The sequence below is a fragment of the Oncorhynchus nerka genome, linkage group LG5, assembly GCF_034236695.1.
Source record: "Oncorhynchus nerka isolate Pitt River linkage group LG5, Oner_Uvic_2.0, whole genome shotgun sequence".
Classification (NCBI taxonomy): Eukaryota; Metazoa; Chordata; class Actinopteri; order Salmoniformes; family Salmonidae; genus Oncorhynchus; species Oncorhynchus nerka.
Genome location: NC_088400.1, coordinates 29,261,256 through 29,333,344, shown reverse-complemented (window position 1 = coordinate 29,333,344; position 72,089 = coordinate 29,261,256). Strand labels below are relative to the sequence as shown.

General features: G+C 41.5%; 1 protein-coding gene across 1 annotated transcript; it reads left to right on the top strand.

The window, feature by feature from the left end:
- Positions 1-25,548: 25,548 nt before the first annotated feature.
- LOC115125634 (alpha-1A adrenergic receptor-like) lies at positions 25,549-54,651 on the top strand. The gene is made up of 3 exons (XM_029655162.2): positions 25,549-26,997; positions 51,978-52,119; positions 52,482-54,651. The coding sequence occupies exons 1-3, from the start codon at positions 26,016-26,018 to the stop codon at positions 52,894-52,896; spliced, it is 1,539 nt and encodes a 512-aa protein (XP_029511022.1). The 5' UTR covers positions 25,549-26,015; the 3' UTR covers positions 52,897-54,651.
- Positions 54,652-72,089: the final 17,438 nt, after the last annotated feature.

The window sequence follows — 72,089 nt, the reverse complement described above, 5'->3', positions numbered from 1 at the left end:
CAATGTCCAGGGGTACTGGATTGGTTGTATATACAGGTCAGTGTCAGTACCTTATTCCTTATTCAATGTTCAGGGGTACTGGAGTGGTTGTATATACAGGTCAGTACCAGTACCTTATTCAATATGCAGGGGTACTGGAGTGGTAGTATATACAGGTCAGTGTTAGTACCTTATTCAATATGCAGGGGTACTGTAGTGGTTGTATATACAGGTCAGTACCAGTACCGTATTCAATATGCAGGGGTACTGGAGTGGTAGTATATACAGGTCAGTACCTTATTCAATATGCAGGGGTACTGGAGTGGTAGTATATACAGGTTAGTGTGAGTACCTTATTCAATATGCAGGGGTACTGGAGTGGTAGTATATACAGGTTAGTGTCAGTACCTTATTCACTGTGCAGGGGTACTGGAGTGGTTGTATATACAGGTTAGTGTCAGTACCGTATTCATTGTGTAGGGGTACTGGAGTGGTTGTATATACAGGTTAGTGTCAGTACCTTATTCAATATGCAGGGGTACTGGAGTGGTTGTATATACAGGTTAGTGTCAGTACCTTATTCAATATGCAGGGGTACTGGAGTGGTTGTATATACAGGTCAGTGTTAGTACCTTATTCAATATGCAGGGGTACTGGAGTGGTAGTATATACAGGTTAGTGTCAGTACCTTATTCAATGTGCAGGGGTACTGGAGTGGTTGTATATACAGGTTAGTGTCAGTACCTTATTCAATGTGCAGGAGTACTGGAGTGGTAGTATATACAGGTTAGTGTCAGTACCTTATTCAATGTGCAGGGGTACTGGAGTGGTAGTATATACAGGTTAGTGTCAGTACCTTATTCAATGTGCAGGGGTACTGGAGTGGTTGTTTAAATACAGGTCAGTACCTTATTCATTGTGTAGGGGTACTGGAGTGGTAGTATATACAGGTTAGTGTCAGTACCTTATTCAATGTGCAGGGGTACTGGAGTGGTTGTTTAAATACAGGTCAGTACCTTATTCATTGTGTAGGGGTACTGGTGTGGTAGTATATACAGGTTAGTGTCAGTACCTTATTCAATGTGCAGGGGTACTGGAGTGGTTGTATATACAGGTTAGTGTCAGTACCTTATTCAATATGCAGGGGTACTGGAGTGGAAGTATATACAGGTTAGTGTCAGTACCTTATTCAATATGCAGGGGTACTGGAGTGGTTGTATATACAGGTTAGTGTCAGTACCTTATTCAATGTCCAGGGGTACTGGAGTGGTAGTATATACACGTTAGTGTCAGTACCTTATTCAATATGCAGGGGTACTGGAGTGGTTGTATATACAGGTTAGTGTCAGTACCTTATTCAATATGCAGGGGTACTGGAGTGGTTGTATATACAGGTTAGTGTCAGTACCTTATTCAATGTCCAGGGGTACTGGAGTGGTTCTATATACAGGTCAGTGTTAGTACCTTATTCAATGTCCAGGGGTACTGGAGTGGTAGTATATACAGGTCAGTGTTAGTACCTTATTCAATGTCCAGGGGTACTGGAGTGGTAGTATATACAGGTCAGTGTTAGTACCTTATTTAATGTGCAGGGGTACTGGAGTGGTAGTATATACAGGTCAGTGTTAGTACCTTATTCAATGTCCAGGGGTACTGGAGTGGTAGTATATACAGGTCAGTGTTAGTACCTTATTCAATATGCAGGGGTACTGGAGTGGTTGTATATACAAGTTAGTGTCAGTACCTTATTCAATATGCAGGGGTACTGGAGTGGTTGTATATACAGGTTAGTGTCAGTACCTTATTCAATATGCAGGGGTACTGGAGTGGTTGTATATACAGGTCATTGGCAGTACCTTATTCAATATGCAGGGGTACTGGAGTGGTAGTATATACAGGTCAGTGTTAGTACCTTATTCAATGTCCAGGGGTACTGGAGTGGTTGTATATACAGGTCAGTGTCAGTACCTTATTCAATGTCCAGGGGTACTGGAGTGGTTGTATATACAGGTCAGTGTTAGTACCTTATTCAATGTGCAGGGGTACTGGAGTGGTTGTATATACAGGTCAGTGTTAGTACCTTATTCAATATGCAGGGGTACTGGATTGGTTGTATATACAGGTCAGTACCTTATTCAATATGCAGGGGTACTGGAGTGGTTGTATATACAGGTCAGTACCAGTACCTTATTCAATATGCAGGGGTACTGGAGTGGTAGTATATACAGGTCAGTGTTAGTACCTTATTCAATATGCAGGGGTACTGTAGTGGTTGTATATACAGGTCAGTACCAGTACCGTATTCAATATGCAGGGGTACTGGAGTGGTAGTATATACAGGTCAGTGTCAGTACCTTATTCCTTATTCAATGTTCAGGGGTACTGGAGTGGTTGTATATACAGGTCAGTACCAGTACCTTATTCAATATGCAGGGGTACTGGAGTGGTAGTATATACAGGTCAGTGTTAGTACCTTATTCAATATGCAGGGGTACTGTAGTGGTTGTATATACAGGTCAGTACCAGTACCGTATTCAATATGCAGGGGTACTGGAGTGGTAGTATATACAGGTCAGTACCTTATTCAATATGCAGGGGTACTGGAGTGGTAGTATATACAGGTTAGTGTGAGTACCTTATTCAATATGCAGGGGTACTGGAGTGGTAGTATATACAGGTTAGTGTCAGTACCTTATTCACTGTGCAGGGGTACTGGAGTGGTTGTATATACAGGTTAGTGTCAGTACCGTATTCATTGTGTAGGGGTACTGGAGTGGTTGTATATACAGGTTAGTGTCAGTACCTTATTCAATATGCAGGGGTACTGGAGTGGTTGTATATACAGGTTAGTGTCAGTACCTTATTCAATATGCAGGGGTACTGGAGTGGTTGTATATACAGGTCAGTGTTAGTACCTTATTCAATATGCAGGGGTACTGGAGTGGTTGTATATACCGGTCAGTGTTAGTACCTTATTCAATGTCCAGGGGTACTGGAGTGGTTGTATATACAGGTCAGTGTTAGTACCTTATTCAATGTCCATGGGTACTGGAGTGGTTGTATATACAGGTCAGTGTCAGTACCTTATTCAATGTGCAGGGGTACTGGAGTGGTTGGTGTCAGTACCTTATTCAATGTGCAGGGTACTGGAGTGGTTGTATATATTCAATGTCCAGGGGTACTAGAGTGGTTGTATATACAGGTCAGTGTCAGTACCTTATTCAATATGCAGGGGTACTGGAGTGGTAGTATATACAGGTCAGTGTTAGTACCTTATTCAATGTCCAGGGGTACTGGAGTGGTTGTATATACAGGTCAGTGTCAGTACCTTATTCAATGTCCAGGGGTACTGGAGTGGTTGTATATACAGGTCAGTGTTAGTACCTTATTCAATGTCCAGGGGTACTGGAGTGGTAGTATATACAGGTCAGTGTTAGTACCTTATTCAATGTGCAGGGGTACTGGAGTGGTTGTATATACAGGTCAGTGTCAGTACCTTATTCAATGTGCAGGAGTACTGGAGTGGTAGTATATACAGGTTAGTGTCAGTACCTTATTCAATGTGCAGGGGTACTGGAGTGGTTGTATATACAGGTTAGTGTCAGTACCTTATTCAATGTGCAGGAGTACTGGAGTGGTAGTATATACAGGTTAGTGTCAGTACCTTATTCAATGTGCAGGGGTACTGGAGTGGTAGTATATACAGGTTAGTGTCAGTACCTTATTCAATGTGCAGGGGTACTGGAGTGGTTGTTTAAATACAGGTCAGTACCTTATTCATTGTGTAGGGGTACTGGAGTGGTAGTATATACAGGTTAGTGTCAGTACCTTATTCAATGTGCAGGGTACTGGAGTGGTTGTTTAAATACAGGTCAGTACCTTATTCATTGTGCAGGGGTACTGGAGTGGTAGTATATACAGGTTAGTGTCAGTACCTTATTCAATGTGCAGGGGTACTGGAGTGGTTGTATATACAGGTTAGTGTCAGTACCTTATTCAATATGCAGGGGTACTGGAGTGGTAGTATATACAGGTTAGTGTCAGTACCTTATTCAATATGCAGGGGTACTGGAGTGGTTGTATATACAGGTTAGTGTCAGTACCTTATTCAATGTCCAGGGGTACTGGAGTGGTAGTATATACACGTTAGTGTCAGTACCTTATTCAATATGCAGGGGTACTGGAGTGGTTGTATATACAGGTTAGTGTCAGTACCTTATTCAATATGCAGGGGTACTGGAGTGGTTGTATATACAGGTTAGTGTCAGTACCTTATTCAATGTCCAGGGGTACTGGAGTGGTTCTATATACAGGTCAGTGTTAGTACCTTATTCAATGTCCAGGGGTACTGGAGTGGTAGTATATACAGGTCAGTGTTAGTACCTTATTTAATGTGCAGGGGTACTGGAGTGGTAGTATATACAGGTCAGTGTTAGTACCTTATTCAATATGCAGGGATACTGGAGTGGTAGTATATACAGGTTAGTGTCAGTACCTTATTCAATGTCCAGGGGTACTGGAGTTGTAGTATATACAGGTTAGTGTCAGTACCTTATTCAATATGCAGGGGTACTGAAGTGGTTGTATATACAGGTTAGTGTCAGTACCTTATTCAATGTCCGGGGTGCTGGAGTGGTTGTATATACAGGTCAGTGTCAGTACCTTATTCAATGTCCAGGGGTACTGGATTGGTTGTATATACAGGTCAGTGTCAGTACCTTATTCCTTATTCAATGTTCAGGGGTACTGGAGTGGTTGTATATACAGGTCAGTACCAGTACCTTATTCAATATGCAGGGGTACTGGAGTGGTAGTATATACAGGTCAGTGTTAGTACCTTATTCAATATGCAGGGGTACTGTAGTGGTTGTATATACAGGTCAGTACCAGTACCGTATTCAATATGCAGGGGTACTGGAGTGGTAGTATATACAGGTCAGTACCTTATTCAATATGCAGGGGTACTGGAGTGGTAGTATATACAGGTTAGTGTGAGTACCTTATTCAATATGCAGGGGTACTGGAGTGGTAGTATATACAGGTTAGTGTCAGTACCTTATTCACTGTGCAGGGGTACTGGAGTGGTTGTATATACAGGTTAGTGTCAGTACCGTATTCATTGTGTAGGGGTACTGGAGTGGTTGTTTAAATACAGGTCAGTACCTTATTCAATATGCAGGGGTACTGGAGTGGTTGTATATACAGGTCAGTGTTAGTACCTTATTCAATATGCAGGGGTACTGGAGTGGTTGTATATACCGGTCAGTGTTAGTACCTTATTCAATGTGCAGGGGTACTGGAGTGGTTGTATATACAGGTCAGTGTTAGTACCTTATTCAATGTCCATGGGTACTGGAGTGGTTGTATATACAGGTCAGTGTCAGTACCTTATTCAATGTGCAGGGGTACTGGAGTGGTTGTATATACAGGTCAGTACCTTATTCAATGTGCAGGGGTACTGGAGTGGTTGTATATACAGGTCAGTACCTTATTCAATGTCCAGGGGTACTAGAGTGGTTGTATATACAGGTCAGTGTCAGTACCTTATTCAATATGCAGGGGTACTGGAGTGGTAGTATATACAGGTCAGTGTTAGTACCTTATTCAATGTCCAGGGGTACTGGAGTGGTTGTATATACAGGTCAGTGTCAGTACCTTATTCAATGTCCAGGGGTACTGGAGTGGTTGTATATACAGGTCAGTGTTAGTACCTTATTCAATGTCCAGGGGTACTGGAGTGGTAGTATATACAGGTCAGTGTTAGTACCTTATTCAATGTGCAGGGGTACTGGAGTGGTTGTATATACAGGTCAGTGTCAGTACCTTATTCAATGTGCAGGAGTACTGGAGTGGTAGTATATACAGGTTAGTGTCAGTACCTTATTCAATGTGCAGGGGTACTGGAGTGGTTGTTTAAATACAGGTCAGTACCTTATTCATTGTGTAGGGGTACTGGAGTGGTAGTATATACAGGTTAGTGTCAGTACCTTATTCAATGTGCAGGGGTACTGGAGTGGTTGTATATACAGGTTAGTGTCAGTACCTTATTCAATGTGCAGGAGTACTGGAGTGGTAGTATATACAGGTTAGTGTCAGTACCTTATTCAATGTGCAGGGGTACTGGAGTGGTAGTATATACAGGTTAGTGTCAGTACCTTATTCAATGTGCAGGGGTACTGGAGTGGTTGTTTAAATACAGGTCAGTACCTTATTCAATGTCCAGGGGTACTGGAGTGGTAGTATATACAGGTTAGTGTCAGTACCTTATTCAATATGCAGGGGTACTGAAGTGGTTGTATATACAGGTTAGTGTCAGTACCTTATTCAATGTGCAGGGGTACTGGAGTGGTTGTATATACAGGTTAGTGTCAGTACCTTATTCAATGTGCAGGGGTACTGGAGTGGTTGTTTAAATACAGGTCAGTACCTTATTCATTGTGTAGGGGTACTGGAGTGGTAGTATATACAGGTTAGTGTCAGTACCTTATTCAATGTGCAGGGGTACTGGAGTGGTTGTATATACAGGTTAGTGTCAGTACCTTATTCAATATGCAGGGGTACTGGAGTGGTAGTATATACAGGTTAGTGTCAGTACCTTATTCAATATGCAGGGGTACTGGAGTGGTTGTATATACAGGTTAGTGTCAGTACCTTATTCAATGTCCAGGGGTACTGGAGTGGTAGTATATACACGTTAGTGTCAGTACCTTATTCAATATGCAGGGGTACTGGAGTGGTTGTATATACAGGTTAGTGTCAGTACCTTATTCAATATGCAGGGGTACTGGAGTGGTTGTATATACAGGTTAGTGTCAGTACCTTATTCAATGTCCAGGGGTACTGGAGTGGTTCTATATACAGGTCAGTGTTAGTACCTTATTCAATGTCCAGGGGTACTGGAGTGGTAGTATATACAGGTCAGTGTTAGTACCTTATTCAATGTCCAGGGGTACTGGAGTGGTAGTATATACAGGTCAGTGTTAGTACCTTATTTAATGTGCAGGGGTACTGGAGTGGTAGTATATACAGGTCAGTGTTAGTACCTTATTCAATATGCAGGGGTACTGGAGTGGTTGTATATACAGGTTAGTGTCAGTACCTTATTCAATATGCAGGGGTACTGGAGTGGTTGTATATACAGGTTAGTGTCAGTACCTTATTCAATATGCAGGGGTACTGGAGTGGTTGTATATACAGGTCATTGTCAGTACCTTATTCAATATGCAGGGGTACTGGAGTGGTAGTATATACAGGTCAGTGTTAGTACCTTATTCAATGTCCAGGGGTACTGGAGTGGTTGTATATACAGGTCAGTGTCAGTACCTTATTCAATGTCCAGGGGTACTGGAGTGGTTGTATATACAGGTCAGTGTTAGTACCTTATTCAATGTGCAGGGGTACTGGAGTGGTTGTATATACAGGTCAGTGTTAGTACCTTATTCAATATGCAGGGGTACTGGAGTGGTTGTATATACAGGTTAGTGTCAGTACCTTATTCAATGTCCAGGGGTACTGGAGTGGTAGTATATACAGGTTAGTGTCAGTACCTTATTCAATATGCAGGGGTACTGAAGTGGTTGTATATACAGGTTAGTGTCAGTACCTTATTCAATGTGCAGGGGTACTGGAGTGGTAGTATATACAGGTTAGTGTCAGTACCTTATTCAATATGCAGGGGTACTGAAGTGGTTGTATATACAGGTTAGTGTCAGTACCTTATTCAATGTGCAGGGGTACTGGAGTGGTTGTATATACAGGTTAGTGTCAGTACCTTATTCAATATGCAGGGGTACTGGAGTGGTTGTATATACAGGTCAGTACCTTATTCAATGTGCAGGGGTACTGGAGTGGTTGTATATACAGGTCAGTGTTAGTACCTTATTCAATGTCCAGGGGTACTGGAGTGGTTGTATATACAGGTCAGTGTTAGTACCTTATTCAATGTGCAGGGGTACTGGAGTGGTTGTATATACAGGTCAGTACCTTATTCAATGTGCAGGGGTACTGGAGTGGTTGTATATACAGGTCAGTACCTTATTCAATGTCCAGGGGTACTGGAGTGGTTGTATATACAGGTCAGTGTTAGTACCTTATTCAATGTCCAGGGGTACTGGAGTGGTTGTATATACAGGTCAGTGTCAGTACCTTATTCAATGTGCAGGGGTACTGGAGTGGTAGTATATACAGGTTAGTGTCAGTACCTTATTCAATATGCAGGGGTACTGAAGTGGTTGTATATACAGGTTAGTGTCAGTACCTTATTCAATGTGCAGGGGTACTGGAGTGGTAGTATATACAGGTTAGTGTCAGTACCTTATTCAATATGCAGGGGTACTGAAGTGGTTGTATATACAGGTTAGTGTCAGTACCTTATTCAATGTGCAGGGGTACTGGAGTGGTTGTATATACAGGTTAGTGTCAGTACCTTATTCAATATGCAGGGGTACTGGAGTGGTTGTATATACAGGTCAGTACCTTATTCAATGTGCAGGGGTACTGGAGTGGTTGTATATACAGGTCAGTGTTAGTACCTTATTCAATGTGCAGGGGTACTGGAGTGGTTGTATATACAGGTCAGTACCTTATTCAATGTGCAGGGGTACTGGAGTGGTTGTATATACAGGTCAGTACCTTATTCAATGTCCAGGGGTACTGGAGTGGTTGTATATACAGGTCAGTGTTAGTACCTTATTCAATGTCCAGGGGTACTGGAGTGGTTGTATATACAGGTCAGTGTCAGTACCTTATTCAATGTCCAGGGGTACTGGAGTGGTTGTATATACAGGTCAGTGTTAGTACCTTATTCAATGTCCAGGGGTACTGGAGTGGTAGTATATACAGGTCAGTACCAGTACCTTATCCAATGTGCAGGGGTACTGGAGTGGTTGTATATACAGGTTAGTGTCAGTACCTTATTCAATATGCAGGGGTACTGGAGTGGTTGTATACACAGGTCAGTGTTACTACCTTATTCAATGTCCAGGGGTACTGTAGTGGTTGTATATACAGGTCAGTGTCAGTACCTTATTCAATGTCCAGGGGTACTGGAGTGGTTGTATATACAGGTCAGTGTCAGTACCTTATTCAATGTCCAGGGGTACTGGAGTGGTTGTATATACAGGTCAGTGTCAGTACCTTATTCCTTATTCAATGTTCAGGGGTACTGGAGTGGTTGTATATACAGGTCAGTACCAGTACATTATTCAATATGCAGGGGTACTGGAGTGGTAGTATATACAGGTCAGTGTTAGTACCTTATTCAATATGCAGGGGTACTGTAGTGGTTGTATATACAGGTCAGTACCAGTACCTTATTCAATATGCAGGGGTACTGGAGTGGTAGTATATACAGGTCAGTACCTTATTCAATATGCAGGGGTACTGGAGTGGTAGTATATACAGGTTAGTGTGAGTACCTTATTCAATATGCAGGGGTACTGTAGTGGTTGTATATACAGGTCAGTACCAGTACCTTATTCAATATGCAGGGGAACTGGAGTGGTAGTATATACAGGTCAGTACCTTATTCAATATGCAGGGGTACTGGAGTGGTAGTATATACAGGTTAGTGTGAGTACCTTATTCAATATGCAGGGGTACTGGAGTGGTAGTATATACAGGTTAGTGTCAGTACCTTATTCACTGTGCAGGGGTACTGGAGTGGTTGTATATACAGGTTAGTGTCAGTACCTTATTCAATATGCAGGGGTACTGGAGTGGTTGTATATACAGGTTAGTGTCAGTACCTTATTCAATATGCAGGGGTACTGGAGTGGTTGTTTATATACAGGTCAGTACCTTATTCAATATGCAGGGGTACTGGAGTGGTTGTATATACAGGTCAGTGTTAGTACCGTATTCATTGTGTAGGGGTACTGGAGTGGTTGTTTAAATACAGGTCAGTACCTTATTCAATATGCAGGGGTACTGGAGTGGTTGTATATACAGGTCAGTGTTAGTACCTTATTCAATATGCAGGGGTACTGGAGTGGTTGTATATACCGGTCAGTGTTAGTACCTTATTCAATGTGCAGGGGTACTGGAGTGGTTGTATATACAGGTCAGTGTTAGTACCTTATTCAATGTCCAGGGGTACTGGAGTGGTTGTATATACAGGTCAGTGTCAGTACCTTATTCAATGTGCAGGGGTACTGGAGTGGTTGTATATACAGGTCAGTACCTTATTCAATGTGCAGGGGTACTGGAGTGGTTGTATATACAGGTCAGTACCTTATTCAATGTCCAGGGGTACTAGAGTGGTTGTATATACAGGTCAGTGTCAGTACCTTATTCAATGTCCAGGGGTACTGGAGTGGTTGTATATACAGGTCAGTGTTAGTACCTTATTCAATGTCCAGGGGTACTGGAGTGGTAGTATATACAGGTCAGTGTTAGTACCTTATTCAATGTGCAGGGGTACTGGAGTGGTTGTATATACAGGTCAGTACCTTATTCAATGTGCAGGGGTACTGGAGTGGTTGTATATACAGGTCAGTACCTTATTCAATGTCCAGGGGTACTAGAGTGGTTGTATATACAGGTTAGTGTCAGTACCTTATTCAATGTGCAGGGGTACTGGAGTGGTTGTATATACAGGTTAGTGTCAGTACCTTATTCAATGTGCAGGGGTACTGGAGTGGTTGTATATACAGGTTAGTGTCAGTACCTTATTCAATGTTCAGGGGTACTGGAGTGGTTGTTTAAATACAGGTCAGTACCTTATTCATTGTGTAGGGGTACTGGAGTGGTAGTATATACAGGTTAGTGTCAGTACCTTATTCAATGTGCAGGGGTACTGGAGTGGTTGTTTAAATACAGGTCAGTACCTTATTCATTGTGTAGGGGTACTGGAGTGGTAGTATATACAGGTTAGTGTCAGTACCTTATTCAATGTGCAGGGGTACTGGAGTGGTTGTATATACAGGTCAGTGTCAGTACCTTATTCAATGTCCAGGGGTACTGGAGTGGTTGTATATACAGGTCAGTGTCAGTACCTTATTCCTTATTCAATGTTCAGGGGTACTGGAGTGGTTGTATATACAGGTCAGTACCAGTACCTTATTCAATATGCAGGGGTACTGGAGTGGTAGTATATACAGGTCAGTGTTAGTACCTTATTCAATATGCAGGGGTACTGTAGTGGTTGTATATACAGGTCAGTACCAGTACCTTATTCAATATGCAGGGGTACTGGAGTGGTAGTATATACAGGTCAGTACCTTATTCAATATGCAGGGGTACTGGAGTGGTAGTATATACAGGTTAGTGTGAGTACCTTATTCAATATGCAGGGGTACTGTAGTGGTTGTATATACAGGTCAGTACCAGTACCTTATTCAATATGCAGGGGAACTGGAGTGGTAGTATATACAGGTTAGTGTGAGTACCTTATTCAATATGCAGGGGTACTGGAGTGGTAGTATATACAGGTTAGTGTCAGTACCTTATTCACTGTGCAGGGGTACTGGAGTGGTTGTATATACAGGTTAGTGTCAGTACCTTATTCAATATGCAGGGGTACTGGAGTGGTTGTATATACAGGTTAGTGTCAGTACCTTATTCAATATGCAGGGGTACTGGAGTGGTTGTTTATATACAGGTCTGTACCTTATTCAATATGCAGGGGTACTGGAGTGGTTGTATATACAGGTCAGTGTTAGTACCGTATTCATTGTGTAGGGGTACTGGAGTGGTTGTTTAAATACAGGTCAGTACCTTATTCAATATGCAGGGGTACTGGAGTGGTTGTATATACAGGTCAGTGTTAGTACCTTATTCAATATGCAGGGGTACTGGAGTGGTTGTATATACCGGTCAGTGTTAGTACCTTATTCAATGTGCAGGGGTACTGAAGTGGTTGTATATACAGGTCAGTGTTAGTACCTTATTCAATGTCCAGGGGTACTGGAGTGGTTGTATATACAGGTCAGTGTCAGTACCTTATTCAATGTGCAGGGGTACTGGAGTGGTTGTATATACAGGTCAGTACCTTATTCAATGTCCAGGGGTACTAGAGTGGTTGTATATACAGGTCAGTGTCAGTACCTTATTCAATGTCCAGGGGTACTGGAGTGGTTGTATATACAGGTCAGTGTTAGTACCTTATTCAATGTCCAGGGGTACTGGAGTGGTAGTATATACAGGTCAGTGTTAGTACCTTATTCAATGTGCAGGGGTACTGGAGTGGTTGTATATACAGGTCAGTACCTTATTCAATGTGCAGGGGTACTGGAGTGGTTGTATATACAGGTCAGTACCTTATTCAATGTCCAGGGGTACTAGAGTGGTTGTATATACAGGTTAGTGTCAGTACCTTATTCAATGTGCAGGGGTACTGGAGTGGTTGTATATACAGGTTAGTGTCAGTACCTTATTCAATGTGCAGGGGTACTGGAGTGGTTGTATATACAGGTTAGTGTCAGTACCTTATTCAATGTTCAGGGGTACTGGAGTGGTTGTTTAAATACAGGTCAGTACCTTATTCAATGTCCAGGGGTACTGGAGTGGTTGTATATACAGGTCAGTGTTAGTACCTTATTCAATGTCCAGGGGTACTGGAGTGGTTGTATATACAGGTCAGTACCAGTACCGTATTCAATGTCCAGGGGTACTGGAGTGGTTGTATATACAGGTCAGTGTTAGTACCTTATTCAATGTCCAGGGGTACTGGAGTGGTTGTATATACAGGTCATTGTTAGTACCTTATTCAATGTCCAGGGGTACTGGAGTGGTTGTATATACAGGTCAGTACCAGTACCTTATTCAATATGCAGGGGTACTGGAGTGGTAGTATATACAGGTCAGTGTCAGTACCTTATTCAATGTGCAGGGGTACTGTAGTGGTTGTATATACAGGTCAGTGTCAGTACCTTATTCAATGTGCAGGGGTACTGGAGTGGTTGTATATACAGGTCAGTACCAGTACCTTATTCAATATGCAGGGGTACTGTAGTGGTTGTATATACAGGTCAGTACCAGTACCTTATTCAATATGCAGGGGTACTGTAGTGGTTGTATATACAGGTCAGTACCAGTACCTTATTCAATGTGCAGGGGTACTGTAGTGGTTGTATATACAGGTCAGTGTCAGTACCTTATTCAATGTCCAGGGGTACTGGAGTGGTTGTATATACAGGTCAGTGTCAGTACCTTATTCAATGTCCAGGGGTACTGGTCACCGTTTTGTCATCAGCAAACTTGATGATAGACAGTTGAGAACAAGTTCTCATTTACAACTGCTGATGGAGTTGGAGTTGGATGATGGAGTTGGAGTTGGCGTCGTGGAGTCTCCTATCCCCTCCTCCCACAATACGTAAGTGGAGACAATCAAACTGCCCCTCTAGCACAGCCACTGTCATCATTTCTGCCCTGTGCAATTTGTTTTCCAATTCCAGGGAAGAAACAGTCGTTATGTTGATTGTGGGGTACTGAGGGGTTAGGATGTCTTGTAGCCAGCATTGTGATTGTAGATTATATACTGTTACCTTAAAAACAGCAAGCATTTTCAATAGTCCTCACCTGTTAGAGGCTATAAGTAATGATGCAATACATTTCAAGATCTAACAACTGATTTTCTTTGATCAGCAGTTTTAAAAAAAAAACATATGGCAAATCTCTGAACTTACTTTTGTCCAACTTTGTATTTGGTGAGTTGGTTAATCTGCTCCACCCATTTTGGGATTTATAAATCAATGAATTCATTTATAAATGCCTCATGAGCTTAGTTCAAGTCGTACCTCATCAGAACCCAAACTATAAGCTTGTTTTACTCCAATGTTTGTAAACAAAGTAAATGTAAACAAACATTACAGTATATAGCCTCAAAACAGGGTTAAAACTATCATGTTGATATCATGGACGGTCAGTCCTTGCATCCATAGCTCTGTTTATGAGTGGTTACATTTCTCCAGCCCCATTCCTCAGCGTTTTACTGAAACAGGGGTGGGGAGTTGGCTCTGTTATTGTTTCAACTGCTGGATGCCACTGTACGTCTGTGATCCAAAAAAATAGACTGATGTTATTGTAACAGCTTTATTTTCATTTAATCCCACTAAGAATGTCCTGTTATCTCAGTCTGGAGGGAGGAAGAGTCTGTGTGTGTGCGTGTGTGTGTGTGTGCGTGCATCCTCTGTGTGTGTGTTCGCGTGTGAAATGCGCAAACATTTTTTTTCCAGCTATTTATAGTAATAGGTTTTTTGCTATAACACACATTCCAGTGTGAAGAATATGAATAACGATATGGTTGAGAGAGTTCCGTAGAGATAACATACTAATGATAATTCCACCTTCCCCTTACTCCTTTCTCTGTCCAGGGAAAATCACCTCTTCGTCTTAGAGCACCAGGTACTCTACCCTTAGAGACTGCTGCCGTATGTACATAGTCATGGAACACTGGTCACTTTAATCATGTTTACATACTGTTTTACCCACTTCATATGTATATACTGTCTTCTAGTCATGGCTCATCTTACAGTATATAATTATTATTTCTACTTTTTTCTGGATTATGTGTGTTTATTTATTTTATCTTTATTTTACTAGACTAGTTAAGAACAAATTCTTATTTTCAATGACGGCCTAGAAACAGTGGGTTAACTGCCTTGTTCAGGGGCAGAACGACATATGTTTACCTTGTCAGCTCGGGGATTCGAGCTTGCAACCTTTCGGTTACTAGTCCAACGCTCTAACCACTAGGCTAACCTGCCACCCCAACAGTGTGTACTGTTACAGAGCACAAAGGACAGTTATGGACCATGAGGACAGAGTTCTAATCACCATGACCCAACAGAAGATAAACTGTATAACGAACAACACTCTTCTCAGAAAGACAGAAATTCAATCATCTAATGGTCAGACACCGAGCTAAAGCGTCCACTCAGCAGCCTGCTGCGAGCGTGTTGGGTGCCTGCCAGACAGAGCCCTTAATCCAACAACAGTCCCCCCTCCACAGCCGTCAGCCAGCCGAGGCCCATGCAGGCATTTAACCTGATAGACATGCCAACCTGTACCCCACATGACAACACACAGAGCAGTTACCTGACCTCTCCTACTCCACAACCTGCTCCCTCATATTAACAATAGCACAATGGTGCTGTATCTCAGGGTAGGTCAGGGAGCAAACTGGACCTTTAGCAAAGTTGACTGCATGCTTTGCATCTCAGGCACAGTGGCAACAAAACAACATGATTGAACATTACTGTGTCCTTACAGCCATCTCAGGCACAGTGGCAACAAAACAACATGATTGAACATTACTGTGTCCTTACAGCCATCTCAGGCACAGTGGCAACAAAACAACATGATTGAACATTACTGTGTCCTTACAGCCATCTCAGGCACAGTGGCAACAAAGCAACATGATTGAACATTACTGTGTCCTTACAGCCATCTCTGGCACAGTGGCAACAAAACAACATGATTGAACATTACTGTGTCCTTACAGCTATCTCAGGCACAGTGGCAACAAAGCAACATGATTGAACATTACTGTGTCCTTACAGCCATCTCTGGCACAGTGGCAACAAAACAACATGATTGAACATTACTGTGTCCTTACAGCCATCTCAGGCACAGTGGCAACAAAACAACATGATTGAACATTACTGTGTCCTTACAGCCATCTCTGGCACAGTGGTAACAAAACAACATGATTGAACATTACTGTGTCCTTACAGCCATCTCAGGCACAGTGGCAACAAAACAACATGATTGAATATGACTGTGTCCTTACAGCCATCTCAGGCACAGTGGCAACAAAACAACATGATTGAACATTACTGTGTCCTTACAGCCATCTCAGGCACAGTGGCAACAAAACAACATGATTGAACATGACTGTGTCCTTACAGCCATCTCAGGCACAGTGGTAACAAAACAACATGATTGAACATTACTGTGTCCTTACAGCCATCTCTGGCACAGTGGCAACAAAACAACATGATTGAACATTACTGTGTCCTTACAGCCATCTCTGGCACAGTGGCAACAAAACAACATGATTGAACATTACTGTGTCCTTACAGCCATCTCAGGCACAGTGGCAACAAAGCAACATGATTGAACATTACTGTGTCCTTACAGCCATCTCTGGCACAGTGGCAACAAAACAACATGATTGAACATTACTGTGTCCTTACAGCCATCTCAGGCACAGTGGCAACAAAACAACATGATTGAACATTACTGTGTCCTTACAGCCATCTCTGGCACAGTGGCAACAAAACAACATGATTGAACATTACTGTGTCCTTACAGCCATCTCAGGCACAGTGGCAACAAAACAACATGATTGAACATTACTGTGTCCTTACAGCCATCTCAGGCACAGTGGCAACAAAACAACATGATTGAACATTACTGTGTCCTTACAGCCATCTCTGGCACAGTGGCAACAAAACAACATGATTGAACATTACTGTGTCCTTACAGCCATCTCAGGCACAGTGGCAACAAAGCAACATGATTGAACATTACTGTGTCCTTACAGCCATCTCTGGCACAGTGGCAGCAAAACAACATGATTGAACATTACTGTGTCCTTACAGCCATCTCAGGCACAGTGGCAACAAAACAACATGATTGAACATTACTGTGTCCTTACAGCCATCTCTGGCACAGTGGCAACAAAACAACATGATTGAACATTACTGTGTCCTTACAGCCATCTCAGGCACAGTGGTAACAAAACAACATGATTGAACATTACTGTGTCCTTACAGCCATCTCAGGCACAGTGGCAACAAAACAACATGATTGAACATTACTGTGTCCTTACAGCCATCTCTGGCACAGTGGTAACAAAACAACATGATTGAACATTACTGTGTCCTTACAGCCATCTCAGGCACAGTGGCAACAAAACAACATGATTGAATATGACTGTGTCCTTACAGCCATCTCAGGCACAGTGGCAACAAAACAACATGATTGAACATTACTGTGTCCTTACAGCCATCTCAGGCACAGTGGCAACAAAACAACATGATTGAACATTACTGTGTCCTTACAGCCATCTCAGGCACAGTGGTAACAAAACAACATGATTGAACATTACTGTGTCCTTACAGCCATCTCTGGCACAGTGGCAACAAAACAACATGATTGAACATTACTGTGTCCTTACAGCCATCTCTGGCACAGTGGCAACAAAACAACATGATTGAACATTACTGTGTCCTTACAGCCATCTCAGGCACAGTGGCAACAAAGCAACATGATTGAACATTACTGTGTCCTTACAGCCATCTCTGGCACAGTGGCAACAAAACAACATGATTGAACATTACTGTGTCCTTACAGCCATCTCAGGCACAGTGGCAACAAAACAACATGATTGAACATTACTGTGTCCTTACAGCCATCTCTGGCACAGTGGCAACAAAGCAACATGATTGAACATTACTGTGTCCTTACAGCCATCTCTGGCACAGTGGCAACCAAACAACATGATTGAACATTACTGTGTCCTTACAGCCATCTCAGGCACAGTGGAAACAAAACAACATGATTGAACATTACTGTGTCCTTACAGCCATCTCAGGCACAGTGGCAACAAAACAACATGATTGAACATTACTGTGTCCTTACAGCCATCTCAGGCACAGTGGCAACAAAACAACATGATTGAATATGACTGTGTCCTTACAGCCATCTCAGGCACAGTGGCAACAAAACAACATGATTGAACATTATTGTGTCCTTACAGCCATCTCTGGCACAGTGGCAACAAAACAACATGATTGAACATTACTGTGTCCTTACAGCCATCTCAGGCACAGTGGTAACAAAACAACATGATTGAACATCACTGTGTCCTTACAGCCATCTCAGGCACAGTGGCAACAAAACAACATGATTAAACTTATTTAGGTTGTTAACTTCCTTCATTATTCTTATCCTCGGATTCCCCAAATCCATGATCAAATCAAATCAAATCAAATAGTGTTGGTCACATACACATGGTTAGCAGATGTTAATGCGAGTGTAGCGAATGCAAGATGGAATCAATGGGATAAGGCTGTCTTTAATTTTATCCAAGGCACCAGGCCCAGCTAGCCCTCCCCTCTGCAGCAAGTCCCACACTTGTTTTCAACAGATAGTGTAGTTTCACAGCAGTCAGCAGTTCAGTACTAGAGGACTCTGCTTAGGAAGCAATACAAACAAAGCCAAGTAGTTCTAATGGGTAAATAACCATATAATCTTAGATAAGATGAAAGAGTGAAAGAGAGAGACAGAGAGAGCAATACACAGAGACAGAGAGACAGAGAGAGAGAGAGAAAGAGAGAGCAATACAAAGAGAGAGAGACAGCGAGAGAGAGAGAAAGAGAGAGCAATACAAAGAGAGAGAGAGAGACAGAGAGAGCAATACACAGAGAGAGAGAGAGAGAGCAATACACAGAGAGAGAGAGAGAGAGAGAGCAATACACAGAGAGAGAGAGCAATACACACAGAGAGAGAGCAATACACACACAGAGAGAGAGAGAGAACAATACACAGAGAGAGAGAGAGCAATACACAGAGAGAGAGAGAGAGAGAGAAAGAGAGAGCAATACAAAGAGAGAGAGAGACAGAGAGAGAGAGCAATACACACAGAGAGAGAGAGAGAGCAATACACAGAGAGAGAGAGAGAGAGAGAGAGCAATACAAAGAGAGAGAGAGAGAGAGCAATACACACACAGAGAGAGAGAGCAATACACACAGAGAGAGAGAGCAATACACAGAGAGAGAGAGAGAGAGCAATACAAAGAGAGAGAGAAAGAGACAGACAGAGATAGCTATACGCACAGAAAGAGAGAGACAGAGAGAGACATTCAGAGAGAGCAATACACAGAGCGAGAGAGAGAGAGAGAGAGAGAGAGAGAGAGAGAAAGAGAAAGAGAGAGAGAGCAATACAAAGAGAGAGAGAGACAGAGAGAGAGAGCAATACACAGAGAGAGAGAGAGAGAGAGCAATACACAGAGAGAGAGAGAGAGAGAGAGAGAGTAATACAAAGAGAGAGAGAGAGAGAGCAATACACACAGAGAGAGAGAGAGAGAGATAGCTATACACACAGACAGAGAGAGACAGAGAGAGCCATTCAGAGAGAGCAATAAACAGAGCGAGAGAGAGAGAGAGAGAGAGAGAGAGAGAGAGAGAGAGAGAGAGACAGACAGAGAGAGCAATACACAGAGAGACAAACAGACAGAGCAATACACAGAGAGTGAGACAGACAAAGCAATACACAGAGAGAGAGACAGAGCAATACACAGAGAGAGACAGACAGAGCAATACACTGAGAGGGAGAGAAAGCAAGAGAGATAGAGGGGGAGTGAAGTTTTGTCTCCCTGAAGTGTGCTTGCTGAGCTGATAGAGAAGCCAGAGACGATGGTATTCCCCCTGTGTTGTTCTGTGCTGTGCTGAACTGTTCTGAACTGTGCTGTTCTGAGCTGTTCTGAACTGTGCTGTTCTGAACTGTGTTGTTCTGTGCTGTTCTGAACTGTTCTGTTCTGTGCTGTTCTGAATTGTTCTGAACTGTGCTGTTCTGTGCTGTTCTGAACTGAACTGTTCTGAACTGTGCTGTGCAGCGCTCAACGTAGCAACAACAGGGCCTCTGGGAAGAGTTAATGTGGGACTATTAATGTGATTAGAACGTCCTGTCCACACCCTAATTGACACCCCATTCCCTTTATTGCGCAATACTTTTGACCAGGGCCTATATGGTTGTGGTCAAAAGTAGTGCACTATATAAGGAATAGGATGCCATTTTGGACTCAGGCCCTGTGTTAATACTGTGAGAAAGGTCTTAATGGCTAATCTAGGGACTGAAACCTGAGAAGCCTCTCTGAACTTTACAACGCCTAACACGTCTGTGATTGACAGGTCCAGAAATCCATATTACACTGGCAATCTATAGGGATAGGTATAAGTCAATACGTTAAGAGGGCTTTGGCTGGGTGCCAATTCTCAAAACCATCTTTCTTTCCTTATCTCCATTCCTGGATGGCCAGTGATTTGAAGGGACAGGTTTGGGGTAAGTAGTAACCCTTGACAATCCCCAAAGACATTTGAGATCCCTAATCAGGAAGAAAAAGAGAAAGGGATAAAGAACCACTGTGTATAAGAGCGCTGAGATATGCTGTAGTTCAACCAGAAGAGAGTAACACAATATAATGCATGAATGAGAAACCATTCCACCGGTGTCTGCGGATGTACTTCATCAGAATAGCCCTAAACATTCTATAGGAGTGCTGTGTAGGCCCGAACCCCAACTGAATTATCAGCCTTTTGGGGTTAGGAAGAGGGGAAATGTGTTCTATTGAATAACATTTCATCTGAAATACTTATTGTATGGCTGTCTCTGTCAAGGGAGTTATTCAATCTCAACCAAGTGCTCAATTTGCTGGGATGTACTGCATATTAAGAATCCACGTTCAAGCTGCAAAGGCAAGGCAAAAATATCTGTATGAAATGAGAAGAATAAAAGAAACACGCCATTATTCCGAAACCATTCAGCTGCCGCACTGTTGTTTTAAGGGGTATGAAACAATTCAAACTGCTCTGTATTAGTAGAAATGAAAAAAGTAACGAAGGTGAAATGTAATCACAATGTAACCACTCAAGCGTAATATCACTCCAGTGCTATTCCCTCTGTGTAATTCATTCAAATCAAACCATGAACGACTGGCTAATTTCAGTTCCCATTTCATGTGCCATTCTCAGGAGGTAGAGTGAGTCATTCCAATTTCCATTCCAAAATATCTTCTGTCACTTCGAGTCATCGTATAACACAGAAACATTCAACAGGACCCACAATGTCTATCCCTGGAGAGCACAAAATATGTATCCAACTTCCACCATTCTGACGTTTTACATGGCTGGCTTTCTCATTGTGGATGGGATAGTTCAATGACTTGGCTGTTGTAGAGAGATCGCAAGAGACCTGAGGATAGCGATATAGTTGAATTCAATGTTTAGAGGTTAGCAAGTGGAGGCTTTGGCTCAGTGGGCTAACGTAGTCTTGAGTTACAGAGTATACATTACAGGTAAAGGTCCCTAACCTAACCCCCTACATGTCCCAATGGCTGAGCTAATGTATGCAGTGTCTTTTAGTGAATACATGAGCTTGCTGAATGGTGTTGTGTGCTGATTGTTGTTGCGTGCCATTGGAGAAGGGTTTATGTAGCAAACTATGTGTGGTGCGCAATGCTAGGTGATGAGTGAGAGACTGGAGATCTGTCTTCTCTCTCTCTCTCTCTCTCTCTCTCTCTCTCTCTCTCTCTCTCTCGCTCTCTCTCTCTCTCTCTTTCTCCCTCTCCTTTTTTTCCACCTCACTCTGTTTCTCTCTCTCTCCCTCTTTCTCTCTCTCTCTCTCCTTCCCTCTCTCCCTCTCTCACGCTCTCTCTCTTTCTTTCCCTCTCTCCGCCTTCCTCTCTGCCTCTCCCTTTTTTAATTTCACCTCACTCTGTTTCCCTCTCTTCCTCCCTCTCTCTCTCTCCCTCTCTCTTCCTCTCTCTCTCTCCCTTTTTTCACCTCACCCCTCTCTCCTTCTCTTCCCTCACTCTCTCTCTCTTTCCCTCTCTCCTTCTCTTCCCTCACTCTCTCTCTCTTTCCCTCTCTCCTCTTTCCTCACTCTCTCTCTCTCTTTCCCTCTCTCCTTCTCTTCCCTCACTCTCTCTCTCTCTTTCCCTCTCTCCTTCTCTTCCCTCACTCTCTCTCTCTTTCCCTCTCTAATTCTCTTCCCTCACTCTCTCTCTCTCTTTCCCTCTCTCCTTCTCTTTCCTCATTCTCTCTCTCTCTTTCCCTCTCTCCTTCTCTTTCCTCACTCTCTCTCTCTCTTTCCCTCTCTCCCTGCATGCCGTCTTACACATATGGCTCTCATCGCTTGATGCTCAATCACAATCTCCAGGGACTCAGTCAGTCTGCTCCAGAAGACTAGTAGAAATAATAATAATAAAAACATAGTACTGTGAAGAGGCCTGTGGCCAAGCAACATAATCAAAAAATAGTTTCTCTTGTTTTAAAGGATTTTGTCTTCCCTAAACAAAGACAAAGACTATTCATACGTTTGAAGTTAGGGTGCTCAGAATCGTAAACTTTTCCAGATATGGACATGGCTGTGTGCTGAAGCTCTTTCGGCAAGTCGATGTCCCCTGTTTCTGAAGGGGTTCCGGAGGTCATATGTTACATTAACAGACAACAACAACAAAAGCAGAGCACAACACACTGTCTGAAAATCACAGAGGACCAGTTTAATGGACTTTTACAGCATAGAGCTATGGCAAACATTTTGACCAACGACATCACCAGGCCGCTATTTTCTAGTAGCAATTCCTGCGATTAAGGACTTGCATTGATAAAGATCTGAATTCCCAGTTGAATTGGTTGTTTCTTCATGGATTTACAGTGTGCTGGCTGACAATAAGAGTAGGTTTTGATTTCCTAGGAAAAACTCAATTATCTGCAAAGGTTCTGAGAGAGAGAGAGAGAGAGAGAGAGTGAGAGAGAGAGAGAGAGAGAGCGAGAGAGAGAGAGAGAGAGAGAGAGATCGAGAGAGAGAGAGAGAGAGAGAGAGAGAGAGAGAGAGAGAGAGTGAGAATTTTGGCCTCTTCATTGGTTATGAGTGAGGGCTTGTTTTGATGTGATGTCAAAATCATATAATTTAAACAAGTCTCACATGCAGCTAAACAAAGTGGTCTCCTTAGTTATTTTTCTACAGATGAAACATATGTGGGCAGGGACAGACTGTCTATACAGAATCAGACATCTGGAGACTGAATGGAGCACCGACTGGTACCAAAGCAATCTATGTACTGTATATGGGACTGGACGTGGGATGTGTGTGGGGCAAGCCATATTAGCTTCTCTGCCATGTGCCATTCATCAGGATGTAAACATCAACACATCTAACTCCAGGCGCAATGACAGAACAGGTCAATACGGTTCTTGTGTTATGAATTCAGCTCAAAGTGTTTCCAGACTGACTTACAGCCTTAGCCAGGTCCACCATCAGAGTAGTAGCCTTTCAGTTAGCCTTGGTGCCTTGCTAATCGCTAGCAATAATATGCATGAAGATGTCCGTAATGCGGCTTCGCCCTGCCCCCCTCCCCCATCTCCTGTGTAATGAACAATGTCTCAATCGGAAAGACTGGCATCACATGCCTCAGACTACGTTGACATAAAGGGAAGAGCCACAGCATCAGTCCTGAAAGCGTTGAAAGCCTCCAGACGTAGACACCTGAATACCAACTTCATGGTGTACAAAATAATTAACTTTGTGGTTTGCAGGTCAACCCCTGACAATGTTAACATTAGTAATCCCTTGTTATATGGACTTGTGGCTCGTGCTGGACCGGAACACACAGAACAATATGAATGAATGTGGTGTGGCATTACAATGACCAAACTGCTCTGAACCCCTATTGGAAACCGGTGTGGTGAAGAAGAACTCAAAGGTGATATGCAACCCAGAGTATTTGCGAACAAGCTACAGAAAAAAATTGCTATTATTAGGACTTTAATTTGCTTCCATTACAAGCCTGTAAAAACACCTCAATCCATCACCAATGCATGCTGAGCAGTGTATGAATGTTCTCTCTATATACACACAAGGTAGTTTAGGTTCCAGGCAGTGACAGTATACAGGGAAGCTGCAGTATACAGTAGATACAGTACAGTAGTATTTCATATGTATGGCTGCATAATTATCCTAGACAAGAAATCCGGTCTGGGCCAAAGCAGTAATTGAAACGCCTGAGTGGCAAAAAATTGGACAAGAACATAAATTGTTCTGCAAATGCATGAACTATCCCTTCCATTAGACCACCCTAGAGCCTACACTGTGAAAAGTGGGACTAAACTGTTGTTCATTTGAGGTACTTATACTGATTGAATTATTAAAAATGATTCGTTCAACCTATTATTCAATGTGTCTGATCACATATGATTTTATTAATTGAACGAAAGCTTTTAAATTGCTTTCAACATGTGCATTGAATGTAGCGGTGGGAGCCTATCAGAAGAGGTGGAGGCGTGGCTTATTGATGACGTGGCTTTCTGCTTGTTCTTTTTGCCCGCCCTTGAGAATGAATGTGACTCCAGTTGATGTGGTCTTTTGCATTTGTTATTCGAACTTCAGCTGACACACTGCCACCATTTGTAATTTTACTTACATACTGTAAGTGCATGTGCTATTAAAGAGAAGGGTAAGGTTTAGATATTGTGTCTACTATATATGACAGTCTTGTGTAAAGAATATGTTTGGAAAATTATTTCAAGTTATTGAACCAACTTATTTCTCTATGTCCAGGGAATTTATTTCATTCAAAGTAACTAAATTGAAGAAATGTGATTAGGTCATTCAAAATATATTTTTTTACTTGGAACGGGATAAAAACAATGGGTTGTATTTACATTAAATATTTGTTTTATTTGTTATTTATTAGATTTAACCAAAGGGGAAAAGTAACTGTTGAAAGACATAGGTTGCAACTTGACAAATAGGTTTGGTAATAATCAAATAACATTTGGTATTGAATGAAATATTTGGTTTCAACAAATGTAGTATTTTTCAAATGGAACGACCAAACCAATTTACATGTGACTATTTGAAGTAATTGTTGGAGGGGTTGATACAAAAATATATTTTACAGCGACTGCAACACCTGTGGGAAAAATATATTCACCTGAATCTTAATGATAAGATGTTAGTCTGTCTTGACAGGGAAAGAAATGTTAACAGCTATGCATTGCTTACGGGTATTATTCTATGGGTAAAAACACAGGCAACATTCAGCCATGTACTTGTTCACCTTATTGATTCCCTTTAAGCCTCCACTCCGTTTGAACTAAATGACCGATCGAGACAAGGGGCACAGAAAAACCTTCAATGTTTTCAATGCCCAAGATATTCAACCTAGTGCGATGCCCAAGATATTCAACCTAGTGCGATGCCCAAGATATTCAACCTAGTGCGATGCCCAAGATATTCAACCTAGTGCGATGCCCAGGGTATAATGTGCTAAAGCCCACCTCCAAAATCCAGTTTAAGATTTGTAGTGATAGACTTTTCGATGATGTATTTCTGAACGTTGTTCATATGACCTGAATATTGTGGAGTTTCATGGTGGATAGAGAGATTGAGGGAATTATTCCTTCTGAAAACGTAGACAAATCCCAAGCCAAGTTTGAACCATTCCATGTTTTGAACAGACAGCTTCTCCTCACATAAAATGGGTGGTCGTGATAATGTCGTGAGTGATTTGTTGGAGAATGTTTTTTTTTAAAGGAATTCATTGCATACCAGCATCAGCTCTCATTGAAACCCATTATGAACATAAAGGCACAATTGTTTGATTTTAGTTTAGCCCTTCAATCAAATCGTATTTTCCACCAGAAAATCCCACTTGAACCCCTGCCACATCCTGCATAACATAGTAGCCTATAGACTAAGCTCCCAAAACAACAATCTAATCAACTCATCTGAAAAAATACATCAATGACATCACAGCCAATAGTCCACTCCCAGCCCAAATCATGAAAAAGTTGCATGCATAGACCTCACCACAAAACCAACACAGAAATCCATCCATTTTCCTAGTGCAGTTATTCTTGGGCTACTGCGTAGGCCTAATATGCGTCATATACAGTACGTCTCTTCTGTTCGGCCGTATATCTATCTACCAATACAGTCAAGCTGCATTAAGGAGAGAGCTGCTGAAGCACATAGAGTGCAGCGCGCTGAGCAGTGAGGTTTGACAGGAGGCACAGGGGGGACTGCTCGATACTTTTCATGCAGACAGTTCCCAGAGAAGACAGAGCAAGACAACTGCACTGCAATTGGACTGATGTGACAAGACCTTTGAGATACAATTAACTGAGTGGGACGTTAAGAAAATGCACCATTTGGGACATTTTGTTTTAATCCTTGATAACCTTTCCTTTAGTCATGTAGCCTAACAACACTTGGTCGAGCAGATTTATTTCGGGATGGTGTTGCTTGTTTTATTTTGCTACAGCTCCATGTGATTAGAAACCTGCTATGGAGGACCTCTTTAGTCAAAATGAATCTGAGCACTGACGATGCCAATTTATGGGGAAATGGTTCCTTATTGAAATTTCAGGGCGGGAAAGTGGGGATACCGTGGTTGTCAGAGTCGCCTGTCAACTCCACAAATGCCACTGGCAATGGGACAGAGATCGACGAAGTGGATCTTACCCGTGCCATCCTGCTTGGCTTGGTTCTGGGAGCTTTCATCGTGTTTGCCATCGTGGGCAACATCCTTGTCATCCTGGCGGTGGTGACCAACAGGCACCTGCGAACCCCGACCAACTACTTCATTATTAACCTGGCCATCGCCGACCTGCTGCTGGGCACCACCGTGCTGCCGGTGTCTGCCACCCTGGAGATCCTCAACTACTGGGTGTTCGGCAGGGTCTTCTGTGACATCTGGGCGGCGGTGGATGTTTTGTGCTGCACCGCGTCCATTATGAGCCTGTGTGTCATTTCAATCGACCGTTACATCGGGGTGAGCCACCCGCTGCAGTACCTGAGCATAGTGACCGAGAAGCGGGCACTTCTGGCCATGCTCGGGGTGTGGGTGCTCTCGGTGGTCATCTCCATTGGACCCCTCCTTGGGTGGAAGCAGCCGCCATCGCCAGACGACACGGTGTGCCTCATCACAGAGGAACCGTTTTACGCACTCTTTTCCTCCCTCGGGTCCTTCTATATACCGTTGGTTGTTATCTTGTCCATGTATTTTAGGGTTTATGTGGTCGCCAAGCGAACCACCAAGAACCTGGAGGCTGGGGTGATGAGAGAGAGAATGAATACGAGTGAGCTGACACTCAGGATCCACAGGGGATCCCAGATGCATGATGACACAGGCGGAGGCACCAGCAAGGGCCGCGCAACCCAGGCGAGGAGCTCCCTGGCAGTGAAACTTCTGAAATTCTCCCGGGAGAAGAAAGCAGCTAAAACTTTGGGGGTCGTGGTTGGAATGTTTACGCTTTGCTGGCTGCCGTTCTTCCTAGCCTTACCCATCGGTAGGTATATTTGACCATATATATTGACCCTTTTCCAAATTAATATCCAAACACGCCTTTTACATAAAACTATCTTGATCAATATGAATATTTGACACAGCAGTCCAGCAGTTAAATGAAACAATGATAATAGTCATAATAATATGATACTGTAGCCTACAATTAAAATAACCCTCAATATTTGATAATATACATACAAAAATATTATGGTACATTTAAATATGTTTTGCTGCCATGTTACATTTTGCAAGCAAACTGCTGAAAAGTGGCTGAGAAGATGTTTCTTTAATATCTGGAAGTAAATCTATGTGGCCCTCGGGTCCCATTCAGAGAGAACTGTTCCATAAATCCCATCTCCAGAACGTTGGCACTGACCATGGGCTATATGATAATATCCATCCATTAATTTACCGACATGATTTATCAGCATGATGCCTGCGTCCCAAATGACACCCTATTCCCTATAATGGACTGCTTTTGACCAAATCCCTATGGACCCTGGTTAAAAGTATTACACTAATGGGATAGGGTGCTTTTTGGAACGCAGACAATATGTATGGCGTATTGGACTTTATTATTCTGCAGTGGGGGTCTACTACCTTGCCAAACAACAAACAGTTGTCTATAGCAGAGACTAATGCCCATGGTGTCACCATGTCAGGGTGGGCTTAACTTAACCAGCTGTAATACATCATTCTTAGAGGTATGGACCATAATTCCTTAATCATATTACTAGGTCCTAGGAGGTTTTCCTGAGCCGGAGTCATATGGTCAAGAAAATGCCACATACACTGACCTGAGCTTCCTGGGCCTCTCTCTTATCTGAAATGGGGATCCTCAGCCCCAGGGCCAGTAGGGCTAGTGGAGTCTAGAGGGGCCAGTGGGGGGGCGGTAGGGGTTAGTGGAGTCTAGAGGGGCCAGTGGGGGGCGGTAGGGGTTAGTGGAGTCTAGATGGGCCAGTGGGGAGGCGGTAGGAGTTAGTGGAGTCTAGAGCAGACAGTGGGGGGTGGTAGGGGTTAGTGAAGTCTAGAGGGGCCAGTGGGGGGCCGGTAGGGGCTAGTGGACTCTAGAGGGGCCAGTAGGGGGGAGGGCGGTAGAGGCTAGTGGAGTCTAGAGGGGCCAGTGGAGGGGCGGTAGAGGCTAGTGGAGTCTAGAGTGGTCAGTGGGGGCGGTAGGGACTAGTGGAGTCTAGAGGGTCCAGTGGGGGGCGGTAGGGTCTAGTGGAGTCTAGAGGGGCCAGTGGAGGGGCGGTAGAGGCTAGTGGAGTCTAGAGGGGCCAGTGGGGGGCCGGTAGGGGCTAGTGGACTCTAGAGGGGCCAGTGGTGGGTGGGGGGGGTGGGGGGTAGAGGCTAGTGGAGTCTAGAGGGGCCAGTGGAGGGGCGGTAGAGGCTAGTGGAGTCTAGAGTGGTCAGTGGGGGGGCGGTAGGGACTAGTGGAGTCTAGAGGGGCCAGTGGGGGGCGGTAGGGTCTAGTGGAGTCTAGAGGGGCCAGTGGAGGGGCGGTAGAGGCTAGTGGAGTCTAGAGGGGCCAGTGGAGGGACGGTAGAGGCTAGTGGAGTCTAGAGGGGCCAGTGGGGGGCGGTAGGGGTTAGTGGACAGAGCAGTGCAGATAGACGAGGAAAACGTTCATCATTATTTACTGCTGCTGTTTTCAGGGAGACCTCTGCTCTGTCCTTCCCCTTCTCTGTGCCTCTATCTCTAAGAGGTCTGTTCCAGTATGGTAACATACTGTGTCAGCTATCTATTAAAACCCTAATAAACCAGATGCAGTCAATCACTAAAACTCCTGATATATGCATTGGCAGTCGTGTATAGTAACTAAATCAAAATATTTTAAGACGTTTTTTGGGGTGTCTGTACTTTACTTTATTATTTATATTTTTAACAACTTTTACTTTTACTACACTACGTTCCTAAAGAAAATAAATGTATGTACTTTTTACTCCCATAAATTTCCCCTTACACCCAAGAGTATTCGTTACATTTCGAAAGCTCAGGCAGGACAGCAATATGGCCCAAATCACACATCTATCAATATAACGTGTTGTCATCACTACTGCCTCAGTTCTGGCGCACTCACTAAACACATATACTGTGTTTCTAAGTGATGTCTGAGTGGTGAAGTGTGCCCCTGGATGTCTTGACTGTAAAAACAAAAAACTTAAGTTTTTACGGCCAAAATGTTTGCTTAATATAAGGATTTTTACTCCAGTAACATCATGACAATTGAGTACTTTTTCCAACACTGTACTTAAGTAAATGTAAACCCAGATACTTTTAGACCTTTATTCAATTTTACCTTTATTTTACTAGGCAAGTCAGTTAAGAACAAATTCTTATTTTCAATGACAGCCTAGGAACAGTGGGTTAACTGCCTGTTCAGGGGCAGAACAACAGATTTGTACCTTGTCAGCTTGGGGATTTGAACTTGCAACCTTCCGGTTACTAGCCCAACGCTCTAACCACTAGGCTACCCTGCCGCCCCAATTAGTATTTTACTGGGGGACTTTCACTTTTATTTGGGTCATTTTCTATTCTATTGGGAAATGTTCTAATCTTTACTTTTACTCAAGTATGACAATTGAGTACTTTTTCCACCACTGTGGATTGGCTTGGGACAGTTGTGAATGCATGCACTGAACCAGAGCATGCAGATCTCCAGTCATTAGAAATAATGTAGAGCACTTGAATTGTGAACGAGTTTGTGCTTATCAGGAAGTACTTATCCGTAGTGCACTTATTAGGAGTCTGCAGTCCTAGCTTCGACTAGAACTATTAGTTAATTAAAATAAAAAAATGATGTTTTAAGCGAGAAGTAGGAATTGGTCTGAAGCCTAAAATGAAAGGACATTCACATGAGCACCACAACGTGTACTCCACGTATGCTTTACCAAGGTTTTCCAGCACACAGCTTTGACCTACTACAGTAGCTCTGTTGGTCTATTGTACTTCCAACAATGTGTAGGCAGGTTGCTTACAATTCCAAACTTCTCAAACAGCCTAATTCCTTCTCTTAGAGGAGGGGCTCCCACAACAACGTGATTTGTACTGTATACAAGGCAATGTATTGCATTTTCCCCAGCTTACACTAAGACATTAGCTCCTTCCACTACCTTTCCAATATTTTTTTTATTATATGAAAGCAAGCTTTACTTCTATACTTATAGACTTAAAGACCAACAGGCTTCATTGAGCTATTTTGTCTTGTAGTAATGTGGCGCCTGCCTGTATTTCCTTAAACCTATACTTTAACAATACATGTCATTGAAAAATAAATACACTGCTCAAAAAAATAAAGGGAACACTTAAACAATACAATGTAACTCCAAGTCAATCACACTTCTGTGAAATCAAACTGTCCACTTAGGAAGCAACACTGATTGACAATACATGTCACATGCTGTTGTGCAAATGGAATAGACAACAGGTGGAAATTATAGACAATTAGTAAGACACCCCCAATAAAGGAGTGGTTCTGCAGGTGGGGACCACAGACCACTTCTCAGTTCCTATGCTTCCTGGGTGATGTTTTGGTCACTTTTGAATGCTGGCGGTGCTTTCACTCTAGTGGTAGCATGAGACGGAGTCTACAACCCACACAAGTGGCTCAGGTAGTGCAGCTCATCCAGGATGGAACATCAATGTGAGCTGTGGCAAGAAGGTTTGCTGTGTCTGTCAGCGTAGTGTCCAGAGCATGGAGGCGCTACCAGGAGACAGGCCAGTACATCAGGAGACGTGGAGGAGGCCGTAGGAGGGCAACAACCCAGCAGCAGGATAATAAGAATATTTCATTCATTCAGATCTAGGATGTGTTATTTTAGTGTTCCCTTTATTTTTTTGAGCAGTGTATATTTCATAACACCTTTGTTGGTCAGTGTGTACCCAACTTAACAACAGGGGTTGATATAAAAATCCAAATAACTTTACAGATCTTCATTGTAAAGGGTTTAAACACTGTTTCCAATGCTTGTTCAATGAACCATAAACAATTAATGAACATGCACCTGTGGAATGGTCGTTAAGACACTAACAGCTTGCAGACGCTAGGCAATTAAGGCCACAGTTATGAAGACTTAGGACACTAAAGAGGCCTTTCTACTGACTCTGAAAAACACCAAAAGAAAGATGTCCAGGATCCCTGCTCATCTGCGTGAACGTGCCTTAGGCATGCTGCAAGGAGGCATAAGGACTGCAGCAATGTCCGTACTGTGAGACGCCTAAGACAGCACTACAGGGAGACAGGATGGACAGCTGATTGTCCTCGCAGTGGCAGACCACGTGTAACAACACCTGCACAGGATCAGTACATCTGAACATCACACCTGCGGGACAGGTGCTGGAGTTACACCAGGAATGCACAATCCCTCCATCAGTGCTCAGACTGTCCGCAATAGGCTGACAGAGGCTGGACTGAGGGCTTGTAGGCTTGTTGTAAGGCAGGTCCTCACTAGACATCACCGGCAACAACGTCGCCTATGAGCACAAACCCACCGTCGCTGGACCAGACAGGACTGGCAAAAAGTGCTCTTCACTGAGTCGTAGTTTTGTCTCACCGGGGTGATGGTCGGATTCGCGTTTATCGTCGAAGGAATGAGCGTCACACTTGGAGGTGGAGGGTCCGTTATGGTCTGGGGCGGTGTGTCACAGCATCATCGGACTGAGCTTGTTGTCATTGTAGGCAATCTCAACGCTGTGCGTTACAGCGAAGACATCCTCCTCCCTCAGGCGGTACCCTTCCTGCAGGCTCATCCTGACATGACCCTCCAGCATGACAATACCACTATCCATATTGGTCATTCTGTGCGTGATTTCCTGCAAGACAGGAATGTCAGTGTTCTGCCATGGCCAGAGAAGAGCCCGAATCTCAATCCCATTGAGCACGTCTGGGACCTGTTGGATCGGAGGGTGAGGGCTAGGGCCATTCCCCCCAGAAATGTCTGGGAACATGCAGGTGCATTGGTGGAAGGGTGGGGTAACATCTCACAGCAAGAACTGGCAAATCTGGTGCAGTCCATGAGGAGGAGAGGCACTGTAGTACTTAATGCAGCTGGTGGCCACACCAGATACTGACTGTTACTTTTGATTTTGACCCCCCGCCCTTTGTTCAGGGACACATTATTCAATTTGTGCTAGTCACATGTCTGTGAAACTTGTTCAGTTTATGTCTCAGTTGATGAATCATGTATTCAAACCTGATTTATATAACCGTTAGTTTACCTGTGTAATATTGACATAAGCTCAGAACCATTTGTCAAACATGGTCCTGTTTTATCAATTGCTGTGCTGATCAATGGACAGTTCATTACCTCTTTTAAATGACTATGTAGCAATCCTTAGCTGTGCGTCAATCTAAGTAACATTATTTTAAAACCCCCCATCAAAATCTGTCAGTTTAAGCTAGAGATATCTGCATGGGCTGACTCTGAATCCACTCCATCCACCTATGTCGGCCTTCCACGTCTGTGGTGGAAGGTGGTCGCTCTACAGCGATGTGTGTCAGACCATGAAAAATTGGTCTTCTCATGAAAATGCCTGTAGCGTCAGAACGGTTTGGTCTAATATGACCACTGGAAAGATAAGACTCTCACAAACACTGTGTTGTTCTCCATTTTGCTCTACGACCACCACAAATGTCACAGGATAATGGACTTTACAGTGTCCTGCTGTTGAAATAATATATCTAAAATAAAATATATATTATTTGAACAGCAGGACACTGTAAAGTCCATTATCCCTCTGAAGACTATGAATTAGGCTGTTTGAGAAGGTTTGAATGTTAAGCAACCTGCCTACACATAGTTTGAAGTACAATAGACCAACATAGCTACTGTAGTAGGTCAAAGCTGTGTGCAGGAAAACCTTGGTAGAGCATGGATGAAGTACACATTGTGGGGCACATGTGAATTTCCTTTCTTTTTCAGCTTCAGACCAATGCCTACTTCTCACTTAAAACCTTGTTTAATGTTTTGAGTTTCCATGGTTTTACATGCAACATTATTATACAACGTTATGATACAATATAACACAGAAATAAAAGTTAAGTAAAAGTAAACTATAATCACAAATAGAAATAATGTAGTAGTTAGTATTTATTTAATATTAACAGCTGATTTTCCGGAGGGAAGCAAAAACCAGAAACCCATTTAAGCCAGTATGGAGTAAACTGGAAAACTTTTCTCTGATCTCTCTTCTACATTCATGTGGAGGCGACCATGTTTACAAATAATCCTGAACGAATTGTGAATAACGATGAGTGAGAAAGTTATAGACGCACAAATATCATACCTCCAAGACATGCTAACCTCACCTGTTCTTGTAATGGTGAGAGGTTATCCTATATTGGGGGTATGATATTTGTGTGTCTGTAAGTTTCTCACTCTTAATCATTTAGCTGCAAATGCTCTTCGTAATGCTGTACACAGCTGTCCAAGTCCAGTAAAAGAGCACACATTCCCCCATTTTTAAATGGCAGTATAAATATGAAAACATACATAAGTGCTACTGATGTGTGATGTGTGTGATGTAGGCTAGTCTACTGTGTACATGTGTATGTGCTGAAGTTGTTTGTCAGATCCACTTTGGCCAGCTTGACAAATTTCTTAGCTTCTCAAATGACAGAAATAATCCCATAGAGATGGCCTGGTGATAAATGAATCAGCAGGTTTGCACATTTCTACGGGATAGGTGCATGCCAGGTCGCAATTGTAAATGAGAACTTGTTCTCAACTTGCCTACCTGGTTAAATAAAGGTGAAATAAAAAAAATATTTTAAAAATGCCCACAATCCGCCACCCTGCCATTAAGCAGTGTGTCCATGGGATGGACCGTAGGGATGGTGTGGATCTGACGGTTGAGGGCAACAACAACTTACTTGAGAGTTTGAGAGCTGGTCTCGCCACCGTTCTCTCCTCTATAGTAGCAAGACACGCACACTAGTACAAGTACAGGTCCCACTTCGTCACCTTGCCACTCAACGATGCCCAACCAACCCAAAGGCTCCTTTAAGAGACACCTAATAAATTAAAATAAGCACACACCATGTGTGTGTGCACCAGTGTGTGTGTCAGGAAGAGCGGGGGCGTCAAAAACAAAACACTACATTTTTTTGTCAAAATATCCCAGGACTTTCAAATCCCAGGGCGGTGACGCTAACCGTTACAAACACTGTTAGAGGTAAGTCAACTTGACACTGCATTTCAATGGACAGTCTGGTGGTGGCAGCCACGTTCATTCCAAAATTGCTTTAGTTGTTCATTCACTCAGTACTGATGGAACATTATTTTTCTTGCATGTTTTGACAGTGCACAGGTGGCGCAAGCAAGCAGTGAGGGGGTTCCTTTATTTGGCCTGGGTTACTGGGTGAGAAGTGATTGCATTTCTTTTTTGAACTGGGCTGCCTGCTGGGCGTGAAGCAGGTGAAGCAGGTGAAGCAGGTGCCCCGCTCTGGCCAACGACGGTGAAGTCGGCTCATAAGAAAGTGGTGTAGTCAAGCAGGAGCGATGAGTAAGATTCTGTTTTCAAATGCAGAAGTGATTGCTTTTTATAAAACACGCTTTATCTGCCTTCCTAATGAAAACTAAATAGAAAACGTAAACATTTATTTGAAGGAATAGAGATGTTGTATGTTTGTGGACGACGCACCATGCTGCCTTTTTACTGTCTGGCAAAGATTACTGCTTGTTTTGAGAAGGATCCTCCACCCTCCCTTTTTTCACCCGATGGCGTGATGGGCCATTGCTCTGTTCAACCCGGGCCAGAGTAATAGAACTCCCTCAAAAAATTGTCTGACAACCCTAATGCTAACGATCCTGTCAACAATCCGTTATAGTGGTTCTCGGTAAACGGCCAGACATGACGAATCAAGTTGATTTGTGAATTTTCATCAACATTGGTTTCATACTGGCTTAGCTATGATAATAAGGAGATTTTAATTTAACATTGAGCGCCAACCGGTGCCACTATAATTACTGCAGCCTTGTGGAAATGTGCTTTTTGACAGGCCCTGGCCTTAAGCCTGTCGCATGCTTCCCAGTCGAAAAAGGTTGCGCATATATTATGAGTACACTTTGTGACATTTTTGTTAGTTTTGGTGTTCAGCAGGGTTTGCGCAAAAAATATTTGTCTCTGTTTGGTCGACATTACTTTTCCTAGTAGGAGTGAGAATGATGGATGTTTATTGTCATTCAATGAAAGATGACTAGTTTTCATGTACATTTTTCACTTGAGAAATTCTGCATCAAACATCCTCTGTAAACATTTCTAACAGATTTCTTGGATTATTTTAGATTAATTCTGACTATTTTGAGGAAGTGTAAACTGGCTATGTTGTTGCTACTGCATCTCAAGAGGGACAAACAGTATTATTGCCACTTTTTTTCTGTTTTTCAAGCTAAAGTCTTTTAAGGGACACAGACGTTCACTTTGCCTTGGAGCAAAGAACCTAATATGAAGTCTCCTTAAGAACCCCCCACTGCTACACAAACACACACAAACAAACATACACAAACAAACATACACACACACACACACACACACACACACACACACACACACACACACACACACACACACACACACACACACACACACACACACACACACACACACACACACACACACACACACACAATATGCGTTCCTATCCGAGATGAGGTTGCTGGTCACTAAACAAGGTCGGACAGCAGCAGGAGATTCCTCCTACCGCTCTAAGGAACATTTCATTAGATAACAGAAGCACAGAAATCTGGGAACATCCTGAGAACATTGTGAAGTTGTGTTCTGTTGATCCTGAGGGTTCTTTGGAGTGGGAAGAGGAGGGGGGCGTAAGAATGAGGACAGCTCTGGACTGTTTATTTAAGACCAATCAACAGATAGCCACGAGACTAATATCCTGATTATTAGGGGCCAGTACAATACAGTGTATCATGTTACTTCACAGTACAGCCTTGTTTCACTTTAGGGGCTATTTTAAGCTGGGCTGCAAGAGTTGTGAATCCAAGCATAGATACAGTAGGAACAGTAGACCACGTACATCCATAGTGTTTACATAACCACACCAAACAGTGGAATACTCTACCTCTTCTCGACTCCTCGTCAGTATATTATGACGATCCTGTAGTCGTATCCTCACCCATCTATTCTCCCTATCCTATAGTCTGTAAATGTTGCTCTTCTGAGCTTAACTGTCTGGCTCATTAGCTCAAAGTCTAAAGCCCCAGTAATAGTAGCCTGATAGGAGCAAAAACACACAAGCTCCATCACACACACATTGTGACGACCCTGAAGTCAAAACCGTTACAACATGCACTCCGAAGACGTGGATGTCGATTATGGCATCCCCCCACACCTCTCTGATTCAGAGGGGCTGGGTTAAATGCGGAAGACACATTTCAGTTAAATGCATTCAGTTGTACAACTGACTAGTTATCCCCCTTCCTTTTGACACACGCACACACACAAACACACACACGTATGCATGCGTGCACAGACACACACACACACACACGCACACACACACACACACACACACACACACACACACACACACACACACACACACACACACACACACACACACACACACACACACACACACACACACACACACACACACACACACAAAGACTAATGAAGGTCACTGACGTGGGCAACCAGTAGCCCAGTGTTAATCACTTCCTGAAAGGATACACAGGTGTCAGTATTCATCTCTATGTGTGAAAGACACACAGCTATATAACCTGTAGGATTCATGCTCTATCAGACCTGCTTACTGAACTGAACTTTCTCACAGAAAGAAGCTGAGAATGTGTTATTCCCAAAGAGAGACCCATCCTTTAACAAGTACAGTAAACCAATGTGCCTAATTGTATCTCCATAGAATGAGAATGAGATGCAGAGGTTTATCTGTAATATTGCCATCCCAGAGGGCACAAAATCCATCAGCTTCTATCAACGAATATGCATTCAATATACAGGTAACTGCCCAAATAAAGGAAACACCAACATAAAGTGTCTAAATAGGGCATTGGCTCACAACGAGACAGAACAGTTTCAATGCACCTTGGCATTGAACATTTGTCTGGAACTCTATTGGAGGGATGGGACACCATTTTTCCACAAGATATTCCATCATTTGGTGTTTTGTTGATGGAGGTGGGAAAGTGTTTCCTTTATTTTGGCAGTTACCTGTACGTATCTCTCGTTAGCTGCAGTAAATGAAGGTGGGATATCTAAATGCTGTCTCTCTGATCTCAGCCAGTCAGTGAAGGTGGGACATCTAAATGCTGTCTCTCTGATCTCAGCCAGTCAGTGAAGGTGGGCCATCTAAATGCTGTCTCTCTGATCTCAGCCAGTCAGTGAAGGTGGGACATCTAAATGCTGTTGCTCTGATCTCAGCCAGTCAGTGAAGGTGGGACATCTAAATGCTGTCTCTCTGATCTCAGCCAGTCAGTGAAGGTGGGACATCTAAATGCTGTCTCTCTGATCTCAGCCAGTCAGTGAAGGTGGGACATCTAAATGCTGTCTCTCTGATCTCAGCCAGTCAGTGAAGGTGGGACATCTAAATGCTGTCTCTCTGATCTCAGCCAGTCAGTGAAGGTGGGACATCTAAATGCTGTCTCTCTGATCTCAGCCAGTCAGTGAAGGTGGGACATCTAAATGCTGTCTCTCTGATCTCAGCCAGTCAGTGAAGGTGGGACATCTAAATGCTGTTTCTCTGATCTCAGCCAGTCAGTGAAGGTGGGACATCTAAATGCTGTCTCTCTGATCTCAGCCAGTCAGTGAAGGTGGGACATCTAAATGCTATCTCTCTGATCTCAGCCAGTCAGTGAAGGTGGGACATCTAAATGCTGTTTCTCTGATCTCAGCCAGTCAGTGAAGGTGGGACATCTAAATGCTGTCTCTCTGATCTCAGCCAGTCAGTGAAGGTGGGACATCTAAATGCTGTCTCTCTGATCTCAGCCAGTCAGTGAAGGTGGGACATCTAAATGCTGTCTCTCTGATCTCAGCCAGTCAGTGAAGGTGGGACATCTAAATGCTGTTTCTCTGATCTCAGCCAGTCAGTGAAGGTGGGACATCTAAATGCTGTCTCTCTGATCTCAGCCAGTCAGTGAAGGTGGGACATCTAAATGCTGTCTCTCTGATCTCAGCCAGTCAGTGAAGGTGGGACATCTAAATGATGTCTCTCTGATCTCAGCCAGTCAGTGAAGGTGGGACATCTAAATGCTGTTGCTCTGATCTCAGCCAGTCAGTGAAGGTGGGACATCTAAATGCTGTTTCTCTGATCTCAGCCAGTCAGTGAAGGTGGGACATCTAAATGCTGTCTCTCTGATCTCAGCCAGTCAGTGAAGGTGGGACATCTAAATGCTGTCTCTCTGATCTCAGCCAGTCAGTGAAAAATCATTAATACTCAGGGGATAATTGTGTTATTTTCTCTGCATACATTTCCCTGGACAATTTAACCCATAAAAGTGTATATTTATAAGAACACCCAGCACTAAAGGCTTCTTATTTAGCCAATGGTGAAGGCAGCATGTCCAAACGTGACAATTTGTATTTATAAAACAGTGTGTTTGTGTGAGGCAGTGTTGTATTTGTGTGTGTGTGTGTGTGTGTGTGTGTGTGTGTGTGTGTGTGTGTGTGTGTGTGTGTGTGTGTGTGTGTGTGTGTGTGTGTGTATCAATGCGTGTATGTCTCCACCTGCGTGTGTCCATGTTGTGCTTACGCAGTGAGGCCGCTGGCCCCTGTGCTCTGGGGGTAATTGAGATGGTGTTTTGAAGGGAAGAATAATGAGAATGCTAAGTGTCAGAGGAGTGATGTCGATACAGAGGGGATGGCAGGTGAGCCTTGTGACCGAGCTGCCATGGACCACTGGACAAGGTCACTAAAGCAAGGGCGCAGGGACATCAAATGAATGCACCGATAATATCTTAATTCCGTGTCTTTCATTCAAAGCAATAACACTTTCCCTCGGCTTACATCGTTCATCACATATGTATGTAGGCTATGTCACCAAGAAACCAGGTTTTTATAACACCAGACACATCTTACTGTACATACCTAATGGACATTCTATCATTCCGGTCTGAGTGTGTGATTTTCTCTCCCCTCAACGCTGATCTTAGACACCTCTTTGCATGTGTGTACATGTGTGTGTGGTCATAAAGCTATCGAACACACCATCAGTGAGAATAACAGGATGCATTGCTTCCTCAGGACGTTCCTGCAGATGCTACTGTTGTTTCTTATGCTGTGTAATGTTTGATTTATTTTACCTTTATTTTAACAGGAAGTCCCATTGAGACCAAGGTCTCTTTTGGAAGGGAGCATCTTACAACAACAAATTACACAGAGGGAACACCCCAGAAAAAAAACACAAAGAGAAAAGAAACAAATGAAACGTTTTGTGCCATGTGTAAAGTAATGTGTTAAGTTCTGTGTAAAATAATGTAATAATGTGCGAGTGAAGGTTGTTTGTCTGCAGGAAGGAGGTGCAAACACTGTTTTCAGTGGACGGGATCAGATCATTGGAGAAACAATAGTTCTCCCTAAGTTCTTCCCCCATCCCATTGTCTTTCATGTACCACCGGACACTGGCTACACGCCGTGCCAAACAGTTGACAGTTTATACTGACAGTTATGAATAGGAATTCAATATAAACACTGGCAAAAGGATACTGTAGAGCAAAGTGTCATACACACAAAGTGCAGCTAAAACACACAAAACAATCTACAATAATACACGTAGCTTTCAAAGCTAAATATCACAAAGGACCTCCTGAGCAAACATGCAGGAAAAAGCTCTCCCGGTTTCCCTCCTGTTGTGTTCTTATCTTTCTTCTGTCCTCTCTAATCCTCTGTGTGTGTCAAATCAAATCAACCGTTATTGGTCACGTACACAGATCTACAGGTGTTATAGCCCAGGGCAGTCCAGAATATAATTGTCCTGTGTTTTATATATGCAGTATATTCGGAAAGTATTCAGACCCTTTGACTTTTTCATAGTTTGTTATTTGGCAAAATTGATTAAATAGTTTTTTCCCCCTCATTAACCTACACACAAGACCCCATAATGACAAAGCGTAAAAGGTTGTTTTTCCAAATGTATGGAAAACAAAGCAAAAATACCTTATTTATATAAGTATTCAGACCCTTTGCTATGAGACTCGAAATTGAGCTCAGGTGCATCCTGTTTCCATTGATCATCCTTGAGATGTTTCTACATCTTGATTATGGTAAATTAAATTGATTGGACATGATTTGGAAAGGCACACACCTGTCTATATAAGGTCCCACACTTGACAGTACATGTCAGAGCAAAAACTAAGGAATTGTCCGTAGAGCTCCAAGACTGGATTGTGTCGAGACACAGATCTGAGGAAGGGTATACATTTTTGTTTTCAGCAGTGAAGGTTTCCAAGAACACAGTGGCCTCCATCAACAAATGGAAGAAGTTTGGAACCACCAATACTCTTCCTAGAGCTGGCTACCCAGACAAACTGAGCAATCAGGGGAGAAGGGCCTTGGTCACGGAGGTGACCAAGAACCTGGTGGTCACTCTGACAGAGCTCCAGAGTTTCTCTGTGGAGATGGGAGAACCTTCTAGAAGGACAACCATTTCCTCAGCTCTCTATCAATCAGGCCTTCATGGTAGAGTGTCCAGACAGAAGCCACTCCTCAGTAAAAGGTACATGACAGCCCGTTTGGAGTTTACCGAAAGGCACCTAAAGGACTCTCAGACCATGAGAAACAAGATTCTCTGGTCTGATGAAACCAAGATTGAACTCGTTGACCTGAATTCCGATCATCACATCTGGGGGAAACCTAGCACCACCCCTACGGTGAAGCATGGTGGTGGCAGCATCATGCTGTGGGGATGTTTTTCAGCAGCAGGGACTAGGAGAATGGTCAGGATCGAAGGAAAGATGAACGGAGCAAAGTACAGAGAGATCCTTAATGAAAACCTTCTCCAGAGCGCTCAGGACCGCAGACTGGGGTGAAACCTGTTTTTGCTTTGTCATTAGTGGGTATTGTGATGTCATTAGTGGGTATTGTGATGTCATTAGTGGGTATTGTGATGTCATTAGTGGGTATTGTGTGTAGATTGATGAAGATTTTTTTTATTTAATCCATTTTAGAATAAGGCTGTAACGTATAAAAATGTGGATAAAGTCAAGGGGTCTGAATGGAATAATGCTGTGAAATTGTGAAATTATAATAATACCCTTTTAGCGTAAGAGCTGTTTGAAAAGATGGCCTGACATTTCTACCTGTTTTGGTGGGATGGAGTTTTGGCCTGACACCAGGCGGTATATATAGTCAATAGACTAATGAGAAAGATCTTTCTGTCTCTCAACCTATCTGTCAATAATAGCTAGTTGAGAAGTGTCTCTTTCTAAGAGGCTATTGATTTGATATTGAGATAAAAACATCTCCATTGAAACATTAACAATCCAAAGTAGATATATTAGGGTGAGCAGTGTCAGAATCCAGAATCTAAATATGAATACGTGGTGTGTATAGACAGTTTATAATTGGTTAAACAAAATGATATGTTAAGTAATAGATATATTAGGATGAGCTTAATCCTCTGATAATCCTCTTTGTACATGAGTGTGTGTGTTGGGTTGAGTTGACACAGTGGCTGTGTGTATTGGTCCAGGCACTGTGGTCTAGGCACTGACCCATGGTCGTGGCCCCCAGGGGACTCTCTATGTGTGTGTAGAGCCCACTCCTGACAGAGAGGCAGACAGGAACACAGCTTTGTTGGCATGGGCTCATACCAGGCTAACGGCCCCTCTGTGGTTCCCTGGCCCCTTGGAGGAAGTGAAGCTTCCCACTACCCACTGGTTCTCCTCTCAGTCCCAGTACACTGCTCCTTTAATTTGGCACAAAACCTTTAGCTCTGGCCAAGGACAGAGAGAGAGACAGAGAGAGAGAGAGAGAGAGAGAGAGAGAGAGACAGAGAGAGACAGAGACAGAGACAGAGACAGAGACAGAGACAGAGACAGAGAGAGAGAGAGAGAGAGAGAGAGAGAGAGAGAGAGAGAGAGAGAGAGAGAGAGAGAGAGAGAGAGAGAGAGAGAGAGATCAGCCAATCTCTCTGTGTGTGGCAAGGATGGCAAGGATGCACTGTTTACTGTGAGGCTTGAGTCACAGATGGCACAACGCATTTGCAATTAGGATAATCTCTGTGTGTGTTTTGGTCTGTGAAATGGAGAGAGCGAAATAGAGACAGAGGGAGAATGTTCTCTGTACGTGGCTTGACCTCCTGTACAGTACATGTATGAAACAGTGTTCACTGGCTGGTATTTTAGACGTCCACAGTAAATGAGATTACATAACCAGGAATTGATGCAGCGTAGGGGACTGCTTGAGATGCAGAATAGGTTGGGCATTAAGCCCCCAACTATCTACTTCTATCCCTCCCTCCCCCCATTTACCTTCCTCTTTCTTTCTTTCTCTGTCTGTCTGTCTCTCTCTCTGTTTCTCTCTGTCGCTCTCTTTCTGTCCATCTCCCTCCATCTCTGTATTTCAATCTTTCTCTATCTCTCTCTATTATTTGTTTACATTGCCAAAGTAAGTGAAATAGAAAATAAACAAAAGTGAAATAAACAACAAAAAAATGTACAGTAAAGAAATGTTCCACTTTCTCTCAAGTCTGGCACCACGTCGGGTCTGGGGTAAGAGTTGGAAAGGATTCCCTGGACAGGGCCCAGTCAGGGGTAAAGGATGAACTGGGTCATACCACTAGAGTTGTGCCTGTAAAATGAGGTTCTTTGACAATACACACCACACTTTAAAACAGTAGATGAGTGTCAGAGTGTGTCACATTGTCTAAAATGTTTGCTTATGTATACATGTATTTGAAAATGATATGTTGTGCTTTGTCGTAGGAAGTCTGGAGCAATTCATATTATGACTGTTTTCGTAGTTGTGTCATGCGCTATGGAGTGGTAGTGTTATGCGATACTATATTCTAAATGCATAACTTAGTTGTGGTTCAGACAATATTACCACTACCAGATGACAGTGTTACCATTACCAGATGACAGTGTTACCATTACTAGATGACAGTGTTACCATTACTAGATGACAGTGTTACCATTACCAGATGACAGTGTTACCATTACCAGATGACAGTGTTACCATTACTAGATGACAGTGTTACCATTACTAGATGACAGTTTTAACCATTACTAGATGACAGTGTTACCATTACTAGATGACAGTTTTAACCATTACCAGATGACAGTGTTACCATTACCAGATGACAGTGTGACCATTACTAGATGACAGTGTTACCATTACTAGATGACAGTGTTACCATTACTAGATGACAGTTTTAACCATTACTAGATGACAGTGTTACCATTACTAGATGACAGTTTTAACCATTACCAGATGACAGTGTTACCATTACCAGATGACAGTGTTACCACTACCAGATGACAGTGTTACCATTACTAGATGACAGTGTGACCATTACTAGATGACAGTGTTATCATTACTAGATGACAGTGTTACCATTACTAGATGACAGTGTTACCATTACTAGATGACAGTGTTACCATTACCAGATGACAGTGTTACCATTACTAGATGACAGTGTTACCATTACTAGATGACAGTTTTAACCATTACTAGATGACAGTGTTACCATTACTAGATGACAGTTTTAACCATTACCAGATGACAGTGTTACCATTACCAGATGACAGTGTGACCATTACTAGATGACAGTGTTACCATTACTAGATGACAGTTTTAACCATTACTAGATGACAGTGTTACCATTACTAGATGACAGTGTTACCATTACTAGATGACAGTGTTACCATTACTAGATGACAGTGTTACCATTACCAGATGACAGTGTTACCATTACCAGATGACAGTGTTACCATTACTAGATGACAGTGTTACCATTACTAGATGACAGTGTTACCATTACTAGATGACAGTGTTACCATTACCAGATGACAGTGTTACCATTACTAGATCATTTACATTTAAGTCATTTAGCAGACGCTCTTATCCAGAGCGACTTACAAATTGGATGACAGTGTTACCATTACTAGATGACAGTTTTAACCATTACTAGATGACAGTGTTACCATTACTAGATGACAGTGTGACCATTACTAGATGACAGTGTTACCATTACCAGATGACAGTGTGACCATTACTAGATGACAGTGTTACCATTACCAGCTGACAGTGTTACCATTACGTGACCATTATCGTGACCAGTGAGCTGAGATAAGGCGGAGCTTTGCCTAGCATGGCCTTGTAGATGACCTGGAGCCAGTGGGTCTGGCGACGAATATGTAGCGAGGGCCAGCCGACTAGAGCATACAAGTCGCAGTGGTGGGTAGTATAAGGTGCTTTAGTGACAAAACGGATGGCACTGTGATAAACTGCATCCAGTTTGCTGAGAAGAGTGTTGGAAGCCATTTTGTAGATGACATCGCCGAAGTCGAGGATCGGTAGGATAGTCAGTTTTACTAGGGTAAGCTTGGCAGCGTGAGTGAAGGAGGCTTTGTTGCGGAATAGAAAGCCGACTCTTGATTTGATTTTCGATTGGAGATGTTTGATATGGGTCTGGAAGGAGAGTTTGCAGTCTAGCCAGACACCTAGGTACTTATAGGTGTCCACATATTCAAGGTCGGAACCATCCAGTGTGGTGATGCTAGTCGGGCAAGCGGGTGCAGGCAGCGATCGGTTGAAAAGCATGCATTTGGTTTTACTAGCGTTTAAGAGCAGTTGGAGGCCACGGAAGGAGTGTTGTATGGCATTGAAGCTCGATTGGAGGTTAGATAGCACAGTGTCCAATGACGGGCCGAAAGTGTATAGAATGGTGTCGTCTGCGTAGAGGTGGATCAGGGAATCGCCCGCAGCAAGAGCAACATCATTGATATACACAGAGAAAAGAAGTCGGCCCGAGAATTGAACCCTGTGGCACCCCCATAGAGACTGCCAGAGGACCGGACAACATGCCCTCCGATTTGACACACTGAACTCTGTCTGCAAAGTAATTGGTGAACCAGGCAAGGCAGTCATCCGAAAAGCCGAGGCTACTGAGTCTGCCGATAAGAATATGGTGATTGACAGAGTCGAAAGCCTTGGCAAGGTCGATGAAGACGGCTGCACAGTACTGTCTTTTATCGATGGCGGTTATGATGTCGTTTAGTACCTTGAGTGTGGCTGAGGTGCACCCGTGACCGGCTCGGAAACCAGATTGCATAGCGGAGAAGGTACGGTGGGATTCGAGATGGTCAGTGACCTGTTTGTTGACTTGGCTTTCGAAGACCTTAGATAGGCAGGGCAGAATGGATATAGGTCTGTAACAGTTTGGGTCCAGGGTGTCTCCCCCTTTGAAGAGGGGGATGACTGCGGCAGCTTTCCAATCCTTGGGGATCTCAGACGATATGAAAGAGAGGTTGAACAGGCTGGTAATAGGGGTTGCGACAATGGCAGCGGATAGTTTCAGAAATAGAGGGTCCAGATTGTCAAGCCCAGCTGATTTATACGGGTCCAGGTTTTGCAGCTCTTTCAGAACATCTGCTATCTGGATTTGGGTAAAGGAGAACCTAGATGACAGTAGATAGATGACAGTGTTACCATTACTAGATGACAGTGTTACCATTACCAGATGACAGTGTTACCATTACTAGATGACAGTGTTACCATTACTAGATGACAGTGTTACCATTACTAGATGACAGTGTGACCATTACCAGATGACAGTGTTACCATTACTAGATGACAGTGTTACCATTACTAGATGACAGTGTTACCAATACCCGATGACAGTGTTAGCAGTACTATCAGATGACAGTGTTACTACTACTATATGACAGGATTATAATGACCAGTTGACAGTGTGAGTAGTACTACCACATGACCAGTGGTACCAGTACCAGATGACAGTGTGACAATTACTAGATGACAGTTGCACCATTACTAGATGACAGTGTTACCATTACTAGATGACAGTGTGACCATTACTAGATGACAGTGTGACCATTACTAGATGACAGTGTGACCATTACTAGATGACAGTGTTACCATTACTAGATGACAGTTTTAACCATTACTAGATGACAGTGTTACCACTACCAGATGACAGTGTTACCACTACTAGATGACAGTGTTACCATTACCAGATGACAGTTTTAACCATTACTAGATGGCAGTGTTACCATTACTAGATGACAGTGTTACCATTACTAGATGACAGTGTGACCATTACTAGATGACAGTGTGACCATTACTAGATGACAGTGTGACCATTACTAGATGACAGTGTTACCATTACTAGATGACAGTTTTAACCATTACTAGATGACAGTGTTACCACTACCAGATGACAGTGTTACCATTACTAGATGACAGTGTTACCATTACCAGATGACAGTTTTAACCATTACTAGATGACAGTGTTACCATTACTAGATGACAGTGTTACCATTACTAGATGACAGTGTGACCATTACTAGATGACAGTGTGACCATTACTAGATGACAGTGTGACCATTACTAGATGACAGTGTTACCATTACTAGATGACAGTTTTAACCATTACTAGATGACAGTGTTACCATTACCAGATGACAGTGTTACCATTACCAGATGACAGTGTTACCATTACCAGATGACAGTGTGACCATTACTAGATGACAGTGTTACCATTACTAGATGACAGTGTTACCACTACCAGATGACAGTGTTACCATTACCAGATGACAGTGGTACCACTACCAGATGACAGTGTTACCATTACTAGATGACAGTGTTACCATTACTAGATGACAGTGTTACCATTACTAGATGACAGTGTGACCATTACCAGATGACAGTGTTACCATTACTAGATGACAGTGTTACCATTACTAGATGACAGTGTTACCACTACCAGATGACAGTGTTACCATTACCAGATGACAGTGGTACCACTACCAGATGACAGTGTTACCATTACTAGATGACAGTGTTACCATTACTAGATGACAGTGTTACCATTACTAGATGACAGTGTGACCATTACTAGATGACAGTGTTACCATTACCAGATGACAGTGTTACCACTACCAGATGACAGTGTTACCATTACTAGATGACAGTGTGACCATTACTAGATGACAGTGTTACCATTACCAGATGAGAGTGTGACCATTACTAGATGACAGTGTGACCATTACTAGATGATAGTGTTACCATTCCCAGATGACAGTGTTACCATTACTAGATGACAGTGTTACCATTACTAGATGACAGTGTTACCAATACCAGATGACAGTGTGACCATTACTAGATGACAGTGTTACCAATACCAGATGACAGTGTTAGCAGTACTATCAGATGACAGTATTACTACTACTATATGACAGGATTATAATTACCAGTTGACAGTGTGAGTAGTACTACCACATGACCAGTGGTACCAGTACCAGATGACAGTGTTAGCAGTACTATCAGATGACAGTTGCACCACTACCACATGACAGTTGTTACCAGTATTACCACATGATAGCTATACCACTACCAGATGACAGTGTTACCAGTACCAGATGACAGTGTTACCAGTACCAGATGACAGTGTTAACAGTACTACCAGATGACAGTGTTAACAGTACTATCAGACGACAGTGTTAACAGTACTACCAGACGACAGTGTTAACAGTACTATCAGATGACAGTGTTAACAGTACTACCAGACGACAGTGTTAACAGTACTATCAGACGACAGTGTTAACAGTACTATCAGACGACAGTGTTAACAGTACTACCAGACGACAGTGTTAACAGTACTATCAGACGACAGTGTTAACAGTACTACCAGACGACAGTGTTAACAGTACTACCAGACGACAGTGTTAACAGTACTATCAGATGACAGTGTTAACAGTACTATCAGACGACAGTGTTAACAGTACTACCAGACGACAGTGTTAACAGTACTACCAGACGACAGTGTTAACAGTACTATCAGACGACAGTGTTAACAGTACTATCAGACGACAGTGTTAACAGTACTATCAGACGACAGTGTTAACAGTACTACCAGACGACAGTGTTAACAGTACTACCAGACGACAGTGTTAACAGTACTATCAGACGACAGTGTTAACAGTACTATCAGACGACAGTGTTAACAGTAACACCAGACGACAGTGTTAACAGTACTACCAGACGACAGTGTTAACAGTACTATCAGACGACAGTGTTAACAGTACTATCAGACAACAGTGTTAACAGTACTATCAGACAACAGTGTTAACAGTACTATCAGACGACAGTGTTAACAGTACTACCAGACGACAGTGTTAACAATACTACCAGACAACAGTGTTAACAGTACTATCAGACGACAGTGTTAACAGTACTATCAGACAACAGTGTTAACAGTACTATCAGACAACAGTGTTAACAGTAGGAAAAGGTCACAGTGTTAACAGTAGGAAAAGGTCACAGTGTTAACAGTACTACCAGATTACAGTTTTCTCACTACCAGATGACTGTGTTAACAGTACTACCAGGTGAAAGGGTTACCAGTACCAGATGATAGTTTTTGCAGTACTAGCAGATGACAGTGTTACCATTACTACCAGATGACGGGTGTCACCAGTGCTACCAGATGACAGTGTTACCATTACTACCAGATGACAGGTGTCACCAGTGCTACCAGATGACAGGTCTTACCATTACTACCAGATTACAGGTGTCACCACTACCAGATGACAGTATTACCAGTACTACCAGATGACAGTGTTATCATCACTACCAGATGGCAGTGTTACCACTTTGAGATAACAGTTGTTACCAGTACTACCAGCTGACAGTGTTACCAGTACAACCAGATGACAGTGTTACCATTACTACCAGATGACAGTGTTACCATTACTACCAGATGACAGTGTTATCATCACTACCAGATGACAGTGTTACCACTTTGAGATAACAGTTGTTACCAGTACTACCAGATTACAGGTGTCACCATTACCAGATGACTGTATTACCAGTACTACCAGATGACAGGTCTTACCACTACCAGCTGACAGTGTTACCAGTACTACCAGATGACAGTGTTACCACGTTGAGATAACAGTTGTTACCAGTACTACCAGATGACAGTGTTACCACTTTGAGATAACAGTTGTTACCAGTACTACCAGATTACAGGTGTCACCATTACCAGATGACTGTATTACCAGTACTACCAGATGACAGGTGTTACCAGTACTACCAGATGACAGTGTTACCACGTTGAGATAACAGTTGTTACCAGTACTACCAGATGACAGGTGTTACCACTACCAGCTGACAGTGTTACCAGTACTACCAGATGACAGTGTTACCACGTTGAGATAACAGTTGTTACCAGTACTACCAGATGGCATTGGTACCAGTACTACCAAGTAACAGTGTTACCATTACTACCAGATGACAGGTGTTACCATTTTCAGTTGACAGGAATTCCCACTACCAGATGACATTGTTACCAGTACTACCAAGTAACAGTGTTACCATTACTACCAGATGACAGATGTTACCGTTTTCAGTTGACAGGAATTACCACTACCAGATGACATTGTTACCAGTACTACCAAGTAACAGTGTTACCATTACTACCAGATGACAGGTGTTACCATTTTCAGTTGACAGGAATTCCCACTACCAGACGCACTTCTCTTTATGTTGGTGTCCTGGAAGAGATTCTTCTGGAGGAGAAAGAAACACACACACGTGTAGGCGAGGTGTAGGCTAGCGAAATAAAACACTTGAAAAAGAAAAGGAGAGCCGCACACTAGGAGCTCAGATACAATCATGTAATAACCTAACATCCAGAGTTATGACAGACAAGCTGTTTTCATCAGGGTCCTGGAAGAGAACAATATGTGGTTCTCCAGACATTATGTCCTAATTTGTCCTATAACGTTCACACACGATTGCCTGGGATTATAGAGCATCCACAATTTTACCAGGAATGTGATTTTAATTTGGGCCGTTCATCTCCTCAGAGACCAAGTGCGGCTTACCCTACACCACAGACATCATTCAGACAGACGCCCACACACACACACACACACACACACACACACACACACACACACACACACACACACACACAATAATATATATCAATCTATTATTCTGAATGCTAGACAATGAACACAATTATTGAATATATTGTTTCAATAAAAATAAAGAACACTATTAAAATGCCTATTTCTTTAAGTAGTATAATGTGTTTCATTGGTGTTACCACCTTGACAAATCACTGATTACAAAGATATACAAGGACCTTGATTATTCCCTCCAGTAGCAAACAGTAGCAAACTTGAAGGAGGGGCCTATAAATCCTCTTCAGGAACAGACCCTTTTTTTCAATTTTCGCCTAAAATGACATACCCAAATCTAACTGCCTGTAACTCAGGCCCTGAAGCAAGGATATGCATATTATTGATACCATTTGAAAGGAAACACTTTGATGTTTGTGGGAATGTGAAAGGAATGTAGGAGAATGTAACACAATAGATCTGGTAAAAGAAAATACAAAGAAAAAAACAACTTTCTTTTGTATTTTTTTTTACACCATCATCTTTGAAATGCAAGAGAAAGGCCATCATGTATTATTCCAGCCCAGCTGCAATTTAGATTTTGGCCACTATATGTCAGTAGTGCAAAGTTTTAGACTGAGCCAATGAACCATTACATTTCTGTTCAAAATGTTGTTTCCAACTGCCCTAATGTGCCTAATTGGTTGCTTTCAACTTTTCATGTTCAAAACTGTGCACTCTCCTCAAACAACAGCATGGTATTCTTTCACTGTAATAGCTACTGTAAATTGGACAGTGCAGTTAGATTAACACAAATTTAAGCTTTCTGACAATATCAGATATGTCTATGTCTTACGAAATTGTCTTGTTTACTTACAACCTCATGCTAATAACATTAGCCTACATTAGCTCAACGTCCCGCAGGGGACCCACCGATCCTGAAATACAAATATTAATGGTGACACAATGTTACCATAATGGTAAAGTCATAAAGATACCATATTCATTTATTTAGAATGGGAAGATGTACCAGGGCTCCCAAGTGGCGCAGCGGTCTAAGGCACTGCATCTCAGTGCTAGAAGTATCACTACAGACACCCTGGTTTGAATCCAGGCTGTATCACAACCAGCTGTGATTGAGAGTGCAATAGGGCGGTGCACAATTGGCTCAGCGTGGTCCTGGTTTGGCAGGTGTAGGCCTGCATTGTAAATAAGAATTTGTTCTTAACTGACTTGCCTAGTTAAATAAAGGTAAACACATTTTTATTTTATTTTTATTTTCTAATTCAAATGCAATGCACAAATGCCACTGTAATTGAAAAATGACCTTGAGATAGCAAGGCTAAGAAGTTTAAGATGCTATGTAGCCTTGAACACATACCGATTCCTGCCCTCTTTTTGAAGAGGAGCATCTCATCTGGAACGTATCTGTCTTCCCTCAGAATGTTGGGGTCATCCCAGGCCCTGTTAGTGTTGTTATGTGTCAATTCCAAGTGGCTAGGTTGGTGTCCGCCAGCCAGGTCCGCCAGTCACATACCTGGGACTAATGTGGCGTCGTTGTCAGAAGAAGTAAACATTATATTTATCTAGTTTAGGATCTCTGGCCTCCTTTACTGTGTCTTCTGGCAATGTTGCAAAAGGCCGCAATGAGCTGTTTTTGTCCCCCGTTATTTATCTTTCACTGAGGCAGTTTACATGTCCAGCTGATTTGGTCCATCATGAACCACATGGTTTCATTACAGCATGCTGCCATCTATTGGACAAAAATAGAAGTACACTAGTGAGCTTATCAAGCAGCCTGACGCGTGCAGCTTTATGTATTGACTTCAATGATATAAAGGCTGTTGTCATGAACAGGGAACACAGATCAATACAGATCAATATAAAGCTGTATAACTTGTATCTGTTCTTGTTCCCCCAGGGTCTTTCAACCCAGACTTTCGTCCTCCTGAGACGCTGTTCAAGGTGTTCTTCTGGCTGGGCTACTTCAACTCCTGTCTCAACCCCATCATCTACCCCTGCTACAGCCGAGAGTTCAAACTGGCCTTCATACGCATCCTCCGGTTGGTCTATTACTTTAATACCTATCATATTACTGTACTCCATACGCATCCTCCGGTTGGTCTATTACTTTAATACCTATCATATTACTGTACTCCATACGCATCCTCCGGTTGGTCTATTACTTTAATACCTATCATATTACTGTACTCCATACGCATCCTCCGGTTGGTCTATTACTTTAATACCTATCATATTACTGTACTCCATACGCATCCTCCGGTTGGCCTTTCGTATTTCTTAGGCCAATGATATAAAATTATGTTAGAGTATGTACATTATGTCTGTAGTTGTGGAAACAAAAGACACATTTCAATGGACAATGTTTTTAATTAAATATTTTCCCGCCCCTCCCCAACCTTAGATGCCAGTGTCACTATAGAAGTCGCCCAGGCTGGCGGGCTTCCAACTACCGCACTTCCCACTTCAACTCCTCTGGCCACTCACGGAAGAACTCTGCAGAGTCTGGCTACTCACGGAAAAACTCTGCCTGCCTCAACGGGAGCCAGCGCACCCTTCCCTCCTCGGCCAGCCCCAGCCCCAGCTACCTGCCGTCCTGCTCAGAGGGGGAGACCCTCTCCACCTGCTGGGCCTCTGCCGCCTCCAGGCCCTCCTCTATGCTGCCTGGGAGTCCTGCTGACTGCCAGCTGGGGACACTGAGGGGGGGTGTGGGGGGTGGAGGGACTCAGAGGGGGATGTCTCACAGGAAGTCCAGCCAGGGGGTGTTCTCGTTCCCATGTGGGGAGCGTGAAGGGGACATACCTGAGGATAAGGTTTGACTGTCTGGGAGTCTTACAGCCATCAGTTGTTGTTAAATGATTCCTGATGGGGATTTAAATCATGTTCAGTACCTGATTGATGAGGGGGAGTGATGTATGGTTCCATTTACTGTCAATGGTTCAAGTCAAGTCAAACTGTCAATGGTTTTGTATTGTTGGCATGGAAAATGGTTGAAGGAGTAGAGATGGCGCTACAGTGGCCTCTGCTGTATGTTAGCAGGTATTACTGAGCATCAGGGTCTGTCCAGCATCTGTTCAATGGAACAGTGTCAGATGGAGATGACTACAGATGAAGCTGTCTTGTATTTCTCAGAGAAATGATCAAGGGCAATAGTGTAGAAATGGGATAAACCACAAGAACTGTACATTATGGATTTGACCATAGCATACCAATGTATGCATCTGTTTCAAGGCTGTACATACAGGGAGATTCTCGTTTGGGCCAAAGACCGTCCTCCGTCCTCTCTCCTCCGTGACCCAGAAACCAATAAGTGGTTTAATGTTGGAGGAGTGTGTTAATTCGTCAGTGGGAGAACAGAAGAGTGTCTTCCCCTCCTCAATGGCCACCTTTCATCAAGGATACTCATGTGTATCCTAACGCGGAACAGTTTTCAAATCTGCCACACCCCCTTTGAATCAGCTTTTAGGTCAGAGGAGAAAAAAATGAACACATTTAAAAATAATATGCTACTTATTGTTTTATCTATAAATGTATTGAACAACTAATTTAATTTGTTTTGAGCACTTTACACGTGTTTGGGGGATCCACCTGTGTAAATGCAATTTTCCTAGTGATGCGCAAGTGGAGAGGGACCGTCTCATTTCAAGCAACTGTATTTTCATCCACGTTCACTCTCCTCGCTGACTCTCCTTGATTAACTTTGACCTTTTTCAAAAGGAGGCGAGAGTGGACGGAGGAGAGAGGACGGAGGAGAGAGGACGCCGGAGGTGAGCAAATCTAAGTTATAAAAGGCCACAGTATTGGCCCTAGGACTGGGAGAGACTACGCTACCTTGGGACTACCTGTAGAACTGCACCCTAATATGTCATTCCATCTCTTTCAGCTGGTCTGATCTGTAAATGTTTCTGGTCTCCTGGGGCTGTGGTCATTCTCTTTCAGATGGTCTGATCTGTAAATGTGTCTGGTCTCCTGGGTCTGTGGTCAACCTCTTTCAGATGGTCTGATCTGTGAATGTTTCTGGTCTCTTGGGGCTGTGGTCAACCTCTTTCAGTTGGTCTGATCTGTAAATGTTTCTGGTCTCCTGGGTCTGTGGTCAACCTCTTTCAGTTGGTCTGATCTGTAAATGTTTCTGGTCTCCTGGGGCTGTGGTCAACCTCTTTCAGATGGTCTGATCTGTAAATGTTTCTGGTCTCTTGGGGCTGTGGTCAACCTCTTTCAGATGGTCTGATCTGTAAATGTTTCTGGTCTCCTGGGGCTGTGGTCAACCTCTTTCAGTTGGTCTGATCTGTGAATGTTTCTGGTCTCCTGGGGCTGTGGTCAACCTCTTTCAGTTGGTCTGATCTGTGAATGTTTCTGGTCTCCTGGGTCTGTGGTCAACCTCTTTCAGTTGGTCTGATCTGTGAATGTTTCTGGTCTGTGGTCATTATCTTTAAGTTGGTCTGATCTGTGAATGTTTCTGTTGTGTGGTCAGTCGGAGAATGGTGCTATATGTAAAGAGCAGATGATCACATTTCTGTTGATGTCACTCATTGTCTTTATGGTGTGTTTGCTTAAATAAAGTATAACCTGGTTTATCCCGTGTAGTCATCATATTGACAAACATCTAGTGGGTAAATAAAGTCTAACCTGGTTTATCCGGTGTAGTAATCATATGGGGAAACATCTAGTGGGTAAATAAAGTCTAACCTGGTTTATCCGGTGTAGTAATCATATGGGGAAACATCTAGTGGGTAAATGAAGTCTAACCTGGTTTATCCGGTGTAGTAATCATATGGGGAAACATCTAGTGGGTAAATAAAGTCTAACCTGGTTTATCCGGTGTAGTAATCATATGGGGAAACATCTAGTGGGTAAATAAAGTCTAACCTGGTTTATCCGGTGTAGTAATCATATGGGGAAACATCTAGTGGGTAAATAAAGTCTAACCTGGTTTATCCGGTGTAGTAATCATATGGGGAAACATCTAGTGGGTAAATAAAGTCTAACCTGGTTTATCTGGTGTAGTAATCATATGGGGAAACATCTAGTGGGTAAATAAAGTCTAACCTGGTTTATCTGGTGTAGTAATCATATGGGGAAACATCTAGTGGGTAAATAAAGTCTAACCTGGTTTATCCGGTGTAGTAATCATATGGGGAAACATCTAGTGAGTAAATAAAGTCTAACCTGGTTTATCCGGTGTAGTAATCATATGGGTAAACATCTAGTGGGTAAATAAAGTCTACCCTGGTTTATCCGATGTAGTAATCATATTGACAAACATCTAGTGGGTAAATAAAGTCTAACCTGGTTTATCCGGTGTAGTAATCATATTGACAAACATCTAGTGGGTAAATAAAGTCTAACCTGGTTTATCCGGTGTAGTAATCATATGGGGAAACATCTAGTGGGTAAATAAAGTCTAACCTGGTTTATCCGGTGTAGTAATCATATGGGAAACATCTAGTGGGTAAATAAAGTCTAACCTGGTTTATCTGGTGTAGTAATCATATGGGGAAACATCTAGTGGGTAAATAAAGTCTAACCTGGTTTATCTGGTGTAGTAATCATATGGGGAAACATCTAGTGGGTAAATAAAGTCTAACCTGGTTTATCCGGTGTAGTAATCATATGGGGAAACATCTAGTGGGTAAATAAAGTCTAACCTGGTTTATCCGGTGTAGTAATCATATGGGTAAACATCTAGTGGGTAAATAAAGTCTAACCTGGTTTATCCGATGTAGTAATCATATTGACAAACATCTAGTGGGTAAATAAAGTCTAACCTGGTTTATCCGGTGTAGTAATCATATTGACAAACATCTAGTGGGTAAATAAAGTCTAACCTGGTTTATCCGGTGTAGTAATCATATGGGGAAACATCTAGTGGGTAAATAAAGTCTAACCTGGTTTATCCGGTGTAGTAATCATATGGGGAAACATCTAGTGGGTAAATAAAGTCTAACCTGGTTTATCCGGTGTAATAATCATATGGGGAAACATCTAGTGAGTAAATAAAGTCTAACCTGGTTTATCCGGTGTAGTAATCATATTGACAAACATCTAGTGGGTAAATAAAGTCTAACCTGGTTTATCCGGTGTAGTAATCATATTGACAAACATCTAGTGGGTAAATAAAGTCTAACCTGGTTTATCCGTTGTAGTAATCATATGGGGAAACATCTAGTGGGTAAATAAAGTCTAACCTGGTTTATCCGGTGTAGTAATCATATGGGGAAACATCTAGTGGGTAAATAAAGTCTAACCTGGTTTATCCGGTGTAGTAATCATATGGGTAAACATCTAGTGGGTAAATAAAGTCTAACCTGGTTTATCCGGTGTAGTAATCATATTGACAAACATCTAGTGGGTAAATAAAGTCTAACCTGGTTTATCCGATGTAGTAATCATATTGACAAACATCTAGTGGGTAAATAAAGTCTAACCTGGTTTATCCGGTGTAGTAATCATATGGGGAAACATCTAGTGGGTAAATAAAGTCTAACCTGGTTTATCCGGTGTAGTAATCATATGGGGAAACATCTAGTGGGTAAATAAAGTCTAACCTGGTTTATCCGGTGTAGTAATCATATGGGGAAACATCTAGTGGGTAAATAAAGTCTAACCTGGTTTATCCGTGTAGTAATCATATGGGGAAACATCTAGTGGGTAAATAAAGTCTAACCTGGTTTATCCGGTGTAGTAATCATATGGGGAAACATCTAGTGGGTAAATAAAGTCTAACCTGGTTTATCCGGTGTAGTAATCATATGGGGAAACATCTAGTGGGTAAATAAAGTCTAACCTGGTTTATCCGGTGTAGTAATCATATGGGGAAACATCTAGTGGGTAAATAAAGTCTAACCTGGTTTATCTGTGTGTAGTAATCATCTATGGGGGAAACATCTAGTGGGTAAATAAAGTCTAACCTGGTTTATCTGGTGTAGTAATCATATGGGGAAACATCTAGTGGGTAAATAAAGTCTAACCTGGTTTATCCGGTGTAGTAATCATATGGGGAAACATCTAGTGAGTAAATAAAGTCTAACCTGGTTTATCCGGTGTAGTAATCATATGGGTAAACATCTAGTGGGTAAATAAAGTCTACCCTGGTTTATCCGATGTAGTAATCATATTGACAAACATCTAGTGGGTAAATAAAGTCTAACCTGGTTTATCCGGTGTAGTAATCATATTGACAAACATCTAGTGGGTAAATAAAGTCTAACCTGGTTTATCCGGTGTAGTAATCATATGGGGAAACATCTAGTGGGTAAATAAAGTCTAACCTGGTTTATCCGGTGTAGTAATCATATGGGGAAACATCTAGTGGGTAAATAAAGTCTAACCTGGTTTATCTGGTGTAGTAATCATATGGGGAAACATCTAGTGGGTAAATAAAGTCTAACCTGGTTTATCTGGTGTAGTAATCATATGGGGAAACATCTAGTGGGTAAATAAAGTCTAACCTGGTTTATCCGGTGTAGTAATCATATGGGGAAACATCTAGTGGGTAAATAAAGTCTAACCTGGTTTATCCGGTGTAGTAATCATATTGACAAACATCTAGTGGGTAAATAAAGTCTAACCTGGTTTATCCGATGTAGTAATCATATTGACAAACATCTAGTGGGTAAATAAAGTCTAACCTGGTTTATCCGGTGTAGTAATCATATTGACAAACATCTAGTGGGTAAATAAAGTCTAACCTGGTTTATCCGTTGTAGTGATCATATGGGGAAACATCTAGTGGGTAAATAAAGTCTAACCTGGTTTATCCGGTGTAGTAATCATATGGGGAAACATCTAGTGGGTAAATAAAGTCTAACCTGGTTTATCCGGTGTAATAATCATATGGGGAAACATCTAGTGAGTAAATAAAGTCTAACCTGGTTTATCCGGTGTAGTAATCATATTGACAAACATCTAGTGGGTAAATAAAGTCTAACCTGGTTTATCCGGTGTAGTAATCATATTGACAAACATCTAGTGGGTAAATAAAGTCTAACCTGGTTTATCCGTTGTAGTAATCATATGGGAAACATCTAGTGGGTAAATAAAGTCTAACCTGGTTTATCCGGTGTAGTAATCATATGGGGAAACATCTAGTGGGTAAATAAAGTCTAACCTGGTTTATCCGGTGTAGTAATCATATGGGTAAACATCTAGTGGGTAAATAAAGTCTAACCTGGTTTATCCGGTGTAGTAATCATATTGACAAACATCTAGTGGGTAAATAAAGTCTAACCTGGTTTATCCGATGTAGTAATCATATTGACAAACATCTAGTGGGTAAATAAAGTCTAACCTGGTTTATCCGGTGTAGTAATCATATTGACAAACATCTAGTGGGTAAATAAAGTCTAACCTGGTTTATCCGGTGTAGTAATCATATGGGGAAACATCTAGTGGGTAAATAAAGTCTAACCTGGTTTATCCGGTGTAGTAATCATATGGGGAAACATCTAGTGGGTAAATAAAGTATAACCTGGTTTATCCGGTGTAGTAATCATATGGGGAAACATCTAGTGGGTAAATAAAGTCTAACCTGGTTTATCCGGTGTAGTAATCATATGGGGAAACTTCTAGTGGGTAAATAAAGTCTAACCTGGTTTATCCGGTGTAGTAATCATATGGGGAAACATCTAGTGGGTAAATAAAGTCTAACCTGGTTTATCCGGTGTAGTAATCATATTGACAAACATCTAGTGGGTAAATAAAGTCTAACCTGGTTTATCCGGTGTAGTAATCATATTGACAAACATCTAGTGGGTAAATAAAGTCTAACCTGGTTTATCCGGTGTAGTAATCATATGGGGAAACATCTAGTGGGTAAATAAAGTCTAACCTGGTTTATCCGGTGTAGTAATCATATGGGAAACATCTAGTGGGTAAATAAAGTCTAACCTGGTTTATCCGGTGTAGTAATCATATGGGGAAACATCTAGTGGGTAAATAAAGTCTAACCTGGTTTATCCGGTGTAGTAATCATATGGGGAAACATCTAGTGGGTAAATAAAGTCTAACCTGGTTTATCCGGTGTAGTAATCATATTGACAAACATCTAGTGGGTAAATAAAGTCTAACCTGGTTTATCCGTGTAGTAATCATATTGGGAAACATCTAGTGGGTAAATAAAGTCTAACCTGGTTTATCCGGTGTAGTAATCATATGGGGAAACATCTAGTGGGTAAATAAAGTCTAACCTGGTTTATCTGGTGTAGTAATCATATGGGGAAACATCTAGTGGGTAAATAAAGTCTAACCTGGTTTATCCGGTGTAGTAATCATATGGGGAAACATCTAGTGGGTAAATAAAGTCTAACCTGGTTTATCCGGTGTAGTAATCATATGGGGAAACATCTAGTGGGTAAATAAAGTCTAACCTGGTTTATCCGGTGTAGTAATCATATTGACAAACATCTAGTGGGTAAATAAAGTCTAACCTGGTTTATCCGATGTAGTAATCATATTGACAAACATCTAGTGGGTAAATAAAGTCTAACCTGGTTTATCCGGTGTAGTAATCATATTGACAAACATCTAGTGGGTAAATAAAGTCTAACCTGGTTTATCCGTTGTAGTAATCATATGGGGAAACATCTAGTGGGTAAATAAAGTCTAACCTGGTTTATCCGGTGTAGTAATCATATGGGGAAACATCTAGTGGGTAAATAAAGTCTAACCTGGTTTATCCGGTGTAGTAATCATATGGGGAAACATCTAGTGGGTAAATAAAGTCTAACCTGGTTTATCCGGTGTAGTAATCATATTGACAAACATCTAGTGGGTAAATAAAGTCTAACCTGGTTTATCCGATGTAGTAATCATATTGACAAACATCTAGTGGGTAAATAAAGTCTAACCTGGTTTATCCGGTGTAGTAATCATATTGACAAACATCTAGTGGGTAAATAAAGTCTAACCTGGTTTATCCGGTGTAGTAATCATATGGGGAAACATCTAGTGGGTAAATAAAGTCTAACCTGGTTTATCCGGTGTAGTAATCATATGGGGAAACATCTAGTGGGTAAATAAAGTCTAACCTGGTTTATCCGGTGTAGTAATCATATGGGGAAACATCTAGTGGGTAAATAAAGTCTAACCTGGTTTATCCTGGTGTAGTAATCATATGGGGAAACATCTAGTGGGTAAATAAAGTCTAACCTGGTTTATCCGTGTAGTAATCATATTGACAAACATCTAGTGGGTAAATAAAGTCTAACCTGGTTTATCCGTGTAGTAATCATATTGACAAACATCTAGTGGGTAAATAAAGTCTAACCTGGTTTATCCGGTGTAGTAATCATATGGGGAAACATCTAGTGGGTAAATAAAGTCTAACCTGGTTTATCCGGTGTAGTAATCATATGGGGAAACATCTAGTGGGTAAATAAAGTCTAACCTGGTTTATCTGGTGTAGTAATCATATGGGGAAACATCTAGTGGGTAAATAAAGTCTAACCTGGTTTATCCGGTGTAGTAATCATATGGGGAAACATCTAGTGGGTAAATAAAGTCTAACCTGGTTTATCCGGTGTAGTAATCATATTGACAAACATCTAGTGGGTAAATAAAGTCTAACCTGGTTTATCCGGTGTAGTAATCATATTGACAAACATCTAGTGGGTAAATAAAGTCTAACCTGGTTTATCCGGTGTAGTAATCATATTGACAAACATCTAGTGGGTAAATAAAGTCTAACCTGGTTTATCCGGTGTAGTAATCATATGGGGAAACATCTAGTGGGTAAATAAAGTCTAACCTGGTTTATCCGGTGTAGTAATCATATGGGGAAACATCTAGTGGGTAAATAAAGTCTAACCTGGTTTATCCGGTGTAGTAATCATATGGGTAAACATCTAGTGGGTAAATAAAGTCTAACCTGGTTTATCCGGTGTAGTAATCATATTGACAAACATCTAGTGGGTAAATAAAGTCTAACCTGGTTTATCCGATGTAGTAATCATATTGACAAACATCTAGTGGGTAAATAAAGTCTAACCTGGTTTATCCGGTGTAGTAATCATATTGACAAACATCTAGTGGGTAAATAAAGTCTAACCTGGTTTATCCGGTGTAGTAATCATATGGGGAAACATCTAGTGGGTAAATAAAGTCTAACCTGGTTTATCGGTGTAGTAATCATATGGGGAAACATCTAGTGGGTAAATAAAGTCTAACCTGGTTTATCCGGTGTAGTAATCATATGGGGAAACATCTAGTGGGTAAATAAAGTCTAACCTGGTTTATCCGGTGTAGTAATCATATGGGGAAACATCTAGTGGGTAAATAAAGTCTAACCTGGTTTATCCGGTGTAGTAATCATATTGACAAACATCTAGTGGGTAAATAAAGTCTAACCTGGTTTATCCGGTGTAGTAATCATATTGACAAACATCTAGTGGGTAAATAAAGTCTAACCTGGTTTATCCGGTGTAGTAATCATATGGGAAACATCTAGTGGGTAAATAAAGTCTAACCTGGTTTATCCGGTGTAGTAATCATATGGGGAAACATCTAGTGGGTAAATAAAGTCTAACCTGGTTTATCCGGTGTAGTAATCATATGGGGAAACATCTAGTGGGTAAATAAAGTCTAACCTGGTTTATCCGGTGTAGTAATCATATTGACAAACATCTAGTGGGTAAATAAAGTCTAACCTGGTTTATCCGGTGTAGTAATCATATGGGGAAACATCTAGTGGGTAAATAAAGTCTAACCTGGTTTATCCGGTGTAGTAATCATATGGGGAAACATCTAGTGGGTAAATAAAGTCTAACCTGGTTTATCCGGTGTAGTAATCATATTGACAAACATCTAGTGGGTAAATAAAGTCTAACCTGGTTTATCCGGTGTAGTAATCATATGGGGAAACATCTAGTGGGTAAATAAAGTCTAACCTGGTTTATCCGGTGTAGTAATCATATGGGTAAACATCTAGTGGGTAAATAAAGTCTAACCTGGTTTATCCGTGTAGTAATCATATTGACAAACATCTAGTGGGTAAATAAAGTCTAACCTGGTTTATCCGATGTAGTAATCATATTGACAAACATCTAGTGGGTAAATAAAGTCTAACCTGGTTTATCCGGTGTAGTAATCATATTGACAAACATCTAGTGGGTAAATAAAGTCTAACCTGGTTTATCCGGTGTAGTAATCATATGGGGAAACATCTAGTGGGTAAATAAAGTCTAACCTGGTTTATCCGGTGTAGTAATCATATGGGGAAACATCTAGTGGGTAAATAAAGTCTAACCTGGTTTATCCGTGTAGTAATCATATGGGGAAACATCTAGTGGGTAAATAAAGTCTAACCTGGTTTATCCGGTGTAGTAATCATATGGGGAAACATCTAGTGGGTAAATAAAGTCTAACCTGGTTTATCCGTGTAGTAATCATATGGGGAAACATCTAGTGGGTAAATAAAGTCTAACCTGGTTTATCCGGTGTAGTAATCATATTGACAAACATCTAGTGGGTAAATAAAGTCTAACCTGGTTTATCCGGTGTAGTAATCATATGGGGAAACATCTAGTGGGTAAATAAAGTCTAACCTGGTTTATCCGGTGTAGTAATCATATGGGGAAACATCTAGTGGGTAAATAAAGTCTAACCTGGTTTATCCGGTGTAGTAATCATATTGGGAAACATCTAGTGGGTAAATAAAGTCTAACCTGGTTTATCCGGTGTAGTAATCATATTGACAAACATCTAGTGGGTAAATAAAGTCTAACCTGGTTTATCCGGTGTAGTAATCATATGGGGAAACATCTAGTGGGTAAATAAAGTCTAACCTGGTTTATCCGGTGTAGTAATCATATGAAACATCTAGTGGGTAAATAAAGTCTAACCTGGTTTATCCGGTGTGTAGTAATCATATGGGGAAACATCTAGTGGGTAAATGGGGAAAAAGTCTAACCTGGTTTATCCGGTGTAGTAATCATATGGGGAAACATCTAGTGGGTAAATAAAGTCTAACCTGGTTTATCCGGTGTAGTAATCATATGGGGAAACATCTAGTGGGTAAATAAAGTCTAACCTGGTTTATCCGGTGTAGTAATCATATGGGGAAACATCTAGTGGGTAAATAAAGTCTAACCTGGTTTATCCGGTGTAGTAATCATATTGACAAACATCTAGTGGGTAAATAAAGTCTAACCTGGTTTATCCGGTGTAGTAATCATATGGGGAAACATCTAGTGGGTAAATAAAGTCTAACCTGGTTTATCCGGTGTAGTAATCATATGGGTAAACATCTAGTGGGTAAATAAAGTCTAACCTGGTTTATCCGGTGTAGTAATCATATTGACAAACATCTAGTGGGTAAATAAAGTCTAACCTGGTTTATCCGATGTAGTAATCATATTGACAAACATCTAGTGGGTAAATAAAGTCTAACCTGGTTTATCCGGTGTAGTAATCATATTGACAAACATCTAGTGGGTAAATAAAGTCTAACCTGGTTTATCCGGTGTAGTAATCATATGGGGAAACATCTAGTGGGTAAATAAAGTCTAACCTGGTTTATCCCGTGTAGTAATCATATTGACAAACATCTAGTGGGTAAATAAAGTCTAACCTGGTTTATCCGGTGTAGTAATCATATGGGGAAACATCTAGTGGGTAAATAAAGTCTAACCTGGTTTATCCGGTGTAGTAATCATATGGGGAAACATCTAGTGGGTAAATAAAGTCTAACCTGGTTTATCCGGTGTAGTAATCATATTGACAAACATCTAGTGGGTAAATAAAGTCTAACCTGGTTTATCCGGTGTAGTAATCATATTGACAAACATCTAGTGGGTAAATAAAGTCTAACCTGGTTTATCCGGTGTAGTAATCATATGGGGAAACATCTAGTGGGTAAATAAAGTCTAACCTGGTTTATCCGGTGTAGTAATCATATGGGGAAACATCTAGTGGGTAAATAAAGTCTAACCTGGTTTATCCGGTGTAGTAATCATATGGGGAAACATCTAGTGGGTAAATAAAGTCTAACCTGGTTTATCCGGTGTAGAAATCATATGGGGAAACATCTAGTGGGTAAATACAGTCTGACCTGGTTTATCCGGTGTAGTAATCATATTGACAAACATCTAGTGGGTAAATAAAGTCTAACCTGGTTTATCCGGTGTAGTAATCATATGGGGAAACATCTAGTGGGTAAATAAAGTCTAACCTGGTTTATCCGGTGTAGTAATCATATGGGGAAACATCTAGTGGGTAAATAAAGTCTAACCTGGTTTATCCGGTGTAGTAATCATATGGGGAAACATCTAGTGGGTAAATAAAGTCTAACCTGGTTTATCTGGTGTAGTAATCATATGGGGAAACATCTAGTGGGTAAATAAAGTCTAACCTGGTTTATCCGGTGTAGTAATCATATGGGGAAACATCTAGTGGGTAAATAAAGTCTAACCTGGTTTATCCGGTGTAGTAATCATATGGGGAAACATCTAGTGGGTAAATAAAGTCTAACCTGGTTTATCCGGTGTAGTAATCATATGGGGAAACATCTAGTGGGTAAATAAAGTCTAACCTGGTTTATCCGGTGTAGTAATCATATGGGGAAACATCTAGTGGGTAAATAAAGTCTAACCTGGTTTATCCGGTGTAGTAATCATATTGACAAACATCTAGTGGGTAAATAAAGTCTAACCTGGTTTATCCGATGTAGTAATCATATTGACAAACATCTAGTGGGTAAATAAAGTCTAACCTGGTTTATCCGGTGTAGTAATCATATTGACAAACATCTAGTGGGTAAATAAAGTCTAACCTGGTTTATCCGTTGTAGTAATCATATGGGGAAACATCTAGTGGGTAAATAAAGTCTAACCTGGTTTATCCGGTGTAGTAATCATATGGGGAAACATCTAGTGGGTAAATAAAGTCTAACCTGGTTTATCCGGTGTAGTAATCATATGGGAAACATCTAGTGGGTAAATAAAGTCTAACCTGGTTTATCCGGTGTAGTAATCATATTGACAAACATCTAGTGGGTAAATAAAGTCTAACCTGGTTTATCCGGTGTAGTAATCATATTGACAAACATCTAGTGGGTAAATAAAGTCTAACCTGGTTTATCCGGTGTAGTAATCATATTGACAAACATCTAGTGGGTAAATAAAGTCTAACCTGGTTTATCCGGTGTAGTAATCATATTGACAAACATCTAGTGGGTAAATAAAGTCTAACCTGGTTTATCCGTGTAGTAATCATATGGGGAAACATCTAGTGGGTAAATAAAGTCTAACCTGGTTTATCCGGTGTAGTAATCATATTGACAAACATCTAGTGGGTAAATAAAGTCTAACCTGGTTTATCCGGTGTAGTAATCATATTGACAAACATCTAGTGGGTAAATAAAGTCTAACCTGGTTTATCCGGTGTAGTAATCATATTGACAAACATCTAGTGGGTAAATAAAGTCTAACCTGGTTTATCCGGTGTAGTAATCATATGGGGAAACATCTAGTGGGTAAATAAAGTCTAACCTGGTTTATCCGGTGTAGTAATCATATGGGGAAACATCTAGTGGGTAAATAAAGTCTAACCTGGTTTATCCGGTGTAGTAATCATATGGGGAAACATCTAGTGGGTAAATAAAGTCTAACCTGGTTTATCCGGTGTAGTAATCATATGGGGAAACATCTAGTGGGTAAATAAAGTCTAACCTGGTTTATCCGGTGTAGTAATCATATTGACAAACATCTAGTGGGTAAATAAAGTCTAACCTGGTTTATCCGGTGTAGTAATCATATTGACAAACATCTAGTGGGTAAATAAAGTCTAACCTGGTTTATCCGTTGTAGTAATCATATGGGGAAACATCTAGTGGGTAAATAAAGTCTAACCTGGTTTATCCGGTGTAGTAATCATATGGGGAAACATCTAGTGGGTAAATAAAGTCTAACCTGGTTTATCCGGTGTAGTAATCATATGGGGAAACATCTAGTGGGTAAATAAAGTCTAACCTGGTTTATCCGGTGTAGTAATCATATTGACAAACATCTAGTGGGTAAATAAAGTCTAACCTGGTTTATCCGATGTAGTAATCATATTGACAAACATCTAGTGGGTAAATAAAGTCTAACCTGGTTTATCCGGTGTAGTAATCATATTGACAAACATCTAGTGGGTAAATAAAGTCTAACCTGGTTTATCCGGTGTAGTAATCATATGGGGAAACATCTAGTGGGTAAATAAAGTCTAACCTGGTTTATCCGTGTAGTAATCATATGGGGAAACATCTAGTGGGTAAATAAAGTCTAACCTGGTTTATCGGTGTAGTAATCATATGGGGAAACATCTAGTGGGTAAATAAAGTCTAACCTGGTTTATCCGGTGTAGTAATCATATGGGGAAACATCTAGTGGGTAAATAAAGTCTAACCTGGTTTATCCGGTGTAGTAATCATATTGACAAACATCTAGTGGGTAAATAAAGTCTAACCTGGTTTATCCGGTGTAGTAATCATATTGACAAACATCTAGTGGGTAAATAAAGTCTAACCTGGTTTATCCGGTGTAGTAATCATATGGGGAAACATCTAGTGGGTAAATAAAGTCTAACCTGGTTTATCCGGTGTAGTAATCATATGGGGAAACATCTAGTGGGTAAATAAAGTCTAACCTGGTTTATCCGGTGTAGTAATCATATGGGGAAACATCTAGTGGGTAAATAAAGTCTAACCTGGTTTATCTGGTGTAGTAATCATATTGACAAACATCTAGTGGGTAAATAAAGTCTAACCTGGTTTATCCGGTGTAGTAATCATATGGGGAAACATCTAGTGGGTAAATAAAGTCTAACCTGGTTTATCCGGTGTAGTAATCATATGGGGAAACATCTAGTGGGTAAATAAAGTCTAACCTGGTTTATCCGGTGTAGTAATCATATTGACAAACATCTAGTGGGTAAATAAAGTCTAACCTGGTTTATCCGGTGTAGTAATCATATGGGGAAACATCTAGTGGGTAAATAAAGTCTAACCTGGTTTATCCGGTGTAGTAATCATATGGGGAAACATCTAGTGGGTAAATAAAGTCTAACCTGGTTTATCCGGTGTAGTAATCATATTGACAAACATCTAGTGGGTAAATAAAGTCTAACCTGGTTTATCCGGTGTAGTAATCATATTGACAAACATCTAGTGGGTAAATAAAGTCTAACCTGGTTTATCCGGTGTAGTAATCATATTGACAAACATCTAGTGGGTAAATAAAGTCTAACCTGGTTTATCCGGTGTAGTAATCATATGGGGAAACATCTAGTGGGTAAATAAAGTCTAACCTGGTTTATCCGGTGTAGTAATCATATGGGGAAACATCTAGTGGGTAAATAAAGTCTAACCTGGTTTATCCGGTGTAGTAATCATATGGGGAAACATCTAGTGGGTAAATAAAGTCTAACCTGGTTTATCCGGTGTAGTAATCATATGGGGAAACATCTAGTGGGTAAATAAAGTCTAACCTGGTTTATCCGGTGTAGTAATCATATGGGGAAACATCTAGTGGGTAAATAAAGTCTAACCTGGTTTATCGGTGTAGTAATCATATTGACAAACATCTAGTGGGTAAATAAAGTCTAACCTGGTTTATCCGGTGTAGTAATCATATGGGGAAACATCTAGTGGGTAAATAAAGTCTAACCTGGTTTATCCGGTGTAGTAATCATATGGGGAAACATCTAGTGGGTAAATAAAGTCTAACCTGGTTTATCCGTGTAGTAATCATATTGACAAACATCTAGTGGGTAAATAAAGTCTAACCTGGTTTATCCGGTGTAGTAATCATATTGACAAACATCTAGTGGGTAAATAAAGTCTAACCTGGTTTATCCGGTGTAGTAATCATATGGGGAAACATCTAGTGGGTAAATAAAGTCTAACCTGGTTTATCCGGTGTAGTAATCATATGGGGAAACATCTAGTGGGTAAATAAAGTTAACCTGGTTTATCCGGTGTAGTAATCATATGGGGAAACATCTAGTGGGTAAATAAAGTCTAACCTGGTTTATCCGGTGTAGTAATCATATGGGGAAACATCTAGTGGGTAAATAAAGTCTAACCTGGTTTATCCGGTGTAGTAATCATATTGGGAAACATCTAGTGGGTAAATAAAGTCTAACCTGGTTTATCCGGTGTAGTAATCATATGGGGAAACATCTAGTGGGTAAATAAAGTCTAACCTGGTTTATCCGGTGTAGTAATCATATTGACAAACATCTAGTGGGTAAATAAAGTCTAACCTGGTTTATCCGGTGTAGTAATCATATGGGGAAACATCTAGTGGGTAAATAAAGTCTAACCTGGTTTATCCGGTGTAGTAATCATATGGGGAAACATCTAGTGGGTAAATAAAGTCTAACCTGGTTTATCCTGTAGTAATCATATTGACAAACATCTAGTGGGTAAATAAAGTCTAACCTGGTTTATCCGATGTAGTAATCATATTGACAAACATCTAGTGGGTAAATAAAGTCTAACCTGGTTTATCCGGTGTAGTAATCATATTGACAAACATCTAGTGGGTAAATAAAGTCTAACCTGGTTTATCCGGTGTAGTAATCATATGGGGAAACATCTAGTGGGTAAATAAAGTCTAACCTGGTTTATCCGTGTAGTAATCATATGGGGAAACATCTAGTGGGTAAATAAAGTCTAACCTGGTTTATCCGGTGTAGTAATCATATGGGGAAACATCTAGTGGGTAAATAAAGTCTAACCTGGTTTATCCGGTGTAGTAATCATATGGGGAAACATCTAGTGGGTAAATAAAGTCTAACCTGGTTTATCCGGTGTAGTAATCATATGGGAAACATCTAGTGGGTAAATAAAGTCTAACCTGGTTTATCCGGTGTAGTAATCATATTGACAAACATCTAGTGGGTAAATAAAGTCTAACCTGGTTTATCCGGTGTAGTAATCATATGGGGAAACATCTAGTGGGTAAATAAAGTCTAACCTGGTTTATCCGGTGTAGTAATCATATGGGGAAACATCTAGTGGGTAAATAAAGTCTAACCTGGTTTATCCGGTGTAGTAATCATATTGACAAACATCTAGTGGGTAAATAAAGTCTAACCTGGTTTATCCGTGTAGTAATCATATTGACAAACATCTAGTGGGTAAATAAAGTCTAACCTGGTTTATCCGGTGTAGTAATCATATGGGGAAACATCTAGTGGGTAAATAAAGTCTAACCTGGTTTATCCGGTGTAGTAATCATATGGGGAAACATCTAGTGGGTAAATAAAGTCTAACCTGGTTTATCCGGTGTAGTAATCATATGGGGAAACATCTAGTGGGTAAATAAAGTCTAACCTGGTTTATCCGGTGTAGTAATCATATGGGAAACATCTAGTGGGTAAATAAAGTCTAACCTGGTTTATCCGGTGTAGTAATCATATTGACAAACATCTAGTGGGTAAATAAAGTCTAACCTGGTTTATCCGGTGTAGTAATCATATGGGGAAACATCTAGTGGGTAAATAAAGTCTAACCTGGTTTATCCGGTGTAGTAATCATATGGGGAAACATCTAGTGGGTAAATAAAGTCTAACCTGGTTTATCCGGTGTAGTAATCATATGGGAAACATCTAGTGGGTAAATAAAGTCTAACCTGGTTTATCCGGTGTAGTAATCATATGGGGAAACATCTAGTGGGTAAATAAAGTCTAACCTGGTTTATCGGTGTAGTAATCATATGGGGAAACATCTAGTGGGTAAATAAAGTCTAACCTGGTTTATCCGGTGTAGTAATCATATGGGAAACATCTAGTGGGTAAATAAAGTCTAACCTGGTTTATCCGTGTAGTAATCATATGGGGAAACATCTAGTGGGTAAATAAAGTCTAACCTGGTTTATCCGGTGTAGTAATCATATGGGGAAACATCTAGTGGGTAAATAAAGTCTAACCTGGTTTATCCGGTGTAGTAATCATATTGACAAACATCTAGTGGGTAAATAAAGTCTAACCTGGTTTATCCGATGTAGTAATCATATTGACAAACATCTAGTGGGTAAATAAAGTCTAACCTGGTTTATCCGGTGTAGTAATCATATTGACAAACATCTAGTGGGTAAATAAAGTCTAACCTGGTTTATCCGTGTAGTAATCATATGGGGAAACATCTAGTGGGTAAATAAAGTCTAACCTGGTTTATCCGGTGTAGTAATCATATGGGGAAACATCTAGTGGGTAAATAAAGTCTAACCTGGTTTATCCGGTGTAGTAATCATATGGGGTAAACATCTAGTGGGTAAATAAAGTCTAACCTGGTTTATCCGGTGTAGTAATCATATTGACAAACATCTAGTGGGTAAATAAAGTCTAACCTGGTTTATCCGATGTAGTAATCATATTGACAAACATCTAGTGGGTAAATAAAGTCTAACCTGGTTTATCCGGTGTAGTAATCATATTGACAAACATCTAGTGGGGAAATAAAGTCTAACCTGGTTTATCCGGTGTAGTAATCATATTGACAAACATCTAGTGGGTAAATAAAGTCTAACCTGGTTTATCCGTGTAGTAATCATATTGACAAACATCTAGTGGGTAAATAAAGTCTAACCTGGTTTATCCGGTGTAGTAATCATATGGGAAACATCTAGTGGGTAAATAAAGTCTAACCTAGTTTATCCGGTGTAGTAATCATATGGGGAAACATCTAGTGGGTAAATAAAGTCTAACCTGGTTTATCCGGTGTAGTAATCATATTGACAAACATCTAGTGGGTAAATAAAGTCTAACCTGGTTTATCCGGTGTAGTAATCATATTGACAAACATCTAGTGGGTAAATAAAGTCTAACCTGGTTTATCCGTGTAGTAATCATATGGGGAAACATCTAGTGGGTAAATAAAGTCTAACCTGGTTTATCCGGTGTAGTAATCATATGGGGAAACATCTAGTGGGTAAATAAAGTCTAACCTGGTTTATCCGGTGTAGTAATCATATTGGGAAACATCTAGTGGGTAAATAAAGTCTAACCTGGTTTATCCGGTGTAGTAATCATATTGACAAACATCTAGTGGGTAAATAAAGTCTAACCTGGTTTATCCGGTGTAGTAATCATATGGGGAAACATCTAGTGGGTAAATAAAGTCTAACCTGGTTTATCCGGTGTAGTAATCATATGGGGAAACATCTAGTGGGTAAATAAAGTCTAACCTGGTTTATCCGGTGTAGTAATCATATGGGGAAACATCTAGTGGGTAAATAAAGTCTAACCTGGTTTATCCGGTGTAGTAATCATATTGACAAACATCTAGTGGGTAAATAAAGTCTAACCTGGTTTATCCGGTGTAGTAATCATATGAAACATCTAGTGGGTAAATAAAGTCTAACCTGGTTTATCCGGTGTAGTAATCATATGGGGAAACATCTAGTGGGTAAATAAAGTCTAACCTGGTTTATCCGGTGTAGTAATCATATTGACAAACATCTAGTGGGTAAATAAAGTCTAACCTGGTTTATCCGGTGTAGTAATCATATTGACAAACATCTAGTGGGTAAATAAAGTCTAACCTGGTTTATCCGGTGTAGTAATCATATGGAAACATCTAGTGGGTAAATAAAGTCTAACCTGGTTTATCCGGTGTAGTAATCATATGGGGAAACATCTAGTGGGTAAATAAAGTCTAACCTGGTTTATCGGTGTAGTAATCATATGGGGAAACATCTAGTGGGTAAATAAGTCTAACCTGGTTTATATGTAGTAATCATATGGAAACATCTAGTGGGTAAATAAAGTCTAACCTGGTTTATCCGGTGTAGTAATCATATTGACAAACATCTAGTGGGTAAATAAAGTCTAACCTGGTTTATCCGGTGTAGTAATCATATTGACAAACATCTAGTGGGTAAATAAAGTCTAACCTGGTTTATCCGGTGTAGTAATCATATGGGGAAACATCTAGTGTGGTAACAAACATGGTTTATCCGGTGTAGTAATCATGGGAAACATCTAGTGGGTAAATAAAGTCTAACCTGGTTTATCCGTAGTAATCATATGTAGT

Bases quoted from the DNA above. Each gene is read 5' to 3' on its own strand.
- LOC115125634 (XM_029655162.2), top strand. From the start codon at position 26,016: ATGAATCTGAGCACTGACGATGCCAATTTATGGGGAAATGGTTCCTTA. The intron at 26,998-51,977 runs GTAGGTATATTT...TTGTTCCCCCAG, and splicing joins CTTCCTAGCCTTACCCATCG to GGTCTTTCAACCCAGACTTT. The intron at 52,120-52,481 runs GTTGGTCTATTA...CCCCAACCTTAG, and splicing joins GCCTTCATACGCATCCTCCG to ATGCCAGTGTCACTATAGAA.